We start from the raw sequence: 50,766 nt of genomic DNA on the forward strand, positions 1-50,766 counted from the left end.
CTCATCTCTCAGACTGTGCTGGGGGCACGACCTCTGCACCTGGAAAGGACACGTGATTCCAGCGTTTCCCTAAGTCCACCCACAGTGATTGGAAGAGATGTGCTGGTCCGGGAAGAGCCTTCTCCATGCTCCAGGGCCTCCAGGAGGAGGCTCGTTACTCTAGTCCATCACTCATTCATTCAGCAAACACTCATTGAGCTTTCTAGACACTGGGCCCTGTCATCCATGTTGAGGGTACAAAGACAGGGAGGACATTGTCCTTATTCCTCAAAGTGTCTTAGTCCAGATAGGAGACAAACCCATGAACAAAATATTTCCACAGAAGGGGCAGGAGCCTAAGCCGAGGCCTGAGGGAACAGGGAGTAAGCAGGGATCCAGGAGGGGCTTCCTGGAGAGGTGACAATCCTGGAGATAGGCCAGAGGAAGAAGTCCCCTGAAAGTGTGCCATAGTATGACACGGAAGTGTCCTGAACAGAACCCAGAGCACAAGGTGAACACATTGCTGTTCATGCTCAAGGCACCACTGGGGATCAACGGCCCATGTGGATGACGTGCGTCATCATGTAGAGACTTCAGCAAGGGGCCATCTGAATTTGAACCCAGGACCTCTTGATCTGCAGTCAAATGCTCTACCCGTGAGCTACCCCAAACCTGTCTTTGCAACCTAATTGCACCAACTGAACTGTGCAGTAGACCGCCAGCCTCCCTGCAGAGCAGCAGCCCTGCGACAGCAAGGCCCCCACTGCCCCCACTCACTCTGAACTAGAAACACCTGCTGCGTCTCCCACCTGCCAGGCACAGCCTTCCTCACCTCTGCGGCCCTGTTGGGTCTTCCTCGCAGTGGGCGGGCATTAGCTTTAAAGCTTCACAGAACCCCGCTCCCTCCTCTGCTCCTGCACCAGGGTTCTGAGGGGCAGAGAGGACTCTGCGCGGATAGAGGAGGGGCTCTGTCAATCTTCCAAGAATTCCAATTCAGAAAATAGAATTCTTTCTGAGGTCGAAGGCTGGTGGTATGATTTTGAGTTAGGCAAAAATGTCTCAGATAGGACACCAAAAACTGTTGCTAAATTGAACTTCATGAGAATCAAGAACGTTTGCGTTTGGAAAGCTATTATGAAAAGAATCAAAAGATAAGTCACAGACTGGGGAAAAAGTATTTGCAAACCATGTATGTGATACAATGCTGGGTCTTATCACAATGTAAAGAATTTCCGAGACTCAATCATAAGAAAACAAATGACCCCGGGTTAAAAAAAAATGACAAAAAGATCTGAACAGACACCTTCCAGATAAGATAGTGATAGCAATAAGCCCATGAAACTCTGCTCAACATCATTAGAAATTAGGGAAATAGGAATTAAAACCACAATGAAATACGGCCATACGTGGCAGTAGATGTCACTGGTCAGGGTGCACAGCCATGGAACCCTCGGGCTGGTGGTAACTTAAAATGCTATAACCCTGTGGAAAATGGCTGGCGGATTCTCAAAGGTGAACTACCTACCGTATGATCCAGCTTCTCCAATTCCAAGTATTTACCCAAGAAAAGTAAAAAGTTTATTCCCTGCACTTGTGTGTGAATGTTCACAGGAGTTTGATTTACTAAAGCTAAAAATTGGTAACAATTCAAGTGTTTTCAATAGGTGAAAGGATAAACAAACCATCATCTGTATATGCACTGAATAAAAATAAATGAGCTTTTGGTGCAGGCAACAGTAGGAGTAGATCTCAAAAATAGCTAACTTGAGAACAACAAAAACAAATCCAGGACTCAGGTACAATGCTATTTACATAAAATTTTAGAAAATGTGGTTGGGGTTGTGGCTCAGTAGTACCGCACTTGCCTGGCATGTGTGAGGCACTAGGTTCGGCTCTCAGCACCGCATATAAATAATTAAAATAAACGTCTATCAACAACTAATAAATTTTTTTTTAAAAAATTAGAAAATGCAAGCTGATCTCTGGTGCCAGAGAAGATCGGTGGTCCCTGAGAGGACTTGCGTTTTACTTGGAGAGAAAAGGCAGAGGAGTGGGAGACACAGAGCTCCATTTCCTACCTCCCCTCCTCCCTCCCTTCTCACCCACCTCACCCTCCCCCAGCTCCACCACCCTGTGACTTCCCATCCCTGGCCCTCCATCAGTGGCTTTCCCTGCTGGAAGGGGTGTTATTGGCTCTGGGTCCTTATTGGAGAGAAGTAAAGAATGCAGAGCTTCTGATTAGCTCCAGCCCAGGAAGCCTGGCAGCTTGAGATCCAAATCCACATCTCCTGGCTGCGAACTCTGCACCTTGGCCGGCACCCTGCCTCTGGGATCTGGTGTCCCTCCCTCCTTCACCTCCTTCACCTCTTGCAAGGAACTCTGAGGGGCCGGCCAGCTGACAGGTGGAATCAGCAGCCTGTCGAGGAATTTGCCAGTCCACACATGTCTGGCAGTTGCCTCACTCCCAGCACCTGGTCCCGGGGCCTGTTTCCCTGCTGGCTTCTCATTCACACAACCCCTCCCTAGGCTCATCATTGTCACTGTGCAGCTTCCAGGTATCTCCTGAAAAGTTCAGGGTTCTACAAATTCTCACTCCTCAGAGCCTGGTGCTCACCAACTAGACTATGTAAATCCCACGTGCCCACCCCGTCCCTGAGCTGCTTGGAGAGGACTTCCTGGGTTGTGGAGCGCTGCTAATGGGTGTGTGGCCCTGAGTTCCATCCCGCACTGCAGAAAAGAGAAAGGCCTTCTTCTCAATGCTAGACCTAAGAAGAGGTGGGGAGGGGGCCTTAGGAAGAGCAGAGGGAAGGTGAAAATGACTGTGGAGGTCGAAGTATTGCAGAAAGAGGAGGTAGGTGGGCAGTCTGTGCCGTGGACCACCTCCAGCTGCAAGTGCAAAAGACAAGGGGGCACCCGGATTTGAACCAGGGACCTCTTGATCTGCAGTCAAATGCTCTGCCACTGAGCTATGCCCCCTGCTGGCCCCAGGGAGCTTCCTAACATCATTTTACTTTAGAAGCATGCTGTATTAACATTGGCTATAAGTGGCTGTGATTAAATTCCAATTGATAGAAAATAAGAGTTCATTGGGCTGCAACAATGAAAATATCAGACAAGAAGCTGACTGCCAAGAATTCAAATGCTATCAGAATTTACTCTTTCCTGCTTTCTTTGGTTACTCTTAAGTCAGCCATAATGTACCAAAGCAGCCTCTCTGGGTGCAACCTGCCTCCAACATATTTGTAGGCTCATATCTCCACACTTGTTTCCAGAGAGAAAAAGACTTGAATCTGAAAAACCTAGGGAAGGACTCTAGTCAGCTTGGTCTGGACCACCACCCAACATTGCAATCAGAGGACAGGTACAAGCAGTAGAGCCATTTCAAGAGTGAAGTCTTGTAAGTATACACCTGCTCCCATTCAGAATATGTGTCTATAGCATGGACAGGAAAGGTGGTTCTCCTGAAGAAGTCCAGGATAGCTAAGACAAAACCACAGAGGACCATCCCTGCAACCTAGTGCCTTCTCCACTGAGACCACCATGTTAAGGGAGACCATGAATCTACTGCTTCTGCTGTACAGGGTCATCAGAGCCCTACACATCCAGGTTCCCTGGTGCTTTTCATTCATCCATCCAAAAAGCACTTAATGGGGCTGGGGATGTGGCTCAAGCGGTAGCGCGCTCACCTGGCATGCATGCGGCCCGGGTTCGATCCTCAACACCACATACAAATAAAGATGTTGTGTCCGCCGAAAACTAAAAAATAAATATTAAAATTCTCTCTCTCTTTTTTTTTTTTTTTAAAGCACTTAATGGGCTGGGACTATAGCTCAGTTGATAGAGTGCTTGCCTCACATGCACAAGGCCCGGGGTTCAATCCCTAGCATAATACACACACACACACACACACACACACACACACACACGCACTTAGTATGTGCCTACTATGTGCTTGGTCCTAATAACCAAATAGTTCCTGGCCTTGGAAGCAAACAACCTAGTGGAAGTGCCTGACACCACAAGCATTATAATAATATGACGTGATAATATGGTGTGTGCTAAGGGAACGTGGAGGAGAGAGCATTCATTATAAGTTTGCCTGGAGACTCAGGTAATGACCTGGCTCTTGCACTGTGAGGAGCTTACTTAATAAACAGGGAGGTGGAAAGGAATCTCAGCAAAAGAGAATCTGGTACAGTCGTGGTCCCAGCGAAAGGTGGGAGAGGAGACTGGAGATGAGGTGACAAGGCCCAAGGGCTATTTGTAATACAGCAGGGCCCCCAGGCAGAGTCAGTGAGCACTGTGAACCCTGAGTGTGACTCCCCTGGAGAACAGGGAGCAGCAGAACTGCCAGTGCACTGGCGGCAGTTTAGGGCACTGACTGCGGGCAAGAGGCGGGAGCCCAGGCCAGACGGTTTCTCTCTATTCTGGCTTTCGCTGAGTGTCCTCATGCTTTATTCACATGATAACCTGCTTGGGAGTTGACCTCTGTGCTCGGGGGTGTCTTCACTGTGTGTGCTCTCCAACAAACAAGGTCTCTATTACGGGTTAAATTGTATCCCCTAAAAAGATTGGTTAAAGTCCTAACCTCTAGTCGCTGTGAATATAATCTTATTTGGAAGTATGGTCTTTGCAGATGTGACCAAGTCAAGATGAGGACGTTAGGGTGATCCCATAGGACCAATATTCTTGTAAGAAGAGTACGGACACAAACATAGGATGTCATATGATGAAGGAGGTAGATTGGAGAGGCCAGGGAATTCCAAGAAGGGACAGCCACCACCAGAAGCTAGGATTCTAGCAAGGATTCTACCCAAAGCCTGAGGAAGCAACCTTACTGACACCTTGATTTCAGATTTTATTCTCAAGAAGTGTGAGAGAATGAATGTTTGCTGTTTTGAGCCCCTAGGCTCATGGCACTATGTCCTGGAAACCCTAGGGAACTAAGACAGTTCCCATGGCCAGGGTTATGTGGGTCCTGAGTCCAGGGCAGGGTCTTGGTCTGCCTCAGAGGGAACAGCGGAGAGGTCTCTTGGGGCCTCGGAACCTCCAGAAAGTACCAGCTTCTTCAGCTTCACCCACCAGCTCAGACGTGGGGCCGCTGGGATTGCTGGGGCTGCGGCCTGTCTGGCCAGGAAATAGCTTTCCCTGGAGACACTGACTCCCCAAGGTGATGGCAGGGCTGAGAAGCAAAGGAAAAACTCAACTCAGACGAGGAAAAATCGAATTGCATCCTTAGCCTGTAGAGAGCATGTGGTTCCCTCCCGTGGAGTCCACTGCACAAAGCCCAGAGGGCGCCTGTCCACCCCCACCCACCTGCAGGAAGAAAGCAAGTGAGCAGGAGGCTGCAGCCCCCTGGGAAGATGGGGGAAGGGGTGGGTCAGCAGGGCCTGTTTCTGGATGGCTGCCAGGATGGCCCAGTGGAGAGGTGTGGTCACATCCTGAAACAGTTAACTGCAGTTTCCTGTCTAGGCCTCCATCCCATCATCTGTTAAATGGGCATAATGAATGAGACCTTTTAGAGCAGGGACTGGCAAACTATGGCCTGCCAGGGGTGTACAACTCTGTGAGCTAAGAATGGGTCTTACGTTTTTTATTTCCCACTTTTTTGGGTGTGCTGGGGATTGAACCCAGGGCCTTGTGCACGCAAGGCAAGCACTCTACCAACTGAGCTATATCCCCAGCCCTATTTCCCACTTTTATTGGTACCTTACAGTTGTCCATAATGGTGGGATTTACTCTTACATATTCATACATGCATACATTATGATGATGTAATTTGACCAATATCACTCCCCTGCACTTTCAGGTTTTCCATTTTTAAATGAAAGATGATGGGACCTCCTACTGAAAGGAAAGTGACCATGACAAAGAGACCAAGAGATCTTTATTGTGTTGGTGTCTGATCAACAGGAAAAAGAGAAGACAGAGAGAGGGGGAGGGGGAGGAAGAGAGAGGGGAGGGGGCTTGGCAGGAGAGAGTTTATAGCCAAAATCTAATGGGGTCTCTGGGTCTGCAGGCTGCCTTGTTGGCACACAGTGATTGGATCACACAGTAGTTGCTAAGGGTGTCATCTTCTGCCTTCGGGCAGACTGGGCAGGGGCTAGATGTGGGTTTCGGTGGCACCAGAAGGGTGGGGGTCGAGTGTTCAGCCCAACCTGCAGCTAACACCTACAATTTTGGAAGAAATAAATGAAACAATGTTTTAATGATAGAGAGTATGTGCTCATATTAAATTCTGCTTTGTAAAATTATTTTATGGTACAAGAAAATAATATGAAATTCAAAAGTCAAAGTCCTTGTCTCATTGGAACACAGCTTTGCTTGTTCTTTCTTTGTACTCTACAGCTGCTTCCCTGCTTCAAGGGCAGAGTTGAGTGGCTGTGGACAGAGACTGTATGGCCCTAGAATTTTTTAAAAATACATGTACAAACCGGTGTTTTTCAGAAAGCATGCTGTCTCTGGGCTTGGAGTCCAGCAACAGCTTGACAAGCCAAGCCCAGGGTTGGAGCACAGAGCGCAGAGAGAGAGCACAGAGGCCTTGCTCTCCCCCTGCAGCACCCCCCCCCCAGCTGCACGCTCCCCCGTTTCCCAGCATCATCTGCAGCTGCAAACCCTGCTCTGTGTCTGGGCCTCATTCTCCAAGACCTCCAGGGAAACACTTCTCATTAAGATGCTGAAAGCAATCAAGTCTGACCGTCCACTAGGGTGGCGTGGGCATGCCGGAACAGCTGTTTCTGCAATGTGGTGGGAGTGTTCAGGGACACCACCTCTATGCAGGCTGCTGGCAATAGCTCTCACAATTATAAAAGAAAGTAACTTTGACCCAACAATTATGCTTCTACAAACTTGGAGGGATATGAAAACATTTGTGAAATCATGTTTGTATAAAATTATTCCATGGTTACATTATTCTTAATTATAAAACATTGGAAAGAACCCAAATGTCTGTAATTTGAGGACTGGTTAAATAAATTATACAGGCAGCTATTAAGAAAATGGTGAGGGGCTGGGGGCATGGCTCAGTGGTAGAGTTCTGACTGGCCTAGTATGTGCAAAGGTCCTGGGTTCAACCCCAGCACCGTGAAAAGAAACAGTGGTGGTGCTATTGATGTACTGCTATGAACAGATTGCCAAGAAAGAAAGACAGTACTTATAGACCACAGCATGCTACCATTAGTGGGATAAAAAAGAGAAATATATTTACTTATTTATGTGAAAACTTCTGCAAAGATACATAGGAAACTGGCAATCTTAGTTGCTTACAGGGAGGGGGCATGGATGACGGGGGCAGGGACAGGAGGGAGAAAGGGTACCACTGCATATGCCCTGTTGTACCATTTGAATTTTGAACCATATAAATATTTTTTATACTTTATTACCTATCCAAAAAAGGAAGAATGTGTAACAAGACAAAAATCTAAGAAGTGTCACTTGTGTGACATGGTGATACCTTGTCCTTCTCACATCTGCCCCTTCCCACTGGGCTTCCATCTTCCCCTGTACATAATGATCTTTTAGTACAGAAAATAAAGAGAGAGCCAGGCACAGTGGTGCACATCTGTATTCCCAGCTGCTTGGGAGGCTGAGGTGGTAGAATCCATGACCCCAGGAGTTCAAGACCAGCCTGGACAAGGTAGACCCCATCTCAACAACAAAAGTAAACATAAAAGTTATTGAAACACAAAATGTTTGAGAGACACTAGGAGTCTAAACATTTCCCCAACCTAGTTGTTTGTAAATTATAATAAAATTCAAGACAACATACATACTGGTAAGTTCTAAGCACTCTGGGTTGAGTTTGCTGACATGCTGGCTCCAGCTGGAGAGTAGTCATCTGCTGACTCACAGAACACCCCACTGAAGCAAGCACTCCAACGGCACCACTCCGGGCCTTATTGGTTTGTGTTGCTCCATCATCTAACAGAGAGCTTGCCCACGACTTGGGTTCAGCAAATAGTTCCAGAACCACAGAAGCTAGTCCTGGTCCTGGTGGAGAGCCCTCTGCAGCCCAGCAGGCAGAGGGAGACAAGCCTGGGGGCATCTGCAGGGAGCGGAGTCTGTCACCTTCTCCTGCCAGCCTGCAGCCCACTCACTCTGCCCACGATCCACTCACCTCACAACTGCCACTCACCCCAACTGCTATCAGAGTTGACCAGGACCGGGTGGCTGCACATCCAAGACTCAGGTGTCAGCAGGCTTCGTTTCTCCTGAGGTTTTTCCTGACAGCTGACAGATAGCCTCCTCCTCACTGTTCTCAGGTGGCCCTTCCTTGGTGTATGTGCATCCCTGGTGTCTCTTCCTCCTCCTCCCTTTAACTTCATCACTTCTTTGCATCCCTGGTGTCTCTTCCTCCTCCTCCTCCCTTTAACTTCATCACTTCTTTAAAGACCTTACCTCCAAATGGAGTTATGTTCTAAGGTGCTGAGGTTTGGGATTTTGGTGACTTTGAGGGTGGGAAACACAAATTCAAGCCAACCAAACACCTAAGAAACGACTGGTTATATGTTCCTTCCCAACTCTACTCTTGGTCAATGGCACGGACTGTTTCTATACCCCTAAATTCATGTGGAAACCCTAATACTCAAAGTGCTGGTATTTGAAGGTAATTTGGCTAGACGACTATGTGATCCCCATAAGATGAGTGCTCTTATTAGAAGACAGGAAATACCAGTGCCCCCCTCACCTCCACCCACAAGGACACAGAGGGGAGCCTTCTGCTAGCCAAGAGCAGAGTCCTCATGAGGAGCCACCTGTTGGCATCTTGACCTTGGACCTGCAGCCACCAGAACTGTGAAGAACTTCCACTGGTGAAGCCACCTGGTTTTTGGCATTGTTACTGCAGCCCAAGCTGACTAATAAAGCGCACTAATTAGTTGGGGTTTTTTTTTTTTTTGGTTTAGTTTTTACAATCTACTGCTGACATTCTAAGATGAAGGCTAGAAACAAGGGACTTCCCACATATTTTGCCCTGAACATCTCTTCCAGAACAAAACCATATTTATTGACTCAGTCATTCCACTTCTGAGAATCTGTTTCAAAGAAATAAACTAAGCTGGGTGCAAAGGTGTGCACTTGTAGGATTGCTTGAGCTCAGGAGTTCAAGACCAGCCTGGAAAAAAATAGTGAGACCTCTTCTGGGGGAGGGGTGGGGGGAGAAACAAAGGAAAAAGAAAGATCCACAGAAAATAATAAGTATCATCACAGTATTACTTGTAATTTAAATTTTTTTACAAAGCCCTAACTGTCCAGTAATAGAATGGTTAACAACATTCACTCAATAGAATGCCATGTAGCCATTTTACAAGATCATTAAACTTTTATTAAGTACCTGCTAAATGCCAGGCACTGTGCTAAACAAGACAGATACAGAGATAAGAAAAACAATGCTTGCTTTCAAAGAATTTACATTGTTATTCAAAACAAGAGAGAGAAACTCTCTGGAGAAACCTAAATATATCTGGGAATGAACAGGAATTATAATCTAGGATCTGTGCACAATGAGATCATAGGAATATCCAAGGAGGTGAGGGCAAGGCAGAGCTTTTTAAAGCAAGAAGTTGACACCCACTGTCTGGAAACAAGTTTATCAGTCAGAAAGGCTCCCCACAGGGGCTGGTTATTAGTCACAGGCAATGCTAATGGTTTCTGGGAAGTTGTCTTCACAGAAGCAGCCCATCTAGAAATGTTTCATGCTGTCAGACAGTCCGTGCACTAGTTCTTACCTCAGGTATATATGTAGAAAGGCATCGTAATACTTCTTCTCTGACACACAAGCATGAGATCCCCTCTCATGACCTCCTGGCTCCACTGTGGTTTGTAGTTTGGGTCTGATGTGACTCCACATTGTCTTCAAGAGCCTTCACATTACCCCCTTTTGATCAAGATCTGTACCCAAAAGCATCATCACCAATAATTTAACTTGTGGTTAGGTTTAGATTGTCCCTCAGTGCTGAGATGGACCAGTCCCAGTTGGTCTGATATGGAGCTGGGGGAAATGACCAACAGTTATGCTGATGTCAAGACAAGTCGCTGTTAGCCAGTTTTGAATGACAAGGAGATTTAGAGGGAGTGGCTCTCGGGGCTAAGTCTGCCTAGAATTTACTGACAGGTTTAACTTTGTTCCACAGGCACTGGCTGTCATCTTTCAGTGCTGGGCCAGCATTATTCTATTAGAAGTTGTATTTCTACCAAAATTGACAGGCAACAGGTTTGTATTTCTAAGAAATCTGTCAGGAAACAAAGTTTTTAAAATAATGCAAAGTAATAATAATGATCCTATGATGATTCAGATTGCATAATAGTTTTTAGATCATGAACGCAAGCCTGAAGGTAACTGACTAAACAAATTGAATGATCTTAGAGAACTGGGAGAGACTTAGATATTAGGGGAAAGTAGAAGAATTTATCATCTATTCCAATCAGGTAGAAAATAACTCAAGATCAATGAACAAAGCTACAATCTAATGAAGTTTTCATTTGAAATATAATTTTTCTGTCTTCAGTTCCCCCATAAGTGACTCCATCTTGCTATCAGCAGCTTTCACAGCATTTTAGTAGAAAGACACAAAACATTTATCCAATCACTCAAACATTTTGTAAGCACCTACTATGCGCCAGGCACTATTCTAGGCACTGAGTAGGAACAAAATAAAAACCTAATCACATGGAGCTGACTTTCATGGAGGAGGGTAGATAATAAATGATTATAGGTCAGATGAATACCTATGAAGAAACATGAGGCAGAGTGAGGGGAATAGACAGGGCCAGGGAGGCAGGGGTCAGTTGCTATTTTAGGTCCAGTGGTCAGGGATGACATGTGTGTGTAAACATCTGGGGGTGGGGGCTTCTGGGTGGGCCCAGAGGCAGAAGCATGGCTGAGCATGGCCAGGTAAAGAGGATGATCCCTTCATCCTGATCACAAGAGGGTCCTGGCTGGGCAGCACGGACTAGAGAACTGCACAAGCTCTTACTGTTGTGTGACATTGGATGCCGTGGGGAGGGTGGGTGGCAGCAGATGAGCTTGGGCGGGGGCTGGTAGTTGAGGACTTAGGACATTATTCACACCATGGGGAGTCAACGAATATTCAAGCTGGCGGTCATTCCAACCCATCATTCTGACAGATACATAAAGGAGGGAAGAGCGTGGGCAAATTTATGAGAAGCACTTAAACATGGAAGGTGGGATACTTAATTGCTTATATTTTATATGTGCATGTATAAAAACACGAGCAGAAAAGGCTAGAAGAAATGACATCAAAATTACAGTAGTGGATTGGGGTCATGGCTCAGTGGCAGAGTGCTCGCCTAGCACTTGTAAGGCATTGGGTTCGATCCTTAACATCACATGAAAACGAAATAAAGACTGTGTGTCCAATAAAACTAAAAAAAAAAAAAAGAACAGGCACTCTGCTGGGCACATAGCACACACCTGTAATCCCAGCAGCGGGAGGCTAAGGCAGGGTCTCAGGTTCAAAGCCAGCATCAGCAAAAGCAAGGTGCTAAGCAACTCAGTGAGACCCTGTCTCTAAATAAAATACATAACAGGGCTGGGGGTGGGGCTCAGAGGTTGAGGGCCTCTGAGTTCAATCCCCAGTGGCCCCCACCAAAAAAAAAAAAAAAAAAAGGCCAGGGGAACACTTTGTCTGAAACTCTATTTGGCAGTGCTTGGAACAGGTGAAACAAACACCTTTCAAACACCATTAGGACCACTTCGTGGGCATGGACCGTGCAGTGGCACAGCCCTCAATGAAGGGCCTACATTTGGCTTAGTTCTCTACCGTCACCATCTTGAAACTTGAAATCTTAAACTTGTTATCTCTTCTCCAGATGTGCCTCTAGAACCTCACTTACCCCAGGCCAATGACCAGTCACACCTTAGAAATGATTTATGTGCCAAAGAACTGTGGGACCTTTACCTCTCTAGGGACAAAGTACCACAAACCAGGGAGCTTGCAACAATGGAAATGTATTCTCCCACCGTTCTGGAGGCCAGAGGTCTGAAATCAAGGTGCCAACAGGGTCATGCCCTATGAAGGCTTGAGGAAACAATCTGTTCTGGTCATCCTCTTAGTTTCTGGACTGGCTGGCAATCACTGTCATTCTGTGGCTGGTAGACACATCACTCAAACTCATTCCATTGTCACATGATTGCCCACGTGTCTGCATCTTCATGTTTTCTCTTCTTAGAGGGATACCAGTCTTAATGGATTAAGTCTCTTCCTACTCCAGTATAACTTCATCTTACTGAGACCTCAATTATATCCACAAAGACCTTATCTCCAACCTAAGTTACAATCAAGGTCCTATCTTTCAGAGACATAATTCAACCCACAACAATGTGCCATCAACAATTGGAGCCAACCACTTGGGTCAAGATCATCAGGGAGGGGGTAACTATAAGGCTGGATAGGAGGAACTCTTGACATGACACCCCCCCATGACTTAGGATTCTACCTTCCAGCAAGGAGACCTGGGACCAGTCTTAATTATTTGCTGAAATGGCTCCTTAAAATTTGGCCATGAAGACAGCCTAAAGTAAATGGAGTGGAAAGTTTAGAAAGGCATAGTAACAAGGAAGGAATCCAGAAGCTTTTGGGAAGGGAAGGTGTCTTACTCAGCCCCGGCTGCCATAGACTGCAGAGCCTAGACAATAGGAATTTACTTCCCACAGTTCTGGAAGCTAAAGGCTGAGATCACATTGCTACACAGTTGGGTCCTGCTGAGGCCTCTTCTGTCTTGCAGACCTTCTCATCCTGTCCCCACCTGGCAGAGTTCTGATCTCTTCCTATAAGGCCACTAATCCCACCGTGGGGACCCCATCCTTGTGATCTCATCTAAACCTAATCACCTCATCCAAAGGCCCCATCTCCAAAAACTACACTGCAAGTTTGGGCTTTAACACATGAACTTGAAGACACAATTCAGTCCACAACAGAATGTTAGATGAATTTACTATGTGAGCCCAGAGAACCCACTACCTTTACTGTCTGAAGGTCCAGAGAACCCACCCTGCAGTCAGTATGCACTTAAGGCCAGCGAGGGTTATTGTTGTCTGCAGCCTGGAGCTGGTGGTAGGAGTTGCTGCCACAGAACTGAACTTCCTGGTGCCAAAAGAAACAATGGGATTCCAGATGGAATGAGGCAGTCATACTCAAGAGCAGTCCTGGGTTGCAATTATTGGTAGCCCATGCTGACAGAACCCAATGCTGTTGCTGGTTCACTTTTATGCATTTAGGCTCTTTGTCTAAAAATAAATCTTCTGACCTAGCATTATCAAGAATAAACGAGTCGAAAACATTCAGCCACCTAGCTAGTAACCAATTCTTAAAAGGACACCTGACACACATGTATTTTTCCCAACTTAGGGACATGTCTCCCATGGGACACATTTAACATCCTGCATTAGTAACAGAGTCAAAATGAAATGGGTGCGTTTTTTTTCCCCCTGCTTTGTGAAACAGAAGATAAAGGTGTGTCTTACAATTGATGGATTTTAGATTTGATGACATAGTAATGTATAAATATTATTCAAGGTGGGAAATGGTAAAGCAGTGCTAAACTTTGCACTTCAGGTCCACAGCATTATAACTGGGCATAGTGCCACATGTGGGTCCACTCATTCACCCCACAGACACAAGGCTTTCCATGCACAGACCCAGGGCTAAATGCTGAGGCCCCGCCCTCCAGGCCCACTTCCACTCTGCCTTCCTTTGGAACCCTGTCCTGGACTGTTGTCCATCTGGGACTTTTCTTCAGAACTTCAAAATAGAAGCACAGTTGAAAATAACTGTAATTCACCACTGCTCACCAGAACCCAAAGTCAAAGAGTTACAACATCACAAATAAGAATGATGTCCAGCAGGGTCAGGAGGGGAGGGGCTTACAATCCCTCATACACTTCTTTACAGAGGTTTTAAAATTGTGGTAAATTTAGAACTCTCCAAAAGCCCAACACTAGATGGAGACATGGAAGCCAGACAGCAGTACAGGAGCTGCCACACTCGCCTGAGTGCAGCCTCTCAGAGTTCAACCACCTCTGCTCCCATGCACCCCAAAGTAAGTCCTCAGGAACACACATGCCTACATTCCAAGTACTGGGGATTAGGGGATAATCTGACAGCTAAGGCTCAGAATCCTAGGGGATCTTGGAATCCAGCTTGGGCTGAGATCTCCCATAGTTGGGGTGAACCTTATCAAAATGACAGGGCTCCAAACTGGCCAGCTATGCATAAGGTCCTATCTGAAAAGCCCATGTTGCTGGCCTAAATTGTTGAGATGGAGACTAACCAGGGATTCTTCAGCTGCTGCCAGACCACATACAATTTCCTCCTTCCTTCCTTCCAACTTTCAGTGCTTCTGCAACATTCACTATGCCCATGCCACATGCTGGCATTTATGCCCCCCTACCCCCAGTGCCACAGATGGGAGATAGCCCTCCTAGTCCCAGCGAAGAACAAGGCCTTGGTTTATGTATTCATCCCCAGTGAGGCACAGGTTGGAGCTTTGCCTGCCAGCTCCAGCAACAGCTTAAAGGCAAACCTTACACCAGCCAAACAGTACCTCATGGGGGCCAAAATGGCCACGTATGAACTCTGAGCCAGAGAGCCCAGCCCTTCTGGGCCATCCTGGCCCATAAAGTTGCCTTTCCAGGTTGTAGGGAGCAGGAAGTTGGGAGCCACAGAAAACCCCATGAATTTTACAATAACTCACCAAGGCTCTTGGTTCTGCACCTGACGGACGCTTGGACCCAGCTTATAAAGGGAGGCTAGGTCAGACCTGGACACCACCTGAGGAAACACGTTAGAATCTGCCCAGTTAGTGTGCAGGGAAGCCTAGGGCTACGCCAGGAGAGGGCAAGCCCACACTCCCCTACAAAGCACTGAGCACTACCTTGGAAGTAGGTCTTCCAATTTCACTCCCTTCCTGGAGAGGTCCAAGGAAGCCGCTCCCTCCCCACCCAAACAGTCCCTCCCTACAGAGGGCCCTGCCTCCAGTCCCCCACATAGCCTCCCTGCAGCAAGAAGTCTTCTGGGCTTTGTCTACTCAGTCCCTGGAAGAACAGCCCCCCCGCAAGTCCTACCGGGCAGCACCATACACTCCACAGAACAAGCATGCTCCCCTTAAGAGCGGTAGCTTGGATCCAAGGGGCACTCAGGATCTCTGTGTCCTCAGTAGTCACCTTAGGGAGCTCTCTGGGTGCTACCCGGCATTCTCCATCTTCACACTAGAAAGAAAACTATGCAGGGACCCCCGCAAATCTTCTTGATCACTGCCACTCAGCTGACTGCCCCCAGGATGCACCCTGTGGTCCCACTCAGTTCCAATATCCTCGGATCTGGGTGGAACAGAAGGATCACTGGGGGACCTTCCCCACGGTGCACCTCTAAGGAGGCCTGTGGGTGGCTCATGGTTTGGAGAGCCTCTCTCCCAAGCTGTACAAGCAGAGGACGAATGGCTGGCATGGCTGCCCTGGTGGCGCATGAGCCATGAGCGACAGCTGAAGCTCTTGCCACACTGGCCACAGGTAAAGCGCTTCTCCTGTGAGTGGCCACGCAGGTGCTGCAGAAAGGTGGGCTTGTGTGCAAAGCACATGCCACACTGGGTGCACTGGAAGGCGTGCTCCCCGGAGTGCACGCTCTGGTGCACAGTCAGGTTGGCCAGGCGTGTGAATCGCTTGTCACACTGTGTACATGGGAAGGGCTTCTCACCCGTGTGTGTGCGACGATGCTCCACCAGTGTGGACAGACGGCCGAAACATCGACCGCACTGCGTGCACGGGAACGGCCGCTCACCGGTGTGTGTGCGACGGTGTTCCAGCAGCGTGGACAGGCGGCCAAAGCGCTTCTCGCACTCAGCGCACTCATATGGCTTCTCCCCAGTGTGCGTGCGGTAGTGTGTGGTGAGTGTCGACTGATGAACAAAGCTCTTGCCACACTGGGCACAGGTGTAGGCACGCTGTGCTGTGTGCGCACTGCTGTGGCTGGGGAAGGAAGCCTGCTGCGGCAGGCTCTTGGGACACGGCACACAGGTGAAGGGCTGGGGGTCGTGGTGTGAGCGCGCCTGCTGTGCACTGCATGTTATGGGGCTGCTGCTGAAGTTCTGGGCATGCTCAGCACAGGGCCAGCACTGCTCTGGGACAGCCTGGCTCTGGGGACCTGGAGGGCAGGAGGTCATCTCTTTTTCCCTTGTGGCATGAGGCAGATCTCCACAAGTGCCCCCCTGCACGTCCTCCTTGCCAGGTCCCCCTTCAGCTGCCCAGGCTGGCTTCAGGACCTCAGACTCCCCATCCAGGCTGCTCTTCTCTTTGCTGGCTAGCCAGGTCTGTGCTAGGAAGGGACAGAGCAAGTGAGTCATCTCTGGAACCCTTGTCCTTTGCTCTCCTGTCCTCAGTAGCCCCTGGTTGCCTCCAGGGACCCAGCCAATCTTATACCAGCCAAACAGTGGCTACTTGTGAGCTCTGAGCCAGAGAGCCCAGCCCTTCTGGGCTGATCTCCCACCTGCCTTCTGCAGATTTCCCACACCAAGCTATTCTATCAAATGTCACCTGAATGCCCTCTTCATCCCAGCTCTGTTCCTCAAGGGTCCTCTCCACCTACAAGGCCTCTTTCTCTCACCACACTTCAAGCCTTCTCAGTCTGTGCTCTCCCAGGAGCCTCCCAAGACCAATGCAGTGATATTTTTCCCTGGAAGCACCTTGTCCATGCCACACATGGCCACAGGACGTCCTGTCTGCCACAGCTCAACTGCAACACATCTTTGCCTGCACATTATTAAGCAGATGTACTTTTTCTTAGGAAAATTTCCCTCATTTTCACAAAATCCCAAAGGGCTCTCTGGCTCTCTTCCTCTTCTTTCTTTATACTGTTTATCTGTATTAACAGTCTCTCTCCTCCTAATTGTTTAAGTTCCTTGTGGGGACAAGGGGAATCTACATCTTATGCATTGATGAGTCCCTTTGGGCCTAGCACCACACTAGCTGGTTTGTAAAATGAAGTTACAAAACATTTTCAGGAATAAAAGGAGAATGAGTTCATGCAACTCTACTAGACGACACCCCCAGCAAACAGATGAGGCCACAGAGCTACAACACAATACGGGCTGACTGGCACTGCCTCCCCTTCAGCACACTCCTGCAGGAGAAGGCTCTGCTGGAGGTGCTTGGAGGCTCCCCTCAGGACCCACGGTCCAAGGCCCAGGGATGCAGCCTGCAGCCCTGCCCTCTGAGCCTTACCTGAGCACGGGAGTGCAGGGTGTGCAGTGGTCTCCTGCAGGTTCCTCCCACATTCTTCTTCCTCTTGCTTGATCCAGGGCAGACTGCCTGGGGGAGATCCCAGCTGTTCTGTGTCTAAGGGAGAGGGGATAAGGTCCTGAGGGTATCAGAGGTCATGGGGCTTCTCTCCTTTTACAGTCACAGTCTGGAACCAGCCATCAGCAGGCACTACCAGCAGAACTACAGATCCCAGTAAGAGCAGAGCAGACACAGGATTTCGAGGAACACTAACAAGTACTATAGCAGGGAGTCGGGAGAACTGGGGTTGTATATGTTAGGTCGGTGGCAGCGACTTGGTGGCGACTTAGTGGCAACTTAGAACAAAGCAGCACGGGCTGCTTTGAACATCAATCAGATGCCAGCGGAAACGCCTGTCAATCAGCCAGATCTCCTGACTAATGTCTGTCAATCAGCAGGACCCCCTGGCCAATCCTGGAGTTCAGCCAACTCCCCTGACCAACTCCAAGGGGGCAAGGGACCCTAGAGACCCCTTTTCCTGTCCCAAGCCCTTCCCTTCCTGCTGTAAGCCCCATAAAAGTCCAGTCCGGTCGAGCTTCCACTTGGTTTCTCCTCAGACCCTTCCCCTGTCCCCTCTGTGGGTCTGAACAAGTTCCGCCCAGGAGTGATATCTCAATAAAGCCTGTTCAGCGGCCCTTTTAAATCTGCCAACTTTGGTTGCTGCCTGCCCAGCCTGATCTGACAGCATGGCCTGTGAGTGACTGGCTGAAGGCTGTGATCAGGTGGCCAGCAGTCTTCCACCACCACCTGCAGTAACAGAGTGCCTGGTGTTTGGCTGGGCCCATGGAACAGCAGAATAAAGACCATGTTTCTGGGCCTTCCCTGCCAGCAGACAACAAATGGGATGAGAGGGACTTCGCTCCTCTAGTTACATGAACTCTGACAACTTCATCTAGAACAGGAGGAACCAAGGCTGTAACATTTTTAAATGTGCTTCCCCTCTTGCTGCTGCTTCACCCATTTTCTCCCATTGTCCCAGACATGAAACACCTAGAAACACTTAAATTGGGAAACAAATACACCACTTACAGTAACATCAAAATACTTATTATTTTTGCAGAACTGAAAACTTGTGAATTTAATGGGTTAATGGCCAAGACGGCAGTGAGCCCTGGGGACAAGACCCACCCTAGGAAAGGTGGAGCGACCAGCTGGAAGGAACTTGGGACTCTGACCTGTCAGGAGCTAGAAACCAATCACTATCTTATTTAAGCTAGGATCTCATTTAGGTTCAGTTTTTTTGCGGTCTCCGTTTTAGAAGCCTTCAAAACACAATGTCCTTCAGGGGCCAAGAGAGCTCACCAATCTCTAAGGCCTGCCTTAAAAATAGAAGAATTACTGCTCCTTCTTCCTACTCTGAGTTTGATATGGGTTAAGCATAATTTTTTATTAAATAAATGAATGAGTGGGTAACATTACAAGCCACCAACATCCACATCACTCAGTTATGTGCCAGGTTTTATATTCAGGGGCACACATGGTCCCTTTCTGTTGTACTGAGGCACCTCTGATCCAATCACCTGAGAAGATGCTAGCCCAGCCACACATGCCTAACTGCCACATGCCAGGCTGGCCCCACAATTAACAAGGGCCCTGGAAACCATGTTCCTAGCAGGTTCCCAGCAACCCAGTCTTCAGAGAAGGAAGCGGATCAAATATATCAACACAAAAAGATCCTTAACATAAACCGTTGAATGAAAACAGCATAGTATATTTGTTTTAAAACCCTATATTTTTCTACATTACATGAATATATGTAAGAGCATTAAAAAAAAGCCTAAAAGGTCTTATACCAAATTGATCACGGTGGCTATCAGGATCAGGCAGGTGGCCCTTCCACTTCGCACGCAATCTCTGCACTGCTTAGTGAAAATGTATTCCTGTAAGAATTCATCTGCATCATCAAAACATAGACACTCTCAAAGGTTAGAGGCTGGCCAGTTTCTGACGAGGGGATCTTTGCAGCCCGCTTCTCAAAATTCTGACTGCATCCATATCACCTGAGGAACAGGTTGAAACTGTGGTGACCAGATCTAGAGGATTCTGTTCACATCTTTCCCAGAATTCTGATAGGAGCCCGTGTGTGTAAAATTCTAGAAAATAAAGCAGACTCACACCCACATAACCTAGGCCCACAGCTCCTAGGAACAAGGAAGCAAAGCTCTTTCCAGATGAAAGTAGAAAAGCTTAGAGAGTGGAGTGCAAGAAAGTGCTAATGCTAAGACAGCGATGACCCAGGACACTGAGGACACGTTCTTGCATTTCCTGATGCTTACTCTAACTTCATTCCAGAGCAAGCCCTAGCTCCATGGGGGAGCTGTAGGCACTTCCAGGGGCACCTCTAGAGACATGTAGGCCAGGCCCAGCCTGCTCTGCATCTGCCTGGGAGCAGCACAGCCTCTGAATGAGCCCTGGTCCTACCCACATCTGCAGAGGGTACCAAATCCCCTCCAGGTGGAGGGAGTGCCACCTGGATCTTGCAGTAGAGCCACTGCCCACTAAGTATTCACACTCACAGCTCCCCAGCATGCCTATCACATGGCCTGGCCCCTGACTTGGCTCACTCTCTCTGCAATGCCCCACTCCCTGCAGGGGTCCAAAAACACTTTTTAGCCTCAGGCCTACATGCTAGCCACTCAGTACCCATGTTACCACCTTCCTTCCTTCTTCCTTGTTCTGGGGTGACTCTGTGACTTAATTTACCTACTCAGAGAGTCTGCTTCAAAACAAAGCCTTTTTCCCAAAATAAAGCACAAGATTCCAAAAGCAAGGAGTGGTTTCTAGGCGTGATCCTTTGTGTTTTGAGTGAACAGGGTTCCCATCCCAATGACCTGAACAGTTTCCCTTTCCCCTGTTCTGTTTCAGAATGTCATTTGAAGAAAGGATTCCTCACCTTAAAAAAAAAAAGCAAGCTTTGAAATCTGCATTTGATCCACTACTATCTGAAAAATAAAGAAAACTGAGCTCCTTATCTGGCTCACTGTTCATTTGGTAATTACTCATTATTTATTATCTAAGTATATGCCAGGCACTATGTTAAGTGCCATAAGGGGACATTATAGTAACACTCAGTTCTTTCCTGAGGACAGTGCTGCCTGGCGGAAGCTCAAGATGAAGCCTGCTCCTCAGCAGGGAGAGCAGGTGCCAAGGGCCACGGGGACAGATATGGCATCCAAGGTTTCAGAGAAGATCCTGCAGGCACTATAACAGCCTCCTGAATCTTGGGTTCCTATGCTCTGCCCTCAGCCTGTCCCCACAGCTCTCAGAGTGGTTTCAGGCCATGGTGATGGCTCCAAGGGGACATTCAGGAGACATTTAATGCCTCCACATTTTCCAGGCATTACCAGGATCTGCCCGACGGTGGGCTGTGGCGTGCAGCAGCTCATTTCCCTGCTCTGCTTCTGTATTCAGGTGGGGATTACTGACACGTGTTCCAGGTAAAACCAGGTAGGACAGGCCCGCACCCCGGGAACTCACCAGTGCCTGGGCTCTTGCTGCCCTCTGCACTGGGCAGGCTGTGGCTGCCCACCTCATCTCCCCTCTCCACTGGGGTCACGTGCTCTGGTTTGGTGTCTGTGGGGAGAAGAAGGTAGTGACAGGACTCTCCTCTGTGGGCTGAGAGCAAGACCCACTTGGCTCCCTCTTCAAGAAGTATATGGTGTGGGGCGTTGGGACACTGGATGGAGTGGGATGAGGCCTCCCAGCCAGAAGTGTGAGCAATAAGAACAGGAAGAAAGGCTTCTATTATGTCCCTCTCTCAGTCAGGAGAAGCCCAAGGTCACCTGATCCAGCTACCTCATGTGACACTGTGGGAAACTGAGGTCCAGGATGGGAAGCCAGTTAAACATGGTAGTCAGCTGCTGCCTTTCTTCCACAAGCTCACTCCTGCCCCCTTAGCCAGGCACCATCTCTCACCTAGCATTCCTGCAATACACTGGCACCCTCTTCTAAAAAAGGAAGCTTTGTGCTAGGAAAGAGAAGCAAAGCATTCTTTCCTGGGTTTCAACCTCCCAAGAGGCAAGAGGGGACAAATAGCCAACTCTTCACTTGCCCAAAGCAATGAGAGAATTCAGGTGTATAAGCAGGGTGGCAGGGGAGTAGGGGAGCCACAACCATCTAGGCCTAACCAAGTCTCACCCAGGCCCTTATGCACACCAGCCTGGAGGACTCAAGGGTTAGGACTGGCCCTCATTTTCTGGACCCAGAACACCTTTTAAAGAATGCCGACAATTAATTCTGCATTCAGCAGGAGCTTTCTAAGAACTCCAGAGTTCAGAGCATAGTTCAGGGAGTCCTAGGGGAATAAACATAATTAGGGAGGTCATAGTTCACTCCCCAGAAGTGAATTATGCCTGTAAGAGCAGCCTCTGAATCACATGAAGGGCTGGACAGTGAGGAGCAGATGCCAGTCCCTATTTTTCCTCCCTGAGGTCTTGGAAAAACCATTCAACCTTGCTGTGTTTCACTGCATAAGACCCAAAAACGGGAAGGAAGGACACTACCTACCTGCGAAGGCAGAGGATGATCCCACCCTGGCCCCTCACCTGGAGAGCCCAGAGTCTTGCAGCTTTCCTTTGCCACTTGCTTGCAGAGCACCTTCTTCCGCTCTTGTAAGCTACCATTCTGCTGCTCTGAGAAACACATGGCCACCTCTTCAATTGTCATGGGCACCTGGAAGTACAAGTCCCCCAGGCCCACAGTGAGTTACCACCACTTCAGGGAACAGCTACAACCAGCTGTAGTTTCCTCTCCCTTCTCCCCAACCAGAGGGCACAGCTGGTCAAACCACTGGGCAAATGCCAGCTCCTCTCCATCATATTTGCTTTGGACAATGGGCAGAACCAGTGGCTAAGGGACTCGGAGTCAGGGCTCTTAGGGTCTACTCCTCTTTTCTTTTCCTTTTTTGTTGGCTTGGTAGTTTTTTTTTTTTAATATATAATATATATTCTCAGAAGCAGGTTTTTTTAATCAATCTAATTATTTTTTATTTATATGACAGCAGAATGCATTACGATTCTTATTATACATATAAAGCAAAACTTTTCATATGTCTGGTTGTTCAACTCCTCTTTTCTAGGCACAAATGTATCTTATTCCATGTGGCTTTCATGGAAGGACTTTCGGTGACTTCCCCTACTCGGGCCAGTCTTACTCTCAGAGGTCATTCTAGGATAAGACAAGTCTGGGGCTGGGGATGTGGCTCAAGCGGTAGCGCGCTCGCCTGGCGTGCGTGCGGCCCGGGTTCGATCCTCAGCACCACATACCAACAAAGATGTTGTGTCCGCCGAGAACTAAGAAAAAATAAATAAATATTAAAATTCTCTCTCTCTGTCCCTTTCACTCTCTCTTTAAAAAAAAAAAAAAAAAAGACAAGTCTGTCTGTCTTTATTGGGGACAAGAGTTTGAACCCACGGGTGTTTAACCATTGAGCCACATCCCCAAACCCCCCCACCTTTTTAAAATCTTTTTTTGGTTGTTGATGGACTTTTATTTTATTCATTTATTTATATGCAGTGCTGAGAATCAAATCCAGTGCCTCACACATGCTAGGCAAGTGTTCTACCACGGCACGGTTCTACCACAACCACAGCACCCCCGACCCAGCCTTTATTTCATATATAATTTTGAGATAGATAGGGCCTCACTAAATTGCTCAGGGCTCAGTTAAGTTGCTGAGGCTGGCTTTGCACTTACTGTCCTCCTGCCAGAGCCTTCCAAGTCATTGGGATTGCAGGGGTGCACCACCACACCCAGCTAAGACATACAACTCTTACTGTACAACAAAATCCCTCCTAATAAACCCATTCCATCTGCCAACTTAGACATCTTGTTGGTGTCACAATTTCCTTCTGATGTTTTTAAGACCCTTAAAGTCCATGGTTGACTAGCATTAGGTGCCAAGAAATCAGGCTTCAGCAGTCAAGGGGCCCCTCTGCGCTTTGCCTGTGAGGACCCTACTGACTCAGTTCCTGTACCTTGGGTACCTCCCCCTTGCTGCCAGGGGGCAGCTGCAGGATCCAAGAGCTCCCATTGCGCAGCAGGTTCTCCAGGTTCTCCAGCCGCCGCTGTAGCAGCCCGTACTCCTGCAGCAGGGTCCCCAGGATGGCCCACTTGCCCTCTAGTTGGTTGCTGAACTCCACAGTTGTCTTCTCACAGTCAGCCAGCTTCTTCTCAGCTATCCCTGTTCTCACTTCCAGGCCTTGAAGCTGGACAGCCTGAGATTCTATCTTCTTCTCCACAGCCTGAACAGCAGCCAGGATGGCCAGAAGGGAGATCTCTGCAGACTGAATCTGGGCCTCTCGCTGGAGGTTACTCCCCAGGTGCCAATCCTACAACCAGACACAAGAATGTGAGCCAGGTGCCAAAAGAGGAATCAATGCCATTCCCAGATACAAGAAATTTAAGGTCCTCTGGAATGGGGGAAACTTCTCCCAGGTGCCAGAAGCCCTTTCTGGTTAGACCACCAAACAGACCCAACCTGACAAATGGTCAAGTCAGCAGACATTCGTATCCACAGAGCCTTTGTGTGAAGAATCTTGAACCATAACTAGGAGCAATGGAAAATGAAATAGCAAGCTATATCATCACAAACAGAGTACAATGGATTCCAATACTAGTCCTTCTATGGAGTTTTATTAGTTTAGCCAATTACTTAATTACTTTTTTTTTTTGGTACTGGGAATTGAACCCAGAGGGGCTTAACCACCGAGCCACATCCCAACCCCTTTTTATATTATTATTTAGGGGGCTGAAATCACTGCCTCACCTGCTCCTCAAGTACACGACACCCTCACCTCCCATTACTATGCTCAGAGGTCAGGAAAGACTGTTGTTCTGACTTTGATAATCCTGAAGGCTAACTGCCGGTGTGTGATTTCCTACCCTACCTAGGAAACTGGGTGCTTGTAGCCCAGGCACCTGGTAGACCAGACCAGCCCTCAAGGTAATTGTTACCACACTGGGATGCCATACCCAGCTGCCAGGGATCAGGGACCAGAAAAAGACAAATGATAGCACCTTAGAGTACTCAGAATAAGGAAATAGTAAAAAAAAATAACCTGCCCACAGAAGGTGAACACTATATCATGCATTATTAGAAATAACAAAATAAAAAGCCCAGGAATGCCTTAGTGGGGGTAGGGGGCAGCTAAGGTATAATGGCAGCACTCCTGGAATGGAGCTCTACTAGACCTTGAACCAACTTCTAACCTGTCATTGGAATCATGCACAACTGGAGGTGAATCCCTTCTCTAGGGTTCTATTTTCTCACTTGTAGGGACACCACAGCTCTGCTACCTCCTAAGGGGATGGTGTGGATGGAATGCACTAGAGTTATGGAAAAGCACTCAGGATGTATAACAACATATAGCATACTATTAAAAACAGGTCATGGACCAAGTCCTCTTCCCAAACACAACTCAGTAAAGTGTCCCACACGTTCAAACTACTAGTCACCAGGCATTTGTCCCTTCCTTCCACCTTTTACAGCACAAGGGGCCATCCCTTAGTCTGGCCCCTGACCCATACAATACAGTGTAGCCAGGAGAAGGCAAATCGTCTTCACAGATTTGGGGCAAACATCCTTATCTCTCTAGAGTGCCCGGCCACAAATTTGACATTCAGGAATGTCAATAAAATTTCTGCAAAGCTATTGCTACCAGGAGATGTCCTCTATCTTCTGAGACACAAAAAAAAACACAACAGTTTAGTCACACCAGTCACGGAGGGCCTAGGTCAAACCTGAGCCTAAAACACTAACCATGCATAATGCATGCATAATGCAAATCTGTTCCCAGTAACTGTATTAGGGACTTCCCAGGGAATCTTGGAAAACAAGGGCAAGCTCCAGCAGGAATCATCCTGACTGGAGCTCAGGTCTGGAAGACCTTCATGGTACTCTCCAGGTAGGGATAAGATTGGCTCCCAGGAGGATGTGAGGGCCTGATGAGACAAATATACCCTCCCCAGACGGTGGCACTAGACCTGGTGAAGCCAGATTTACAGATAGGTAGTTAGTGTAGTTTGGTAAATAGGGTCTAATATCCAATAAGATAAAGAAACTGGAGACCATTACCAGAATGGAATCCAGGAAAGCAGAGCAGCACTAGGGGAAATTGAAATATTAATGTCCCCAAGGCCTGGAACCCCATCCTAAAGAATTGTTAATGAAGCATCTCCCAGCAAACAGAGGTACTAATCAAAAACCACCCCAGGCCCTTCCAGCCTAGATTACTCCTTCAGCCCACCAAATCTTCCACCTGCATTCTATCACTGCAAGAAAAAGGGAAACAAAAGACATGAATGTGGGAAGACAGACTAAAAGAAGACGTTCGCTATCAAAAGGGAAGACCTCCCCCCACTTCCACGGATTCCGCCTTACGGGTCCCCTTCTTCCTCCGGGGAGAAGTCTTTTCTGCTGTCCTTTAGTAAAGCCTTCTGCTTTCCACTCCCCACTTTCCTCCGCGGGCTTCTCTGGTGTTATACTTCAGCACTGGGGAAGCAAGGACTTGTCACCAGTAAACAGCGGTAACACTAGCTTGGAAAAAGATTAGATAATGGGGTGGAAAGTCCCTCAGAGATGGTCAATCGTGGTGGGGGTGGGGGGCTGGTCTCTAACGGACACGTCCAGGAAAAGAAGCCTTGGAGAGCCTTGGGAGTGAGGACACCCACATTCCCTCCCCCCACACCTGGTCCCACTGAGCCAGCGCACGGACCTCAGGCATCTCGTGGTTAAATCCGAGTGCTCTATTCTTTACACGAGGAAACTGGGGCCAAGTAGAAGGGACTTTATCGTGTGGCCCTACGCATCCTTCCCACTACGGAAGGTGGCAGGGCCGGTAGTACATCCTGACGAATTCAGGACTCGGCTCCAAGCCCCCACATCCACCTTAGGGGCGTCCTTACCGGAGCCGCCTGGGCCATGGTCCTGCGCTGTGTAGTCAGGCTCGGAAGTCACTGTCGCCCGCTGCGCGTGGCCCCACACAGGCCAGCCCGCCCGGTCCTCTCAGCTGGCGCGCGAGCTGGGCCCTGCCTTCGCCACACAGACCCGGCACCGCGGAGCCACAAATGTTCCTAAACGCAAGGTAGAAAGCCAGGTCCGAGCAAGAGCGCCGCTCTCCAGGCACCGGGCCGTAGAGCCACAAGCTGGGTCCCGCCCCCACGCAGAGCTAGCTCCCCATTGGCCGACCTGGGAGGCTCCACCCCCAGCCTGCGTGCGTAAGGCCCCTGCGGCCTGGAGTCTGCGCCTCATTGGCTGGCCGGGAAGCTCGTCCCGCAGCGTGAGCCCCGGCCTTGCGCGCGAGGGCAGGTGTGAGTGTGAGGTGCAGGGGCTGCCTTTACCAGGGCCAGGCAACCCACGAGCGTCGCCAGCTGTGACTGGCCAGTGCGGCCGCTCACTTCCTACAAAAAAGAAACCAGGTCACGTGCACAATCATTTATGCCAACATGTTTATTAAGCACCGATTAAAGCAGAAGACTGCCACCTTCACAGTTGTTAAGGAATCTTAAGACCCAACCACTTCTTTGTTTCACAAATGAGGACGCTGAGGCCCAGAGCTGGGGAAGTCTGGGACCCAACCAGGGCTCCCACCTTCCGATTGTGGGGCACCACTGGGCTACTGCACCTTGTAGCCTCCACTGTTCATTTCAACCTAAGGAGCACTCTTTAAACACGTCCTATTGAGTGCCAGGGCAAACCCAATATGCATAGCCCAGAGCTGAGTACTGAATGCTTTGAAAATAAGAAAAGGGAAAAACACCTGAGCCTTGCAATTGAATGCTTGTATTTACAGAGTGCATTTAGCATTTAAAATTTTAGAATTTAAAATTCTGAGCCCTGAGGCACCACCAGAATATCTGAGCCTAGCTCTTGTAGCTGAGGGTTAAGCTGAGCAGCCACACTTGTACCACATCCTGCCTGCCCACGTGCTGATATTTGTCTCTGACTTGTGGGGCTCCAGACAAGCAGGAGCCTCAAGCAGGAGGTGCCTCTTTAGGATCTTGGCTAACCTGTCAGACTTTTATCCTTCCCCTTTCCCAGGGATGATGGCAATGTTACCATCTGCCCCCAACTCCATTCGGGACTGTGGAAAAGGGGTGAGGACAACAGGAAGTTGCCAGGGACCCAGAACCCACAGCCAGCTGGTCTGTAGGCAGCACCCAAGGTGGTGTGATTAAGGAATATAAGAAACTAGGCATCAAGACTTCTCCTTGCAGCCTGACAATAGCATACTATTAAAAACAGGTCATGGACCGATGCTTTGGTACAAGGGCACTAACCCTCACTCTTCCCAGGGGATTCTGACTGAGCAGGAAATCACTGGAAAAAAAAAATAGGAAACACTGAACTTGAAACTAAGAATATCACCAAGCGTCTTATTTGTGCAGTCTCTAAATTCAGTGCCAACAACTCCTAGATGAGGTGGGATGCACTGGAGCTGTTACCCTTTGACAGACAAGGAATGTGAGCCTAGAGGGGGGCTGAAGGATTCCCCAATCTCCTAGCCCTACTTAGCACCAGACCCCAAATTCTTTACCAGGAGAAACGAGGCCTGGAGAGTCCAGGCAGACTCCCCAGCCTCCCCCAGTCAGTCTTCCCCTTGAGGAAGGTCTTGGGCTCACAAGACTGCAGCACCCTCAAGACATCTTCTGGGTCCAGTCAATGGATCATGCACACCTATGAATCCTGAGATCTGGCAAGGGAGGCCATCCACACCTGATTTCCTTTCCTCTTTTAACTGATATCAAAAGTAAATAACAGATGAGACTGCCCTGTGAGGGAAGGACTAGGAAGACTGGGAGTCACTCAGAGCTCAGAAACATACAGCTGGGGAGAAGCTGTGCTTCTAAGACAGCAGCCAAATTCTGCCCATCAAAACCCTCTTCCTGCCCTGCCAGACCCACAAAGGAAGTGACAGAATTCCTGCCCTCAGGAGCTCCTGGTCCTCTTTGCAACTACACACAACGCTTACAAACACATTACAAAGTCTTCATTCAAAGAAAAAAAAAAGTCTCAAGCTAACAAAAGTAGAAAATGCAAATTCCGAGTGCCTTCTCTTGTGTCCTGTTCTCTCTGCTGTTTTCTCATGTGGAGCGCAGACAGACCTCTGTGCAGTCACTCCCAGTCCCTGAAGTCTCTATGGTCCATTCTGAAAGGACCACAGTCTCTGATCATCTTGACTGTAGCACCAGTCAAAAGCTACACCAAAAACTGGTGTTGTTTAAGCCTTTAGGGACCCTTTACAGGTCAAAAATGTAGAAAAAGATAGCACAGAGTGACACTCTTAGGAAAGAGAAAATAGAGGTACCTTGTCGCATATATATGATATCATCAAAAGGGCCACTGCTTTCCATTTGAATAGGGGAAACAATAAAAAAAAAAAACAAAAAAACCTCTCTCCAAGACATCCCAGAATAAGGGACCAGCATCAGGCACAAGGGAAAGCCCTAAGAGATAGAGCACAGGTCCTGCCAGGGATGCAGGAAGACAAGAGGATGCCCTGCAGGCTCCTGCCTGGTCAGCCCTCCTCTGCATGGCTGCGACCCTGCAGGGGTGAGCTCCCCTGGCCTGCAGAGGGCACAGGGAAATGCAGGCCCACCCGATGCCGGGCATGAGTCTGCATATGCACAGCCAGGTGGTGGTTTCGGTTGAAGGCCCGGCCACACTGGGGGCACTGGTAGGGTCGCTCACCAGTGTGGATACGCTGGTGACGCAAGAGGTCCGAGGGCCGGCGGAAGGCCTTGCCACAGTAGGGACAGGCAGGCCAGCCCTGATTGTTGCCTGTGTGCAGGCGCTGGTGAAGCAGCAGGCTCTTCCGCTGCTGGAAAAAGCGCAGGCATTCACTGCAGTGGTAAATCTTGGTGGCCGTGGGCCTCCGCCCCATGAAGGCACGCCCTCCCAGGGAATGGTGGCCCGCCGGCTCCTCGGGGAGCCAGCGGATGACAGGGCCAGGCACTACCACTTCCCCTGGCTCCAGCGTAGAGTGGCCTTCCCCCCATCTGGTGGGTGAGCCCCCGGGAGCTTCCCTGTGCTCCTCCTCCACGTGAGTCCTTTGATGGATTGTCAAATTAATCTTCAAGCGGAAGCTCTGCCCACAGTCAGGGCAGGGGAAGGTCCGTTCCCGACGGCGAGGGAGTACGCGGGGTGCTTCCCCAATGGTCCCTGGTGGCCGAGGCTCCCCAGTGCGCACCCTTGGCCTCCCCTGGGCGTGATGCCGCCTGGGGCCTCCAGTCCTGTTCCTAGGCCCTCTAGGTGTTCTACACTTGGTCCGGCTTGGGGACCCCAGGCGGAGCTGCTCAGGCACCATCTCCTCCTCAGACTGAGCTTCTGTCTTGATGGCCATGCCACCACCACCTGGCAAAGGAATCTATGTTGGTTCCAAGTCCTACTCCCACCTCCCCTGAATCCTTTCTCCTCCAAGGGCCCACAAGGAGGTCCTGCTCATGGGGCCTCACCAAGCAGGCACTGCCCTGTCCCGTCATTCAGTCCTGTTTGCTATCTTACTCCTCACTCCTGGAGGCTGAGCTGGGGAACCAGGAGAGAGGAAAGTAAACCACAAAAAAAAAACAGCTGCCAGATAGTCCCTGGGGTCAGAAGACAGATGGTAGGAGATAGGTAGGTGGGAAGGTGGAAGAGAGAACCTGGGCCATGGCAGAGGAGTCGGCAGGACCCTAAGAGTTCTGAAGTCAGTAGTTATGATCTGAAAAGCACAAGGAACTTGTGGGCCCCATTACCTCAGGACCAGGTGAGAGACCCCAGCAGCCTGGAGGAGGCCAGTGAATTAACCTCACACAATCCCTCATCCATATAACAAATGGGCCAATCCCTACTACCTGCCCACACCCTGCTTTCTGGGTGCAGAGAGCACCCTGTAAGGCAGCCTATGATTCCTGCCTGGGTCTCAGTGCAGGTATCCCCCGACTCAAGCAGGACTGAGTGAGGCCAGAGCCACCAGGATAACAGCAAAAAGCGTACTCTCGGGCTGGGGCTGGGGCTGAGTGGCAAAGCGCTTGCCTAGCATGTGTGAGGCACTGGATTTGATTCTCAGCACCACATATCTATAAATAAAATAAAGGCTGAAAGCCGGGGTCACTCCACAGGGTTGCTGCGAGGCTGGAATCAAAGCGGAACATCCTTTTGGTCACCCTTGACCACAGCCTGGTAGCCTTCAGTCTATTCCCAGCGGGGGATTCCCAGCCAGCCCAGACCAAGAGAGAAGACTAGGACCACAGGCTGACTGGGCCTGTGGGTCACACCTGGGGAGGGAAGGAGGAGGGAAGCCTCAGGACGAAGTCCTTCACCAGGTCTCATCCCCAGACCCCTGCTACTCCCAAAGGGCCCTCTGAGCTGTGTGAGGCTCTGCCGTGGTGACGGGCGCTGCCTATTTACTCACCTGGCCCCAGACTGGACATGATGTCCCTGGAAGGGGAAGCTGGTGACTCCCCCTCTGAAGATTCTCTCTCCTGTTTAATTGAGGACAAAATGCTGGTGTTTGCTGGAGGTCCTGCAAGACAGAGAATCCCATGGGGCCTTTCCTGACATGGGGTTCTTGCAGAGTGGCATGACCACCTCTTCAGCAGGCTCTGGCCATACCCAAGGGCCTGCCAGGAACAGTGACCCCCAGGCCTCAGTCCAGTTGACTGCAGAGGTAAGAAGAGAGATATGAAGGCCACAACCATAATCCCCCGCAAACTCAGGCTCACAATTTGTCCCTTTGCAACTGACTATCACGCTGATGGTCCTCAAAAGGAAAGAGGGTTTGGGGAGGCCTCAGAGCAGAGTCTCAGGTCTGCGATGGGCAGGGATACTGTCCTCCTCTATCTGAGAAGGTCCCACCTGACCGATTCCATGAGCTGAGTCCAAACTTATACAGTGGCCAGGAAGGAGCACACAGGAAGGAAGCAATTTCACTTCTACCTGCAGAGGGCCACATTCAGTGGGGGAAATACAAAGAAACCACAGGGGAGAAGGCAACACACTGAAGCTGGGCCAGCTGCAAGAAGGAAGAATAGGGAGGAGGAGCCAGAGGAGCCCGTGTGCGCTGAGACAGAAAGCCACATGCTCTGCTCAGTGTCCTCTGAGTTACAGTTCCAGCTCAGGATGGCAGGAACTGCCTGTGAACAGAAGCAAACAGAACTTGGGAGAGGTGACTAAAGCCAGTGTTCTCAGCAGGTCTTCAGAAAGAGGATGTTTACTGACACCTACAACATGCCTGCCACCCAGCACTGTGCTAGGCATGAGACATAAACTGCCTTGTTGATAGGACCACTGGAAGAAGCCCCAAGAGGCTCAATCCACATCCCTCCCCAAAAGCTCCATACAGATATTTTCTTGCACTGAAAAATCCAAAACCTACCTTCTTTTAGGGTCTACCTCAGGAGCCCCTTTCCCAGGAGCCCGTCCAGCTCAGCCCAGTCACATCCCCAGCTATCTTTCCTGCTGAACTTCTAGCACAGCTTGTGTTTGGTACTCATGCACTGCCAAAAGACACCATTCTTGTTGCTGTCCTGGCTGCCCTCACTCACCAGTGCCCGGCTTGGGTGGGGTCACTCCTGCTTCTTCGTTCTGTTGGTGTTGAGGGGCCTGCCCTTCTTTGGGCTCCTCCTGGGCATGGCTGACTGGACTGGGGACTTGCTCTGGATATGGAAGGAGACCTAAGGAATGCAAACCAGTGACACTGAGCACAACACGGAGATCTCCCAAACAGATGGCCAGGGACCCTCTGGGAAGTGTGTAAATGCAGAGTCCCAGGGACCTGGGACATCAGACCAAACACTGAGTGTGATGATGAGATGGCTTCACCTGTCACCCAGCCGCTAGATTCTCCTCTAGAGCCTCATTCCAGGAGGACTGCATAGTGTGATAATTGACACAGGATTGGCAACCAGGACATGACAGAGGGCTGCTGTTTAGGGTAGGGAGAGGAAACACAGTATTGTCTGTTCCACCAGCCATGATGGTGGCTGCTGGCCCCCACCCCAGCCCGCTCTCCACAGCATCAGAGAGCCCAAAGGCATGGCAGAAAATATACACTGCACATGTGGTCCTGAAGGTTCCCGAGTTTCCAAAGTGAAGTATTCCCTTTTGAGACAATGCTTCACCCTACACTTGTCCTCTTATTCAAGTCTACACAAAATGTCTGTCGAGGCTTGCCTCCCAGCAAGTCACAACAGCTCAGCCGTCACTGAAGTTGTCAAATCATAAGCCCCCAAATGAGCACATGTCACATGTGCCCCTCCCACAAGAAATGGAGCTCTGCTTTTTTTTTTTTTTTTTTTTTTAAGGAAAATACCTATGAAGAGAATGAAATGCATGATGAGTGAAAGGCTGACGGTGAAGGCTGATGAATCTACCATCCAACACAAGTTCAGCCAGAGGCCTACGGCACCAGGCAGTGCGTGCTGCGTGCCGTGAGCAATCAGACAGCACAGATGTGCACAGGCAATCCAGAACCACGGGAAAGAGGCTCCACCTCCACACCGGAACCCACAGTGGCTGTTCCGGAATTGCAGGATCCAGAGAACAAAGATTCATCAGAGACAAAAGCAACCCAAGCAGGGCCTGTCTGCTTGCCCTCCAATGGCATTCTTTTCAAAGGCAAATGGTTAACACCAACTGAGTGTAATCAGAGGGGAAAAAGAAGAATTCAGCTGGATTTGTAACTGGTAATGCTGCTACCAATTCCCCTCTTGAATAAGGGCACGACCTTGGATACCAATTGGTCACATTGTTCAGCAGACTTTATCTACAGAATAGTCATCAGCTCCCATAGAAAGCGTCGGCAGCGATCCTAAAAACGTCAGTGGGTCATCCGAAACCTCATCTTTGGACCCTTCCTAGAACAAAGAGAAACCCAGTGCCCATCCTCGTAAACCAGCCAAAGCATCACGGACGTGAGGCTGTGCAAGATCAAGCCTCAAGAGTGAGAAAAAGAAAGGTCCAAATCAAAATATGAAATCCTGACAGTTCTCAAGAACCCCCAAGGATAGAAAGTGACTTAATGACAGTGGAAAGGAGAGCTAAATCCTGGTGTAGTCAGATTTGGGGATGCAGAGTGAACAAGAGAACAGCACTAAGCCGGGCGCAGTGGCACACACCTGCAATCCCAGCGGCTCAGGAGGCTGAGGCAGGAGGATGGCAAGTTCAAACCCAGCCTCAGCAAAAGCAAGGCCCTAAGCAACTCAGTGAGACCCAGTCTCTATAAATAAAATACAAAGCAGGGCTGGGGATGTAGCTCAGTGGTCGAGTGCCCCTGAGCTCAATCCCTGGTACCAAAAAAAAAAAAAAAAAAAAGAACAGCACCCTCAGAGCCAGAGCAGTGCCGCACACTAGTGGTGCTCTAAGCAGAGGGGTGCCCAAGATGCACTCTGGTTATCAGAAGACCCATGTGTACCCTGGTCATCAGACCCCTCCCCCACATTCCACTAAGTGAGGGAAGCAAAGAGAGGCCCCAAGCCAGGTGGAGAGGCTATTATTTTGAAAGCACAGCAGGAGAGAGAGCTGTATCCTCTTCAAGATAACCTGGATTTTGCCAGTGACACTTCTGTCCCTGGTGCAGGCAGATCCTCAGCTCCTTAGGGACAGAAAAAACAGACCCAGAGAAGGATAAAAATGATGTGCCTAGAGTTAAGTTTGGCAATGTACAAATCTTTTCTTTCTTTTTTAAATGGAAATGTTCTGAGCATGGAGACCCATATTAGAGGGCAAGAGGACACAAGTTTACTTTAATAATTTCCCTATAAGAGGGCTTATTTATTTTGCAAACAAAAGCCTAAACATTAATAGAAATACTGGATACATTATTTTGAAATTATAGATACTATAGAATAACTAAATGTTGGGATCGGATATAAAAAGACTCAAATTTAAGTTATTATGCTAATAAAGGTGGGAATGTAACATTACAATGTAAAATTTTAAAAAAGTGATATACAAGTTTATAAAATCAAAATTAAATCTGAATCAGGAATGTCTATATGAACTCATTTCTTTTCAAAAATGCACATTTTTGCCAGGCATGGTGGCACCCACCTGTAATCCCAGCAGCTCAGGAGGCTGAGGCAGGAGGATCAAGAGTTCAAAGCTAGCCTCAGCAAAAGCAAGGTACTAAGCAATTCAGTGAGACCCCGTCTCTAAATAAAATACAAAATAGGACTGGGGATGTAGCTCAGTGGTCAAGTGTCCCTGAGTTCAATCCCTAGTACCCCACCCCCAAATGCATATTTTCAGGGCTTCCAGATAGCTAACACATGCAGGTCCCAGGATGGTGGCACAACAGAGAGGGTGTCAAAGCCCTGTGCCCTTCCCCCAGGTTTCACCCTTTGTCTCTCTTCACCTGTATCCTTTATAATAAACCAGTAAGCAGGCAGCACATAGTCAGTGAATAAGGCAAAGTTCCAGCCCTCATGGAGACAGCAAATCAACTAGGTCTATCTAACATTCCAAGAGAAAAACATAAGACAAGAACAAAAACAGCCACACAAATGGTTAACAGGGATATAAACAGAAAAAAACACCCAGAAGTAACACCTAAAATTTATAACTAGCACTCATCTAGGGTCTCTAAATACTATGCTTCACTAAAAACAATAAAAACTTCTTGACGAGGGGCTGGGGTGGACATCAGTGGCAGAGCACTTGCACAGCACGTGGAGGCCCTGGGTTTCTTCCCCAGACAAAACAGAAAATCCACGGAGAAACTGATTCCAGGCCCAGGGCAGGAAATACACAAAACAAATCTCATGTATCTTAAGGTGTCAGAAACTCATCAAGGTCATGTTAAAATGACCTCTGGGCAAAACTTGAAAACGATTCCACTTGCCAAAGATGGTACAATTTAAATATGAAAATAATGGCTACAAAGGACTGGCACAAACAAAATATTTTAAAATCTGAGAAGTCATAATACTTGAAAACAACACAAAACAAAAAGCCCAAGCCTTTGGCCGCCTTTGGAGGCTACAAGGACAGAAAAGTCATCATTCAAAAAACTGATGTAGGAAAGAGTGAAGCATCTATCCTGCCTCTTCTGTACTGTAGTTCAGGGTAACTAAAAGGATTGATTAGAGGAACTATTCATCACAAAAGAGCTTTAGCTTTTAAGAACAGAAGTAATGACACTTTCACTATTTTGCTACCCTTAATGAAATAATGAAGCCAGGCAGCAATTTCCATGGCTAATTAAAGTCACTGGTGAAAACCTGACAGGAACTTCATAACAGAAGCATGACGCCGACAATCTCAATAAAAAAGACAACCAGACCCCAGCGCCTGCTGGCCCACAGGAGTAAGGGGCACACAGCAACACCTCTGAAGAAGTCTTCTCAAAAACACTGAACCTGAGTCTACATAAACTGCTAATCCACCTCCCAATCCATAGGAAATGCAGGAAATAAGAGACCATGTTAATGACACCAAATCCAAAATGTGGGAAACAATAGCATTAAAAAGATGTAAAATACGCCAGACACGGTGGTGCACACCTGTAATCCCAGCTGCTTGGGAGGGTTAGGCAAGAGGATAGTAAGTTTGAGGCCTGTGAGACCCTGTCTCAAAATTAAAACTTTTTAAAAGGGCTTGGGGTGTAACTCAGTGTAGAGAACTTGCCTAGTATATGCAAAGTCCTGGGATCTATCCACTGTAACACACACACACACACACACACACACACAGAGATAAATGACAATAAAATGACAAAAAATAAATGGCTTGGGTAGTGTCTATCAGCTAATGAATGATTAAACAAAGTGTGGTATGTCCACAAAATGGAATATTATTCAGTCACAAGAGAAATGAAGCACTCACACAGACTACAACATGGATGAACTTTGAAAACATGCTCGGTGAAAGAAGACAGACACAAAGGATCATATTATATGATTACATTTATGTGACATATCAGAATAGGCAAATTCCAGAGGCAGAAGGCAGGCTAGTGGCTGAGAGGACCTGGGCAGGAGAGAGGGCAGCAGGGAGTGACTACTAATGGATACAGGTCTCTCTTTTTTTTTCAGATGTTGATGGACATTTATTTTATTCACTTATTTATATGCAGTCCTGAGAATCGAACCCAATGCCTCACACATGCTAGGCAAGTGCTCTACTACTACGGAGCCACAACTCCAGCCCCAAGGGTCTCTTTTGATCGGACACAAAAGTTCTAAAGTTAGATTGTGGTGATGATTGCACATCTCTTAATATACCAAGAACCACTGAATTGTACGCTTTAATAGAGAAATTCTATGGTGTATAATTATATCTCAATGAAGCTGTTGAAAAGGGGGATGACTTTTTATAGATTTAAGAAACAGGCTGGGGATGTAGCTCAGTGGTAGAGCACTAGACTGCCATGCAAGAGGCCCTGGGTTTGATCTCCAGCACCAAGAAAAAATAAAGAGTCACTTATAAATCAAATGCAATGCATGGACTTTGGATTATGAGATTAGGATCCAAACCCTACTGAAAACATTGTTGAGGGAAAGAGAACAAGGACCAATCATTAATTGTTGTTTTTGGTTTTGTTTTTGTTTTTTTAGGGGAAGGAGTATAAAAATGGTATCATGGCTGTGTGTACAAAAAGGAAAGAGACAGATGAAGCAAATGTTGAAGAAACAAGATCATGTTAGGTCCCAGCAATAATTTGGAGGTTTACTGTCTTGTTCTCTCTGCTTTCATTTATTTGTTTTTTAAATTCAAAAATGTTCCCCAGAGCTGGGGACATGACTCAGTGGTACAGTGCTTGTCTGGCATGCACCAGGCCCCAGGTTCAATAACCAGCACTGCAAAAAAGAAAAGAAAAGAAAAAAAAGAGTCCCCCAGAGGATTCTGATAGGCAGTGTCACCTTTGGAGACTGTCTATAGGAGGACCCAGCCCCAGCCTCCTTCTCACAAAGGAACCCTAGTGCCACAGCAGCTTCCTGATGCAGGCTAAGCTGGGGAGCAGAAACGGGCAGGTGGACACGGACAGCACTGAAGACATCAAGAAGTGATGGCGATGTCACTGCACTGTCACATCAGTGATAATCAGCCCTATTTATCATGGAACAAGAACGTTCCCATGCTCTACATTTCCCTTTGTGACTACCCCTCCTACAGATCCGAAACCACAGGACTTTAAAAAGAAGTCTTCCACCTGCCCCCACCTGGGGTGGCCTTGGAGAGCAGCCCACTCTGGGATAAGGGTCTGTGCTCCCTTCCCAGTTCTCAGATTATCTGGACACCTAGGAGGTGAGCCTGTGGTCCACTATGCCCCAGTCACTCCCTCTTGTACCCACTTACCAGTGTCCAGCCTCCTTGGACATGCGGCCTCTTCCTCAGTCCCCTTCTCCTTGCTTTGCTGGTCTTCAGGACAAGGCTCCTCTCCTCTCTCTATCCGGGTGAGGATGTCAGGTTTGGAGATGGCATAATCTGCATACAGAACAGGGACAGGATGGGTAAAGATCTGGGACCCATATACCCATGGAGAGGCTCTGATGTCCAAAGTAAAAGAAGCAAAGCAAAGACAGACTGCAAGAGCCCAACCTCGGACAAAGGCCCAGAGACCCCTACACATCCTTACCCAGGGAGACCAGTGTCTCATAGTTGCCCCTCATCACATGCTTGTAGAGCTCCTTCTGCCAGTCCTCCAGCTTGCCCCACTCAGGCTGGGAGAAGTAAACGGCCACATCATCAAAGGTCACGGGCACCTGGAACCACAAGTGTCACACTCGCTCACCCACACACTTACAGGCACAGCCCCAAGGGCTCCCAACTCCAGGGTACCCAAAGGCTACCTTGGGGACCTCCCCCTTGCTGCCAGGGGGCAGCCGAAGGATCCAGAAGTTCCTGTTGCGCAGCAGGTTCTCCACATTCTCCAGCCGCCGCTGCAGCAGCCCGTACTCCTGCAGCAGGGTCCCCAGCACGGCCCACTTGCCCTCCAACTGGTTGCCAAACTCCACGGCCGTCTTCTCACAATCAGCCAGCTTCTTCTCTGCTGTCCCAGTGCGTCCCTCCAGAGTCAGCACGCGGGCCAGGCAGGAATCCACCTTCTTCTCCAAGGCCTGAATGGCAGCCACCACTGTCCACAGCGTGATCTCTGTGGAGTAGAGGTATGAGTTCTTCTCAGCAGCTGGCTGGGGCGACGGAGGTGTTAGAGGTCTCTGGTCCTCCATTCGCTTGTCCCCCCCTGGAATCTGCCCAAAATAAGAGAAAAGAGAGATATTACCAAAATTATACAATCAAAATTTCCAACTCCAAACTCAGAATGACTCCTGCTCCAGTGCAGCCCCATCTGGGATCCTGCTGGCCAAAGAGCAGAAAAGTGGAGAAGATGGGAGGCCAGAACATCAAGCAGGAGTCCAGCTCTGGTAACTGGAGATGGTGGCTGCACCAGGGTGTTGGCCGGTGGTAAACGGGAGGAAAAACAGCCAAAGAAGGAAAGCATCGACAATCTTAGGTGACTCCCATTCTCATTCCTGAGAATGAAGGGGCAAGGCTTATCACAGGGAGAAAGAACATGAGCCCTGCAAGGAGCTCCCAAGCCACACCCACACATTGGTTGACGTTAGGCTTGGTTTTTAAAACACCTTCCAAAGAATTCATTTCCACATCTAGAAAATAGAATATCTAGAACAATAGTGTCTACATAATAGTATTTTGAAAAATGATGAGACAATATTTTGTAAAAAACCAGTGTAATGTACTTCACATAACAAATAATGGGGGCTGGGGTTGTGGCTCAGCGGTAGAGTGCTTGCCTAGCATGCACGAGGCCCTGGGTTCAATCCTCAACACCACATAAAAATAAACAAACAAACAAAATAAAGGTATTGTGTTAAAAAAAATAATGTGAGTCCTGTATTGTTGCGGCTAAGACAACAACAGTGATAGCTACAGACTGAATATTTGGGTCTCCCCCAGATTTGCATGTTGAAGCACTAATCTCCAATATGATGGATGGCATTTGAAAGTGCAGCCTTTGGGAGCCACATGGTGGGTGGAATAGGACTGTTGCCCTGAAAGAAGAGACATAAAAGCAATGATATCTTTCTCCACGGTGTAAGACTATGATGAGAAGGCAGCCAACCACAAACCAGGAAGAGTCCCCACCAGGAACCAAATCAGTGGCACTGTGATCTTGGACTACCAGCCTCCAGAACTGTGAGGAGGAAAATTTCTGCTGTTTAAGCCACCAGTCTATTATACTTTGTTATAGCAGCTGGCTAAGAAGATGATGTTGATGAGGCCATGCTCTGGCTCAGGGATACTCTAGGACAGTCAATGGCCTTTTTTTCCTCCATCTTGCATTCCATCATTCTTCAGCAGCTTGGAAAAAAAGGCCTGCAGGCCTCAGCTTAGCTGGGAGTATGGTGTGCAAGTCCTCACTGAACATGTACAATGCCCCAATGCTGGTTTGCATTGCTAAAAGCCTTCTGGAAAGACAGGCTGACGTCGTGGCAGTGTGTCCTTGCCCACTTCATGGTTACATCAACAGCTAGTCCCATTTGTTTGACTGCTGAAATTATCTCAAATCCATTCACTTTTCTCTTTGTCCACCACCATTGCCAAGCCCCATCACCTTTCACCTGGGCCACTACAATTCCGCCCACCTGGTTTCCCCACTTCAACCTTCTCCTCCATAATACACTTTCCACAGTGTAGTCAGTAATCTTTTGAAACACAAACTAGACTACTTCAGTCCTTGCTGAAAACTCTTCAGTAGCTCCCCAGCGCACCTAGAAAAAATGTGAACTTCTTAATATCCAGCCAGCCCCTCTGACCTGACATACTCCGTCATTTGCTACACTCCAGCCATATGACCTTCTATGGCTGGGATGCATCCAGCTCTCCTTCACCCTCTCCTGGGCTTTCCCATGCACCTCTCCAGGCCTGAGTCCCTTCACCTTTATAGTTTCCACTTAAACACCATCTCACAGAGCCTTTCCCCAAGTGCTGCACTGACCAAAAGTCCCTGTTAGCCTCTTCCTTCACAGTGCTAATAATCTAAACTCACCACCAGACTTATGGTTTTTCTCCCAGGTGAACATAAGTCCCATGAGGGTGTGTGTCATTTACCACTGTGCTCCCAGCTTCATAAAGTGCCTCACCCACAGAAGATGTTTGATAACTATTTATTAAATAAATTAATTAATAATTAATGCATTCAGTAATAATGAGTGAACACCTAACACAGTAAAGGCAGGGTGCACAAAAAATTGATGTTTCTTCCTTCTCCAAGAGAAAAATTCTGTAGAGAAATGCAGTTGACTCTCTGTATCTGCAGGTTCCACATCCAAAGATTCTACAAACCTGAGTAAAAACATTTGGAAAGAAAAAATTGGGTCTGAACTGAATATGTACATTCAGTCATTATTCCCTAAACAAAAGAGCATAACACCTATATACATAGCATTCCCCTTGTATTAGGAATTATAGGCAATCTAGAGGTGATGTAGAGGATTGCTGTAGGTAATATGCAAATATTATTTCATTTCCTGGCTACCAAGATTTGAGACCTAACAATGTGACAGGATGGGCTGACAAAGTCCCTGAGCGAATCTGTCCTGTTGGGAGCTTCTTGGCTCTCAGGTGCTGCAAGATGGCTGAGGGGAAGATGCAGATGAGTAGGAAAAGTCGGGAAGGTACTGAAGAAGGCTCCAGCGAGGTGGGGCTGATGACACCTGTACAGGTACAGAAAGGCCTCCTAGGGGTTTCCTAAGAACAGGGTCATAAACCTGCAGAATCCCCAGCCCTCTCTCACATTCAAAACTCAGCCACAGGGACAAAGTTCTCCTTAAGAAGGACCCAAGAAAACGAGGGTCTCAGAAACTTGGCTGAGATGAATCAGTAGTAGATATAATAGTTAATAGTAGTAGATAAACGTCCTTTACAAGCGTTTTTTCTACTATGTCAAAATGCCCAAAGGATCATTTTCTCTGAATTAGCCATACTGCACATTTCAAACCAGCATTCTAAAACTGCAAAAACAATCCTTTTAAAAAAAGGAATGAAAACCTGTTGTAAACAGGGGCCAGTATCCTTCCGTAAGTAAAATCCAGTAGAATACTAGATATCCACAGTCCAGGCCTGGCCCAGGCTCAACACCCGCTGGGGAGGTGCGGAGCCTCGGCCGGCCAGTCTAGTCCCGGGCCTCAGCCATCCACCCTCCCTTGCCCGATCGGGCCGCGAGCCTCAAGAGAGACAATGGACAAGGACACAGCTACTCGGTTCACTCGCAAGATCCGTCGCCGTGTCCGGGCAGGAGGCAGGCGCCAGGCCTCGCAGGGCCCCGGAGGGACAGGTCGCGGGCCGTGCGCCGCGCGCCGTCGGGGCCCCGCGCGCGGGGCCTGGCGCTGGGCCGCGGGGTCGGTGGCCTGCAGGCGGCCGCGGGCGGCAACCGGCCGGGCCGGGCCAGGGCACGGGCCAGAGGAGCCAGTGTGCCCCCGCGGCCGGGCGCGCCAAGTCCCTCGCGCTGGGCCACGCGGCCGCGGCGGCCCTTCTCGGGCGGCGTCCGCGAGCCGGGGCGCTTACCCGCGCGGGCGGCGCCTCGGCCATGGCGGCCTGCGTCCTTGCTGGGCTGCGATCCTCAGGCCTGGTGCGGGCGGCGGCGGCGGAGCGGGTGCCGCCCAGCCTCGGAGCTCCCGCCGGGCGGCCGCGAGCTGCGTCCCGAGCCACGTGCCCCGGGGGCCCTTTAAAAAAGAGCTGCGCCGGGCGGCAGCGCCCGTGGGCGCGCACAGCGCCCCCTGCAGCCGGTAGGACCGCACGCCCCCCGCGCCCCTCCGCGGGAGCCCGAGCGGCCGCCGCGCACCCACCTGGGTCGGCGCCCGCCGAGGGAGCCCGCGGGAAAGTTCAGCCCTGGGACCCAGCACCTGCAGGGGCCGCGCCCGCGCTGCCCAGCGTATGGAGACGCGCTGTTCCAGCGCCTCCAGCTGACGAGCGGGGCGTTTATTAGTGTGGGGAAAGTATGTTTTAAACTCCTTTTATTTTGTTTTACAGGACAAATGAATAGACCTAAGGAGAAATGTTTCATTCAATTTTAAAAAAAGAAAGAAAAGCCTCTCCTCCGCCAAGTCCTGTTTCGTACGGTGTCACCTTTTCAGTATTTCTGGGTGCCTTTCGTCATTCATCCTGGGGCCTACTCCGTGAGCAGGCGTCGTGGCTGTGTGTCCGGAGCCCTCCGTCCACCCAGTGCGACCTGCCCATCGCTCGCACCCGGGGATCCCGCTAGCCTTGGCTCCAGGCCACGATCACAGCCAGTTGACTTGTCTCCAGTGGCGACCCCGCTCCATCCAGAACGCTCTCTTTCTCTGTAAGGGGAGAGCCTTCCTCTGAACGCCAGAATTCACACCCGCGCATAGAGTCACGTGTGCTGCGTGCAGCTCAGGGGGTTTTTTTTCTCTCTGCTTTTTCTGCATCTCCTATTCATCTTAGGGTCTTTTTCCAACAAGCCAGAAAATTCTTTATACTAGATCGGAGGTTTTGTTTATTTGTATGTTTCGGTTTGTTTTTTGAGGGAGGCAGAGAATTATTTCACCCAATATTTTATTCTAATGTAAGTGTGATCAATTAACATAGTAAGTACATAAAGAATCATCCTCTTGGGCTGGGGATGTGGCTCAAGTGGTAGCGCGCTCGCCTGGCATGCGTGCGGCCCGGGTTCGATCCTCAGCACCACATACCAACAAAGATGTTGTGTCCGCCGAGAACTAAAAAATAAATATTAAAAAAATTCTCTCTCTCTCTCTCTCTCTCTCTCTCTTAAAAAAAAAAAAAAAAAAAGAATCATCCTCTCTATGATGCACCTCTAGAATTTGGGGATAGATTAGGAGTGTTACTTTAAGGTAACAAATCAACATTTAGCATTATTCATTTTGGAAATTCTTTTTTTTTTCTTTTAGTTGTGGATGGGCACATATCTTTATTTCACTTGAAAGCAAATGAAAGAGAATAAAAAAGAAAGGGAGGGCTGGGGTTGTGGCTCAGTGGTAGAGGTCTTGCTTTGCACAGGTGAGGAGGCACTGGGTTCGATCTTCAGCACCACATATAAATAAATAGTTGTCCATATATATATATATATGGAAAGAAAGAGAGAACTCAACGGAACAACAAAAAACAGCGGAGGGGCACATTTTCAACAGGGAAAATGGAAACAGGCTACAACAAGGGTCTGAGTTTTACAGGATTTAGCAGGGCCAGGTCCTAGGAGAAGTTGGTCTGTTACTTTTGGTGGGTTTACTGTATGGGGAGGGGATTTTGGTAGATAAGGGAGATTGTGACAGGTCAGATTGCAGAGCTCCCTTTTCAGAGGGTTTTGTAAGTCTCTATTTCCTCCATTATTTATTTATTTTTCATATAGTGCTGAGGATCAAACCCAGTGCCTCACACATGCTAGGCAAGCACTCTACCACTGAGCTACAACCCCAGCCCCCATTTTGGAAATTCTTATAACATCATCTAAAAGAAAAATTGTGAATGTGTGTTGAAGATATTAAGAACCTCTCTAGGATCTCATCGAGGATCAGTGCAATATATTAAAGATTATAAAATGCTGGTAAGCTGGTAGCTTATCACATTATAAAATAATAATGTCCAATACAGAATATGGATTGGAGAGGAAGAAGATGTTAGTACTTAATGAGCTGTACTGAGGGAAGAGTGTTGTAATTATAGCAGCTGGTCTTAGTGTTTCAGAAAGTTCCTCTAATCAGGGGTACTCAAATGTGAGTGGTTCATGTCTGCCCTGGGTGCTTGTTAAAACAGATTGCAGGGCACAGACCTGAGTATTTCTAGGTCTGAGGCTAGAAGGGGTGAGAGTGATGAGGATTTGATTTCTAGGAGATGGGTCAGGGGTCACAGTTTGTTGAGGAAGAGTGCCCTTTTTATCAGCTCCCAAAGCTACCTATCATTCCCATGCTGATTTTATAAATTTATTTATTTATTTTAAAGAGAGAATTTTTTTAAATATTTATTTTTTAGTTTTCAGCGGACACAATATCTTTGTTTGTATGTGGTGCTGAGGATCGAACCCGGGCGGCACGCATGCCAGGCGAGCGCGCTACCGCTTGAGCCACATCCTCAGCCCTATAAATTTATTTTTAAAAGAAACTGTAAAGGTAAAATTTCTAAGCTGATTCTAAGCTGCAAAGCCTGAGTTAAAGTGTAAAAGACCGGGCATTGTAAAGTTTCTAAACTGCAAGGCCTGGGTTAAAAAGTAAAAGACTAGGTATTGTTAAAATTCCTCTGCTACCCCCAGAACCTGTAATCCCTGTAGCTGTTAGGACAATACTGGAACTGCCCAGTAAATATTTCCACTGTTTCCACTGGTTGTCTAATAACCTGGGACTCTGTGTAGTATGTCACGTAGTCCTTGAGGCCCTAAAACCAATCAGTTTGAATGTCTACCCCACTTAGAAGTGACCAATCACTCCTGCCCAGACTATTCCCACCAATGAATGTACTAATCATGTCTCAGAGTTGTTGTTCAATTTTCCCACTCCTCATGATGATTTTTTCTGATGTATGCAAAGCCCCCCTCCCTCCCCAAAAAGTGTACTTAAGCTCTGCTTGACCTCTGCTCTAGGCTCTGGGCTGTTTTCCTTTCCTGAGTGAGCCTAGAGCCTCAGCGCGCTGAATTAGGATCCTCTTCAATAAAACCCCTACTGCCAATTGCATGAAGACAGTCTCTTGTGGTCTCTTCCTCCGACGCTTCGCCAGACCCTTACAAAACACTTTGTACCATAATATAGTTTCCCAAGCAGAACTCCCAGATATCAGCCCAGGTTAGCCTTGATATAAATTAAATTACCTTTATTCTTAATTATTAATCTGTCTCTTATGGGGATGAATTTAAAAAAAAAAAAAAAACAAGGAATGATAACAGGATGGTGACACAGGACTTTGTAGCCTCTGTGGGGCCCTGACTCAGAGCCCCACAAGGTAGCTCTTTTTTTTTTTTTTTAGAGAGAGAGAGAGAGAGAGAGAGAGAGAGAGAGAGAGAGAGAGAATTTTAATATTTATTTTTTAGTTTCCAGCAGACATAGCATCTTTGTTTGTATGTGGTGCTGAGGATTGAACCCGGGCCGCATGCATGCCAGGCGAGCGCATTACCGCTTGAGCCACATCCCCAGCCCCTTTTTTTTCTTTTTAATCCATTTGCCAAGCTTGGGTACCTCTTGGGTGAACTGATAGCACTTGGCTTCCTCAAGTGGAGGCCAATACCCAGAACCCTAGCACAGATGACTAACTGCAAGGTGCAGTCATCAGGGGTTGAGGGCCACCTAAGATCAACATGGGATCAGGATGCTCAATGCTATTGTCCTACGAAGAGGTAGGGGCAGCTCAAGAAAGAATTCCCAAGGCCCTCCTCAACATACAGACCAGGTGTGTCACTGTGGTCACACAAAGAATGATAAGATGTTGGGAGGGAAAGCATTAGCAAAGGGAGACTGGAAGCATAAGCAAGTCCCCCTTCCTCCATTACACAACACTGCCTGCCTGTTCTGTGATCCCCACCATGCTTGTTCATTCAACAAACATTTGGTGAACACCTCATGTGGGATCCATTAAGACATGGTCCCTGCCTTCCAAAGAGTGACATCTGTTGATTCTACCTTAGTAACCTTGTCTCCTCCCTTCCCACTGAAGCTGCCTCCAATCCCTCACTGGTTCTTGCATAGTCTCCCTCAAAAACCTTCTAATATACTTCACTCCCCCCAAATAGCATGGCATAACTCTTAAGTGTTTCCAAATCACAGCTGAATCAGGTCAGTCTTTTGCTCAGCATTCCTCAGCTCCCCTTTATCAATAAAATCCAAACCCCTCAGTTGGACCCCAGCCCACTACTCCACTTCTCACACCCTGCCCTCCAGCCAACAGGATGACCTGGTGTTTATACATCCATGTATACTTGCATCCTACTTTGGTCAAGTCTCCTCCATTTAGTATGCCCTTCTTCCTACTTTTAAAAGGCCATTTCAAAGGTCACCTCTCAAGGGCAGGGCCAGGAGGAACTGAGGGAAGTAGCATAATGGGTCCCTAAATACAGTTACATAGGAGAAATAAGTTCTGTGTTCTACGGCCCGGTGGGGTGACTGTTTTTCACAATAATTTACCTGTTTTATAAAGAACTAGAACCAAAGAAACAATGGTGGAAGAGACAGAAATGCTAATTACCCTGTTTGATCATTACACATTATCTACACTGTATTCTCCCCCAATGTCCCTAATTGTCCTGAATTCCTATAGCCTTTTTGCCTCGTGTGACATATTCTCAACCTTGTATTAGCCTCCCTTAACAGTATTAAGCTCAAAAGCAAGACTTGATTTATTCTTTTCTCCCCTTTTAAAATACTGCAGATGGTACTCAGGAGTGCACAAATGCCAAGGCTGAATGAATGTCTGGCTGAGGAAAGGGCTGTGCACAGGAAAAAAACACACCTGATTTTAACACAGCATGAACTCAACTAGGGCTCTGATGTTTTGTTCACCAATGTGACCTAAGTATTTAAAACTGCCTAGATAACAGGTGCCATACATATACACACACACTGTCTCTCTCTAATTTAAGAAATGGATAAGGAAGCATCCCCAGAAGGGGCTAATGTACAAACAGTAAAGACCAAATGGTGTTATAGTTCACAAAGGACATCAAGAAGGGAGAAAGCAGGGCTTACTCAACAAGATGGGAAGCCCAATGTGGCAGTAGCATACTGAGGGGAAGGGGAAGAACCACAGGGTGGGAAGGCTGTGGAAGCTGTGGGTTCTATACTAAAACACCTGCTCTTTATCAGTAGCTGGTGAATGCCACTCCAGGGTTCTGAGGAAAGTCCATGTCCAGCTGTGCTTCAGAACAATAACTAGTAGCAGGAACATGTGAGGAGCAACCAGTTTGGTCACCAAGTAGCTCAGGTGAGGACCATTAGGACCTTAATTGTGGGAACAGGAAGGAGGATTAGTTAGGGATGCATGGCATTTGTCACCATCTTTCCAGGTCAGTGTTCCCTAAGCTTCAGATAATCCATTTCCTGATTTCCTTCTCAGTTCCTCCCTAAGCAGGCTTTCATTGCAGGACAGTTGAAGCAGGCAAGAGGTTAATTTGTTGTCACTTAGGACAGTGCCTAGTGCACTGTCACCTGGAGATCTTACTCAGGTCTGCATTTCCACCAAGCTCCTAGGGGAGCCAGTACTGCTGGTGTGGAGCCCACAGTTCTGGTAACAGGGCCTTAGAATCCAGTGGACATTGCATGGCACTGCACCTGGTCAAGTGTGTGGGCTCTGAAGCAAGATGGTCTGGACAGCCATCCCCACTGTCACATTACCTCACTCCTCTGGTCTCCTCCCGCATCTCCTAAGTAAAACAGGGTGAAATCATCCCACTCCGGGTTGTATGAGAACTAGTTTTTATAAAATGAATTTACAAGAGTACCTCACACACAAGTGCATAATAAATGTTACAGGGGCCCCAACCCAACTGTTTGACACAATTATGTCCTTGCCTCAAGGGAGACCTGACTTTGCTTCTACTTTGCTTTTTCCCATTTCCAGGTAGGAGGCTGGCCAATTAAACCACTTAATAACTGGAAGGTAAGGACAGTCAATGATGGGACAGAGTGGCTATCTATAATGTAAAGTTTTCTAACAGCTGCCTTGTACTCCCTTGGCACCCACCAAACTTCACCTACCCATCTACCACCTCCCAAAAACCAACACCCAGATGGTCTCGAGGTCTCCACCACTTCATATGGGGTCCCTGGCTATTCTCATCCATACCCTCTTCTTGTTTGTCTAGATTTAAGTAAAAATGCAGGTTAACTGTGCCTTCAGTGCTGTCATTGCTCTAGGTGAGGCATCTCTGCACCCTTATGAAGCCAGAATTAGACAGGCAGTCAGCATAGACAGGTAAATTGAGTCAGGGAGGATCAAGTAGGCCAATTTTGAGTGAATCCGGTAAATTGGAGACTGTCCCCTTAGGGATTGAAATGTTAATTCCTTCAGAGCCCTTCCTCTACCCTTACCAAGAACCTCTCACTGCTCCAACCAGTTGCCAAGGTAACCTGTCCCAGGAATTGCCTCTCCCTACAGGGAGCTTTAAGGCTGTTAATGGGTCCTTAGCTGCACCATTCAGCTCTTCCCCCCTTCAGCCCACCTGTTTCCCACCTTTTGGCCATCCCCCTGAGCATTCTTGGGCCTAGTCACATACCAAGGAGAAAGGGAAAGAAGGCAGGAGAACAAAGGAAGCCTAGGACAAACAAAAAGGGCAGAACACCTAGCTTCTTGGGATACCAGGAAACCAGCTATGGCCCCCTTCTCGGGTAGGGGGGGAGGGGAGTCTTTTACCCCTTTTTAAATAAACCCTTCTTTATATGCTTGCCTCTTGCGTGCTTCTCTAATGTTCAAACTTCAACATTTGAGTGAAACAGCGGTATCACTTGGCCCCAGGAAAGTGTTTCAACAAACGGACAAAAATATCAGATGTGTGTGTTTTTGTTTTTTTTATTCTAGGCAACTGTAAACCATCCAAGGGGACATTCACATATGACCCAGGAGCCCACTGCCATCCCTGTAAACAACAGTGGGGCAGGTCATCCGTCAACACTCCTGAGACAAGCATCTGTGTGCTTTCTGCCAATCTCTGGGACAGAAGTGTAATTTGAACAACCTCAAGTAACGACTGGTGTAATAGGTACAAACTAAATAACCACTGGCACAAGCTGAACACTTCGAGAAACAGACTAGTCTTCCACTGGGAGGCTGCACAAACACAGCAGGGTTGGGGCTCAGAGGGAGAGGGGTATGGTAAAACACCAGCACTCCCAGGACCAGAACCCTACTGGCCACTCCTTCACAGGAATCCGGCAGGGGGCTTCAGAGGCTAATTTTCCTCTTGGTCCTTCTGAGACAATTAGCCCCATTTAAGAGGGTCAAGCACACCCACAAGAGGGAGCCCAGCACTGTGTCCCCTTTGTTCTCTGCCTTAAGTGTGGCCAGGCTAAAACAGCCCCATAAACTATCCCCTCTTAGAGGGTAGGCGGAGTCCCCACGTTAGGAACAACTTCTACAACTCCTGAAATTAAAAACAAAAACAAAAACAAAACCAACTGTTGGGCTGTATATAATTTTTAAACTAGAATCTAACTAGAATCTAACTCCAAAAAAGGATCTTCAGAGCAGGATAAGCAGTTCATTTAAATTATTTCTTCTCTGTTATTAACAAAGAGACTACAAAAAAAAAGAGGAAGTGGAGAGTCACTCTTCCCAAAACTCCTCCTGTACCTGCTTGCCTGTAGCCCATGGGAAGACTTGCAATGCTGGGATTGGCCCTGGAACTGACCACCAATCCCTGTGGGGTCACCATGCCAACCCCAGCCCCCAAGTATCAGATGGATGGGAGAACCAGACTAGACTGGGCCAAAGAGACAGCACTCTCAGTGGCAGGGTCAAGATGATAAGAGAGGCTGGGCCCTAGATTCCTCCTCTTCCACAGGATTTTCAGGGCAGCCTTTGGGTTCGGTCTGGCACTTGGTCAAGGGAAGGCAAATCAGAAGCAAGGGCCCTCAGGAAGAAATTAGTCCCTGATAGCGCACAGTGTCTTTTCCGGGGGGACCAATGCCACCCCCCTCCGCCCCCGGACGGTGAGGGGTTGGCACCCTTAAAGAAGGCCATTGGGCCTTCCGGGGTCCAGGGTCAGTCCACCCCGCTCCCGCTGGTGGATCTTCTGGTGCTGTAGGAGGTGCTGCTTCTGGACAAAGCTCTTCTCACACTCGGGGCAGCTGTAGGGCCGCTCACCCGTGTGGATGCGCTGGTGCCGCACTAGGTCAGATGGGTGGCTGAAGCTCTTACCACAGTACCCACAGATGAGGGAACTCCGGCTTTTCCTCCAAGGGATGTGGCCAGGCAGGGCAACCAGGCTGTTGGGTGAGAACCTCTCCTGGACACGTGGGCTAGCACTAGGCCCCTCCTGAAGATGGCAGCGCTGATGGGTGATGAGGTTCACCTTGCAGCTGAAGCTCCTCTGGCACACTTCACACTGATGCAGCTTTGCCTTCTTTGCCTGTGGCTTCAGCCGTGGCCTGGGCCTAAGGCTCTCCTCTGACTCTGTGGTGGGGAAAGACTCCCACCCTGAGTGGCTCTGCAGATGTGTGGCCAGTTGTTGCTTGTAGCGGAAACTGATCTCACACTCAGAACATTCATAGGAACTGGCAGTGTCCTTTTTTAGCTTCAGGTTCTGCCCACATTCCTGACCCAGCTGGACCTGCCTGTGGGATTTCTGCTTTGTGGAGCAGCCCAGAATTCTGCCACTGGTAGGGTCTGTACTCCCCTCAATGGGATCCTCGAGATTAGAGTCCCCAGGGCCTGTCTCCAGAAGAACAGACCCACTCTGGCCATCCCAGAGCTCAAAATGCTCTGAGCGGAGAAGAGCCTGCTCTTCAGTAGCACCTGAGAACGTGCCAGGGGGGCCCACAGAGCCCTCCTGCTTGTACAGCACCTCCTGCTTGACCACAGCCCCGTCCACTGCAAAGAAAGA

General features: G+C 48.5%; 3 protein-coding genes and 1 non-coding gene across 5 annotated transcripts in view; all 4 read right to left on the bottom strand.

Moving 5' to 3' along the window:
- Positions 1-2,883: 2,883 nt before the first annotated feature.
- Trnac-gca (transfer RNA cysteine (anticodon GCA)) lies at positions 2,884-2,955 on the bottom strand. The gene has a single exon. It is a non-coding gene; the product is annotated as a tRNA-Cys (tRNA).
- A 10,651-nt stretch (positions 2,956-13,606) lies between these two features.
- Positions 13,607-26,395, bottom strand: LOC113198439 (zinc finger protein 398-like). Its single transcript, XM_026411182.2, has 6 exons — positions 26,174-26,395; positions 23,245-23,598; positions 21,814-21,940; positions 20,747-20,842; positions 17,213-17,326; positions 13,607-16,307 (listed from the first exon to the last, which is right to left on the bottom strand). The coding sequence occupies exons 1-6, from the start codon at positions 26,189-26,191 to the stop codon at positions 15,181-15,183; spliced, it is 1,836 nt and encodes a 611-aa protein (XP_026266967.2). The 5' UTR covers positions 26,192-26,395; the 3' UTR covers positions 13,607-15,180.
- A 339-nt stretch (positions 26,396-26,734) lies between these two features.
- Znf783 (zinc finger protein 783) lies at positions 26,735-41,919 on the bottom strand. Its single transcript, XM_026411183.2, has 6 exons — positions 41,775-41,919; positions 38,039-38,437; positions 37,825-37,951; positions 37,545-37,673; positions 31,793-31,921; positions 26,735-29,621 (listed from the first exon to the last, which is right to left on the bottom strand). Exons 1-6 carry the CDS (start codon positions 41,796-41,798, stop codon positions 28,786-28,788), a joined length of 1,644 nt encoding a protein of 547 aa, XP_026266968.1. The 5' UTR covers positions 41,799-41,919; the 3' UTR covers positions 26,735-28,785.
- Positions 41,920-48,728: 6,809 nt separating this feature from the next.
- Positions 48,729-50,766, bottom strand: part of Znf212 (zinc finger protein 212) — a 16,737-nt gene continuing 14,699 nt past the window's right edge. For both annotated transcript variants that reach the window (XM_026411173.1, XM_077795922.1), the window contains exon 5: positions 48,729-50,753. In XM_026411173.1, the coding sequence (XP_026266958.1) occupies positions 49,891-50,753 (863 nt within the window). In that variant the 3' untranslated portion in view covers positions 48,729-49,890. The remainder of the gene's footprint in view (positions 50,754-50,766) is intronic.

The sequence above is a fragment of the Urocitellus parryii genome, chromosome 3 (genome assembly GCF_045843805.1).
Source record: "Urocitellus parryii isolate mUroPar1 chromosome 3, mUroPar1.hap1, whole genome shotgun sequence".
Classification (NCBI taxonomy): Eukaryota; Metazoa; Chordata; class Mammalia; order Rodentia; family Sciuridae; genus Urocitellus; species Urocitellus parryii.

What these genes read in the sequence shown, in the direction of transcription:
- LOC113198439 (XM_026411182.2), bottom strand. An exon ending in CAGCAAGAGCCCAGGCACTG is followed by an intron (nt 17,327 to 20,746) that starts GTGAGTTCCCGG and finishes CCTCTCCCTTAG; the next exon opens with ACACAGAACAGCTGGGATCT. An exon ending in CCCTGCACTCCCGTGCTCAG is followed by an intron (nt 16,308 to 17,212) that starts GTAAGGCTCAGA and finishes GTCCCTTCCTAG; the next exon opens with CACAGACCTGGCTAGCCAGC.
- Znf783 (XM_026411183.2), bottom strand. Translation starts at nt 41,798, where the DNA reads ATGGCCGAGGCGCCGCCCGCGCGG. An exon ending in TGAGACACTGGTCTCCCTGG is followed by an intron (nt 37,674 to 37,824) that starts GTAAGGATGTGT and finishes TTCTGTATGCAG; the next exon opens with ATTATGCCATCTCCAAACCT. An exon ending in TCCAAGGAGGCTGGACACTG is followed by an intron (nt 31,922 to 37,544) that starts GTAAGTGGGTAC and finishes TGCATTCCTTAG; the next exon opens with GTCTCCTTCCATATCCAGAG.